The sequence below is a fragment of the Anabas testudineus genome, chromosome 9, assembly GCF_900324465.2.
Source record: "Anabas testudineus chromosome 9, fAnaTes1.2, whole genome shotgun sequence".
Classification (NCBI taxonomy): domain Eukaryota; kingdom Metazoa; phylum Chordata; class Actinopteri; order Anabantiformes; family Anabantidae; genus Anabas; species Anabas testudineus.
In genome coordinates, this window is record NC_046618.1 from 18546275 (window position 1) to 18605174 (window position 58900).

The 58900-nt window shown below is 38.9% G+C and overlaps 1 protein-coding gene across 1 annotated transcript; it reads left to right on the top strand.

The window, feature by feature from the left end:
* Positions 1-1175: 1175 nt before the first annotated feature.
* Positions 1176-31822, top strand: tmem8b (transmembrane protein 8B). Its single transcript, XM_026343102.1, has 13 exons — positions 1176-1299; positions 5357-5546; positions 6034-6241; positions 9552-9685; positions 10280-10548; positions 12825-13207; positions 18385-18481; positions 18724-18847; positions 21589-21731; positions 23127-23305; positions 24148-24294; positions 28050-28166; positions 30721-31822. Exons 1-13 carry the CDS (start codon positions 1215-1217, stop codon positions 31054-31056), a joined length of 2412 nt encoding a protein of 803 aa, XP_026198887.1. The 5' UTR covers positions 1176-1214; the 3' UTR covers positions 31057-31822.
* The last annotated feature ends 27078 nt before the right edge of the window (positions 31823-58900 follow it).

Here is a 58900-nt window from a genome sequence, read left to right on the forward strand (position 1 = left end):
CTGATTCAGAAGCTCAGTCACTCTCCCACAGATCTGTTTGGACAGTGTGAGTCATGTCGGAGTCACAGCCTCAGCCTAAAAATAATCATGACGGCAAATTTAAGCCAGTTTTAAGATCCAGTTCCTGGTGTGAGATGGATTATGGTCTGACGGAAACATTGGTGAAAAAATCAATTTCCAGGTTTGTTTCCAGTGCTGTGTCTTTGCATGATGGACATTTTGTGAACTAGTGTAGGAGAGAAAAAAACGGATCAACGCTAGTTTGATAATCATTTCTATTTTTTTATTTTCTTATCTTATTCAGGGCCATATTTTATTGGATGTTTTATATGTTGGTGGACTTTGCTAACAAATACACATTCCTCTTGTCATTGAGCAGTGTAAACAAGTGTCTATGACAGAAATAAAGCAAATCAAACCTCTTTGTGTTCTACCGTGTTTTGCAGCTGGACCCTGTGAGAATTCAGCCGGAGGCAATGCATCATTTTCTGTGTGACACTTTGGAAACATGCCACCACTACAAAGTTATATTGAAGCAATTAGTTTAAAATTAAAAGGAGTAGTCTTCATTAAGTATTGGGTTGATAAAACAATGTTGAGTACGTTTTTGAGCTGTTAAAGAAAACATCCAATCAAAGAAAACACAAGAGCACAATGTGTTTTATTGCATATTAAATCTACTCTGCAGTGCTGAAGAAGAAGCTCCAAATTCAGCAGGATAAACGGTCATATTTCTGCAGAAACACATGCATCTGAGTGTACAGGATCAGATCAGGTCAGATGCTCTACACTCCCCCCCCCCCCCCCCCCCCCCCCCCCTCGCCTCCATCCTCCCAACTTTCTGTCCCGGGTCCTGGGGGGGAAGAGCCTGCAGCCTCCGGGGGCAGCTGCAGCCTCGTTCCCCGGCTCTGTGTGTGTGGTGTGTGGTGGCCCGGACGCCGAAGTGACGAGCCTTGTGGTGCAATCGACGTCTGCACCGTCCCCGGACTGACAGGGTCCGATGTCCAATGAAACACCTCGACACACCGAGGTTGTCAAATCAAAGCCGAAGAGGAGGCGCTGTCCCGTCGTCGTCTGAATTACGTCATGCACAAACAGCTGGTCGTTGGCAAAAAAAAAAAAAAAAAAAAAAGAGCTGAAAAAATGTAGACCAGCACAGCGACTGAGATCTGCAGCCGGGCTGGAGCCCTCCACCAAATATAGAGCTTCTAACGATGTGGCATCTGGAGCGTCTGGGCTCAGGATGTAGCCCTCCGAGGCTCCTCTTTCTTGTTTACACCTTTCTCTGCGCTCTTGGAGGTGAGTGGTTTCCGTTCAGTGTGTGTGTGTGTGTGTGTGTGTGTGTGTGTGTGTTGCTTTGATTCACGGGAGCTGTTCTTTTTTGTCCGAGTGCTGAAATCCTCCACGCACGGCGGCAGCATCAGCATCAGCAGCAGCTCTGGATCCCGTTTCTGGTTTGAATTCAGTCTCCCGAACAACATCCACAGCTGCTGCTGCTGCAACAAAACGGGCTTCGTGAACACTGGACTGGCTTCAGTTACGTGACGCATGGGGAAGGTTGCTGCTAATTATGACACGCAACACATTGACAGATGCCCCTGTGGGTTGGAGGCTGCGATCCTGAGGGATGAATGTGGCCGCGAGAGAGCGGATGAGGCTGGACGCTGCTCACTGCTGATGCCTTTGGGTTTTAATGCGTTTGTTTGGTTGTTGTTTTCCTCTCGCTGAAGAGGGGAAAAGACAAGTTAGGAAAAGGCTGACACAGGGCAAAATGTGACCAGATGCCTCGGACAATAAGACAACGTGAAAGTCAAACCTTTGTTGTTTCTCATTTAACTGAATGCTGAAGTGAAAACAGAAAATGTGTGAGTTCGTTTGTTCTCATCCCTCTAATCCAGTCCTTTCATCATAAAAGTGTGTTTGTTATTCTCCCTCTTTTTTATAAAAAGAATAAAAACACAAATGTGAAAAGCGTTTTTTTTAAATATTATTATTATGATTATTCTCATGTTTGATGTCCGTTCAACAAGGCGCCTTTGGTGCTTCAAGACAGAGGCGTGAAAGCAAAAGCTTCAGCGCTCAATTGTGGGACAACAATGAATCCATATCTCCAGCACACACTGTACTGGCTGTGGTCTGTGAACACATGAAAGCTCTGTCTGAGGATGGAGCAGCTCTCTGGCAGACTTGTTGCCGTTTTGCTCCATCGGTTTGGTTAAATCCTTCGACTTGGTTGAGGACAGAAAGCTCACATCTTCACTCCACCCCCCCCCCTGCTTGCTTTCTGTCTGCATGGAGGAGAAGGTTTCACATTTGAGGTGTAGGTCTTGTTGAGAACAGAATGAAAGTGTTCAACTCTTTCTTCATACAATAATGTTTCATGGTTGAAGCTCATTGCTGTGACAGCTGGAGGTACAAGGTCCTATAATCTGTGTCTGTGTGTGTTTGATCAGGAGCAGGATGCTGAATAATCTTAAGCAATTTTAATAGCTGTTTTTAAAGAGGAGCCTCTAGTTGCTTTTCCAAAATGAAAAGTTTCAAAGGCGATCAAGCTAAGCATAAAGGATAAATCTCTAGTTGAGATGACAAAAAGCAGGATTATGTCTATATTAAGCCTCTAACAGAGTAGAACAGTGGTTGGGAGGCGCTCATTGAAGAGATTAGTGAAATCGGAACCGTGCTGTAAGAAAGCCTATAAGCACTCTGCTGCCATTTTTTTTTTTTTTTTCAAATCTTAAAATGAAATGTCTTTATTATGGCGGTAAACAAACATGTTTAGAAAATGCTGGCATGTTTACACCTTCGAGTGTGAGTGTAGTCACAGTGTGCGGCTGCTGTATTGTCAGCGAGGCTGCTCTGCTGTTTTTAGATACAAGTCCTTTGCTGAATCTAGTTTTGACACGCGGAGGACTTGAGATGCAAGTTTATCATTATGAGTTTCTAATAATATCTTTCAGTCGCATACTCAACGTGTCACAGCGAAGCCAGATGCCGATATGTTGGAAATAGCAGACACCAAGAATCAGAACTGTGTGAAATTTGGAAAACACAGGATTGTGACAACAGACGGAGAATAAATGACCCCTCTGGGGGGGGATTCCTGACCCTCAGGCTGGGAACCACTTTAAGTGAGAGAGTGTGAGGAAGCTTATTTATGATGTCATACACAGTGAATTCATAATGTGAGGTTATGTTGCCTGAAGAACGTGGTGATGAGTATTTAACCTGATTTAAAGATGCCTCCGACTTGTTTAATCACCATTCATAACCAGCCTTGCATCCAGATGTGCACAAACGAGTGGCTTTCTCCTATCAAACATCTGTCCAGCCATTTTATTAATTAATTCATTAACTGTGTACAGTATGCCATCAACTTTTAGTGATCTTCGCTGTGATCTACGGCCCCTTTCCAGCTGTGTTGGTGCCACTCTCCATCTATTCAGTTACTGTACTTGAATCTGCAGCCTGTGACCCGTCTCTCCTCCGTCACTGCTATTCATGTAATGCAAGGACAAAGGAGAACTTTAATATAAAGGGCGTTTGACTATAATGCAGATAGCAGACCCAAGGAAGGCCGGGATAAGAATAAAATAAAGGCTGCTTTGTATGAGATTATTCTCCAGCTCCTGACAGCACGGTTACTTCGTTCCTTTGAGTTTCTGCCTCCTTATTCTACAACTTTAGTATTCAAGGTTGTCTCCATAGGTGAGAGCCACTGTGCGCTTTGAGGACTGGTAGCAGTGCGGGGGAGAGGAGGCAGAGTCTTTTTTTTAATCTTTCTCTCCTTTTTACTAACACATTACAACGCACAGCACATTAAAGAAAGCCTTTTTCGTCATGCATCCGCACCTCGACGCCTTGTCGCGGTGCAGGGTCACTTGATTTTCTTTACTTGTCATCGTTAAGGCATAAAGCAGAAACAAACACGCAGCTGCAAATGACAGCAGCAGCGCACAGCGAGCTCACTTACTGTCTGACTAACTCTTAAACGAATTGGGCTCGTGCTGCTTTAGAGGAGCTGGCATCCTCAGCACTATTTTTGTACAAATTGAAGGTGAGATGAATTATCCCCACGTAGAATGACAAATGTAAAATACATCACCGCACCTATTCGAGGTGCAGATGGTGGAAATGGTTGTCATGCACAAACACAAAGGGAGCGTGCTACAAATGTAAAGCATTCCCCTCCAGTGTAACATCAAAGTGCCTCCGCATTGTTCCCATGAAATGCATCTGCCTCGTTTCTTATCTACTTACTGTGTGTTAATATTGATGATCATACTTGTCCATGCGATACAATAGTGTGTTCTAGTAAAGCAATTTACTGACTCGCACACTATTTCCCCTCCCCGCCCCTCGGTTTTGCCCACCTGCTGGCTGTGCTCGATGCCAGCCTGGCTCATGTAAGTAATATGGCAGATTACACCTGTCACTTGTTCTGCTGCTTTTATATGCAGAGCCTTCGGTGGATGTAATCCAAGGATTTGACATTATGCAGGACCTGAGTGAGGCTGCATCTCCCTCAGCTGCTTTAAAAGGACTTAAAGTGTGTGATCACATATTTAGATGATCTACCTCGCTTCATACTGCTTTCTGGGCCCAAGGAGAAGTTTATCATTATGGACAGAGAGGTCTCTTGTGCCCTTATTCTGTTTTCGAAAATGATAGTGCCGACAAATTGGAAAATGTTTGTACTCGCTTGTACCTAATCATAAGCCATTGTTAGTGGCGGTAACAGGATGGCTGGGGAGGGCAGTGCCAGTCTGTCTCGGTCGCTGCAGCTCTTTTATTCACACAACAACTATTGAACACTTTGTGCACATGTCAGCGGACCCCAGAGGATGGATTCTAACATATTTCCTGTGTGATATTTTAACTACTAGATCAGACCTTTTATTTCTCAGCCAGCAGTCACTACATGGTTTGGCACCATGCTCAGGTCAACATTTGCATGTGTCCAATCTGTCTAGGATATTAGTTTGGGGAAATTGCATTCCCATTACCCTTATCTGTACATTGTGTGTAGTGCAAATTAATTCATTCTAGCATGTGAACACACTAAACAAAGTCGTAGTAAACATGGTACCCGTTATACATACCTAACAACAGCATGTTAGTACTGTTATTGTGAGCATGTTTAGGGGCTAACATGCCAAACTAAGTGGTCAGCATGTTAGCATGCTTCAATCTATCAAGCTCTGTGCCAAAGCACAGCCTCACAACTGCTGCAGACTCTTTGTCTTATTGCTCACATGCACAGTAGATGGCACTTTCATTTTCCAAATGAGAACATCTCATGTGTTACTTATCCCCAGAAATATTCAGGGAGCCTTTCCTCTCGCTCTGTTCCCCGCAGATTGCCTTTTTGTGACTGAATACTTCACCCGCACGCCTCGTAAGCTGAATGCTTTCAACTCCTTCGCCAGTGTGGAACTGTTCCACTTCAATGTGCCTGACGACACCATGATGGCCGTATGGAACCTCATCACCTTCAAGGAGCAAGGGGGCACGTTTGGAGACAGCTGCCCAAACCGCAACGTGACTGTGTAAGACACTAAGTCTGTCACAACATCCCTCTTTTCCTGGAGTGTCTCACTCGAAACCTTTCTTTTGTTGAAGTTGCTTTTAGAAGCTTCTTATGTAGGGTTTAAATAGATAATGATGCACATCTTATATCTCTTAGCTCTGGGAAAGGTTATAGCAGCTGGTTAAAGCTGAGTAAATCCAGCTATTACAAGCGGCCTGCATTTGGAGGAGCTGCTGCATTTAGCTTTTATTATCGCCTGTCTGTTATTATCATATCGGTAAGCAGTGTTTGTGGCTCTTCTGTGTACCTGTGATGTTGTGATTGACATATTTATTATGTTCAAATGTGTAAAGCAGGATATGATGATTTAATATTTTAAATAGAGGATGCCATCTGTGCTCAGATCTCATGTTTATAGGGGTGAATTTCCTATTTGCTAGATGCCTCTGTTGTGTATGGAAACATTAGCCCAAACAAGAATTGAATGTGGACTTTTTGATTAATAGGTACTTCAGGTCTGGGGCGCCACCAGTAATCAACCCCCTGCACACCCGCTTCCCTCGGGATACCGTCGTTCCAGGATCCTTTGCTGTGACTCTGACCTGGACTCTTCCAAATCGTACAACAGGAGCGTTCAATGTGACCAGCCCACTCCCTGGAGACTGGTTCCTAGCAGCACATTTACCCAAGGATGAAGGCAAAATCTCAGTCAAGGTGAGCCCGAGCTGTTGATGGCTAATTTTACAGCTTGGTTTTATGTACGAATTTTTAATCTGTGAATTGTACTGATGTTTTTGCACTGCACTTTCCTCTCAGCAGACGTTTTGACCTATCGTAGCAGCTGCTTAAGCACTGCTGAAAAATATGTTGATGATGGCTCAAATCTGTCCAGTGTCCAAGTCGTCCAGCTCAATGTCAGGACGCTTTAATCTACATGGAAAGAGGTTCTTTTTAATGTTTTAAATGGCACCTGTGCTTTTTCTAAAACCATCTTTTCCAAAGGAAAGGCTTGTGGTTCGTTAAGCCGTAGTCGCTTTTACTCTGTGAGTCTGTGCTTTGCAAAATACCATCTTCATAGTTCTTATGTTACTGTTTTGCAAGATGTTTTTAAAGAAATTGACATTATGGCATTAAAATATAGGTCAGTGAGTCACCACAGTGATTAGGATACAATGTGTACATTGTTTCTGTACATTTGATGGATATTTCAGTGGATAAATCTGCACTTGTGTGCACTAAAGACACAAGACTGGACTGGAAGAGATTTTCATAGTCAGTAAGATTAATTCACTGAGAACCGTATATATCTTTACCATCTATTCAGCGCAATGCGTTTTAGATGTGTCAGTGCGAACCAAATACTCCAGCTGACCAATAGACCGACATCCCTAGAGCCAAACTGCACGGGAGAAAATCTCATTCAGCATCTGCTTTTTGGAGCAGTAAATGAAAAGCTTGATCTACTCTTGTGTCATACATCACTCACTAATGGAAACTGGTAAAACGGAAGCTTATTTATATCAAAATGTTTTGTAACATAATTTAAATGCAATTTACATCTAAAATATGTTCTTCATGGTTACTTAGCTCCTGTTCGTGTTAGAAAAAAAATAATCAAATAAGCGTGATGTAAGCATTCGTTTAGTATTCCCGGATTAGTATTCCGTCTTGTGTTGCAGAGCTTAAAGAGGCAGAACAGTGTTGAAGAGTTTTTCTTCATCTCATCATGTTCTCCTGTTTGGCTGCATAAACACCTGCTGATTTCCATTTCAGGCAATTTATTTGTCACTGGCGTGTTGTTCAGTTGTGCTTCCTTTGTGGTTTCCACTGGCTGGCAAGCTGCACCTGCACAACAATCAAAAATATCATCAAAAGTTGCCATCAACATAGCCTTGGACAAAAGAATTGCTTTGCTGTGGGGGCACTGGGGACAGAAGCCACTGTGGCTAAAATGTGACCAGATTCCACTAACGCACTGTATAGATGGAAAGAGCATACCTTTCAGAAATTTTGCTTTCTGAAGCAATTTTTCAGCTTCCAAGATATTTTCAGGGAACACGGGTGGAAGCAGTGCAAGCAGAACGGGGAATATATAGGGCATTTATCACAATCTCGCTTAAATGCTGGATTTAGCACACAGCATGTTAAGAGTTAGCAACCAAAAGCAAAGGAGCAATAAGAAGCTGTATTAGGTGTCAATCTAATCATCTCCATATGTAGTTTAACATGCTTTAATTGTCTCTTATTGCAGCTACAATCTGCTACTTGGCTTTCTGTTACTTGTTTGATCTGTTCTTGGAGTAACTACTGTACGTTTCTCCTTTATTTTCTACTGATTTTCTAAGCTCATTATGCTTTCGAGAAACCATAAAGCAACATTAGATAATGTTGTTGACACTTTTTTGTTGTTTGCATGCTTGGCTGCATGATGTACTGGGTCGCAAGACTGATTTGAAGTCATTACATATCACGCAAAGCTTAGTGTGACTGAGGAAATTGATGCAAAGTGATAAGAGCAGAAAAGAATATTAAATGTTTATCCATCCATGCAGACGTCTTTGTGCTCCTTGATGTTTTCTGGTATGGCTTCATCAAAGTGTTGTGCTCCAATGTAACTTGTGTCTGGGTGACACTTGTTAGTATTAGCCAGCGTTGTGGGAACACAGTGAAAAAGACCTCACCGTTATATAACCTGTCACAATGCTGGGGCAACTCATCTGACTTAGAACTGTAAAATGTTCCTCGTTTCATTCACTTTTCTCTCACTTATACATTAATTACAAAGAAATTGCAGTTTCATGGTGATCATTAAATTCACAATGTGACATAGTGGTTTGCCAGTACATGTTAGTCTTTTATCAAATGCTGGACATTGGCCAGTTAGTTTTGCCTCCTGACAGTAGAGAATATAGAAACTGCGGTTTAATATAGTTCACATTTCACACGTCTTTGTTTGTACACACTAAGTTACCTTAGCTTATTACTTATGCATATCTTTACAGCCTAATAATAAGCGTACTGATGTATGCCGCAATTAATCCTTCCACTGTGTCACTTTATATTATACTGAGCTGTTTATTTTTATCTAATTACAATGGAACATGTAGAAACTCTCAATATAATGCAGCTCAATGCAACAACGGCGCTAACTAACACAAAATGGTCACTAGGGGTTGCATTTATTGCAGCCCTATTACCATGGATTGCATTGCACCTAATAAACTGGGAAGTGAGTTAATACTCCAGGGATTTTCCTAAAATTGTATAGTCTCAATGGGTCATTCTCACTAAAGGAGCTAAAATAATGCTATTATTCAGTGTTTCAATGGGGGGTTTTAGTGCTCTATAGCCTAAATGTAGTTTTAGAGGGTCAAACATCTTACCATCCTTTTGAACACCATCAAAAGCAGCCTCCAGTTATACTGTTAAAACATTGACTTTCTATAACCCATATTCACTGAACCTTAATTAAAACACAACTCGGTCTTCAAGAGGCACGTGCAGGTCCAGCTGACAGGCTGTAATAAATCAAAGGGTCACCTCAACAGCTCCCGGAGTAATGACATGCCACAGTATATGTGGCTTGAGCAGGAGAGGTTAGTTGGCGGGTGTGAAGAACCTAATTTGGCATTCACAGCTGTCCTTTAGCATCAGGTGCAAAAGCTTCCCGTTGTTTTTTTTTTTTTTTAAACAAATTTTACAACTGATCATGTCAGAAATCAACATGTAGCCTCCTGTCTCTAAGTCACTCTGTCTGCTCAGCTCATTTCACAGTGTAATGGACATCAAGCATTAATGGTTCAGAGCAACATGAGTGAAATAGCAGGTGCACATTACATTGTGTGGCAAGCAGAGGGAGGACTGAGTGATATTAATCCAGGAGGCTGACAGGCTTTATGCACATAGTCCATTAGGAATTCAGCCATTCTGAACAATATCTAATCTCCTCTTTACTAGCTTTTAAGAAATATTGGTGAGTTGACCACTGAAGGACATGTAAACCATCGCTGCGTTGTCTTTGCAGGGTTTGTCTGAAGAATGCCAGTATCTGTTCCAACCTCAGCTGATTGTCCAGAGGCTAATTGGGATTTCGGTGCTTTATCCTGGATACTTCATTGACCAGATGATCCCTGTCCATAACCGATCAGCACTTTATAAGTAAGTCTTCCAAAAGGTTAAAGCTAGTTAGTTTTGGCTGACTTTGGAATTACACACTTAATTGTGGACTGTTGCAGAGAAAGATCTTTTTTCTTTTCTGGCACAATCTACCTCCCCAGGCCACCTCCTCATCTTAACTTATGATTTTCCTGGAGTTCTCTATAATCTTTATGTAGCAATTTCATAAAAAATAGAAGCAATTTCCCAGTGTGCATTTAGAGTCAGAGCATCTTTATTAACTTCCCCTACTCTAAAATTCACCTCGGTGTTGTGAGCCGAGCATTGAATTGGATTTTTTTTTGAAGGTTTATTTTTATTTATTGATCTTTTAGGTTACTGCTTAATGTTACTGCAAAGACTTACCCAGTACCATGAAATAGTTTTTATACTTAAAACAATAGTAGGTGAAGCATAGTGTTCTTCTCCAGCAAAAGTGTTCTGTTCTTTTCACATTTTGTGACAATAGACGTGAATTTTTATGAACAGTCCTGTTCTACATTTCTGTTTCCTGGCTAGAGCGTAGCTTTCAGCGCATTAGTATAATTGTTTTCCTAAAACATGTGTCCGTGTGTGCTTATCTGTTTGCCTGTGCAGAGTGTTCATCCCCAATTATGTATCAAAGGTGAAGGTTCAGCTGGTAAACTGCAGCACCAAAAACAAGAGCAGTGACAGTTGTCCTGTGGTTCTGAAGATAAGAGCACGAGCGCCACCGGTGCATAACTCAAGTGCCCTCGACTGCGGGGAGTGGAACCCATGTGAATTAGAATCCCTCGTACCTGCCTGGGAACAATGGTACTACATCCACGTGGAGAGATATCTAAGTAACTCTGACGTCTACTTCCGCATTGGGGTGCAGGTCACAGGTACGTGTGTTCATGTACTTACAATTTTTCACATATGAAGCTGCAATAATTCTTTATAGTAGAGAAACAAACAATAAGCACATTAACAGTAATAGTGCTGATGTGGAGGAGAGCAGAAAAAGCCAAGGCGGTGAGAAGAAGTGCATGGCAACTGTATAACAAATATATTTCATTTTATTTTGTGCCAGTGAAGTGAAAAGACCAAATGTCAAGAAGAAGAAACGTTATTCCGTGAAGTCAGAGACAGAAATACCAAACTGTAGCGTGACCTTCACTCCTTCGCACCCTGAATGTTAGAATAACAGTAAAGGCTGTCTGTTAATACAGTAGTCTGCATGTGTGAGTATTAAAATGTTACATGCAGTAATACTGTTCAAATATCACATCAAAAGAAGCACATTCAAACTGGAGGCTCAAAGGCATTTGGTGTTTCATGTGTGATTCAGTTTATTGCCTGAATTTATTATTTATGTGGCACTAGATATTTGCTACTTACGCAGTATTACTGTACTTCCTGATTATTTAAAGCCGGGAACAACACAGGCTGCTTCGAGTCTTAATGTGAGAATGTCACTTTACATATTGCACCCTGTATAAATGGGAGTGTTTTACCAATTTTGCCAATTAAAGCAAAATTAATTATTCATAACTGCAATGTGTTGGATTTTCTCTTTTCGCTCCTCATTTTCAAATGAATTGCGATAACGTTTATCATCACAATCCTTTTAACTCTTTTTTACTTCCAGTGTTCATTATTTGGTTTTCTATAAATCTGAGAACTCATCAATTCGCCTAAAGAAAAGCTCAAAATAGATTTCTGCAGCATGTTATTTCCAACACCCAAAATGACACCGTGAAAATACAAAGGCTTATGGCTTTTCATTTGCACAGGCACGCTTGAAAAAATGAGAAATTCTTTGGTGTAATTGTGTCCACCTGCCACTGATTGGACATGTGTTTTGAAAAAGGAAAGAGGAGGCCAGGCAGGCACAGCCAGACCATTAAAAAGGCTTGTTCAAGAAAAGACCAGAGCCCAAACTGAGGCAATTCTTATGGGTTTGCTAAGAGGCCAGTGATACCACGCTTAAGTGCTACATGCTGATTTTGGCTTGTGGAGAGCCGAGATATTCTTTATGCTCACTCCACAGGGATGGCTCACAAATCAGTGGGAAGTCCACTCCCATGTAGCAAACACCTCCCTCTGTTCAACACTGTACGGTGCACTTTGTCACCATAGCAACACAGACACTAATTATTCACACTTTGTCTATCCCCCTTCCTGCCAGGCAGATCTTACTTGACCTTTTGTGGATTTAAATTGAAGAACACCTCAGGTTCAGGGAAAAATACCATCTGGAGTCTTCACCTTCTCCTGCTTTCACGCTGTTATTGGTTATTGTTGTTGAGAGGTGTCTCAGAAATATGTGCCCTTATTTGAAATCATTCCAATTTACAGGTATCACGACTGCTGGTAAGACTAAACTAGGTTGCACTTTATTATTTATTATTGTTGTTTATACAGTATTTTCACTGTAGGTGTCTTGCCATCAAAAGATTTGATGACAGCGAAATGAAGTTAATTCTTTTGCATTATGATTGAACAGTGTGATTACACAGCCCCTCCTTTCCCAGAAGCCCAACATGCAGTATATATACATAAATGTGTACAATATATTTGTCTTTACTGGTTTACACAGATTTTATTTGTTTTTTTTTCCAAAGTTACATGCAGTATTTTGGTATTTCAGTATTATAGGAGTGCTTTAGCTGCAGGAATGGACATCAGAATACTTCAAACTCTTTCAGAGACACCACTATGCAAACGCGGCTGAGCTAGAAAAGCCTTTGAAATCCTTTTCTCTTGGGGATTGGTGGTATTTTATGGTGCTTTGCCAGTTTCCATCAGTGACCATTTTGCAGTGAGTTCCTTTGTGCTGAGTTAAAACATACTGTGTGCAATTACTGTGAATATTTGTCTCATTAAAAAGCATGTACAGCGCTGAACCTTGCTGTTTGCATTGTGGAAGTCAGCCGAAGGGGATCATTTCAAACATTTGCAAAAGGAGTGATTGCTTAGCATGCATAATAACGCTTCACTGAGGTTTTGGGACTGGTTGTTTTTTATTGATATTGACTTGGAGATTATAAAATTACACAAGATGATGCAAGGTGCATTTTTTAAAGCTTCTGCAGGTGACCATCAGAATGTTAAATGCTCATACAGGCATCAGTTTGATATGCTTTATCTGTGCATTTGATTTTTCTTTTCTAAACAGATTGCTCCAAGCCCAATTTGTCTAAGGACCAAGCACAGCCCAGTTCCTCCATGAACATGCCTCAGTCCTTTGGAACAGCGATGGGTTTCTCCCTGTCTGACACACTGTCAATGGCCGCCCTGCCCGGCCTGTCACAGAACGCCAGTCACCTGCACACCTCAGAGGACAGCATCATTTACCTTGCCCCCACCGCCGACACGAACAAGTGCTGGCCCATCCGTCCAACTCTGCGCAATGAGCTGGACACCTTTTCAGTGCACTTCTATGTTTTCTTTGGTCCAAATATATCGATTCCACCGGACAGGGCCGCTGTGTTTGCCATCAATCTAATGCCAGTTTTAGACAGTGGAGGAGTCCTCAACATGGAACTAAAGCTCAACATGGTGAGTGGCTGCTTGTTATTAATCGATGACACAATCCAAATTCAAAACACAGTTTCAGCAAACAAATCTGCATATGGACCAAATTATGAAGCATTTCTGAAGAAAGTAGCATTACATTGTATTTAGGAGGGTAAATAATCAGTAAAGGGAAACTCTCCAGGCAGCAAGGGCAAATAATTGGACTCACAAAGTGTCTGGCTGAGCTAGCCTGCTAAATATGGATGCTCATATGGCTGTAGACTTTGCTGCGGGAGCTGAAAAACTTCATGATGACACAGGCACCAGTGTTTGGGCTTGTGACATATGTCTCTAATTGAGAGCAAACAAAATAGAAAAATCAGCCAAGCAGGATCTGAGATGTCTTTGTTAAGCTGTCCTTCACATAGTAATAGCATTAGGTATGCACCTGCAGTGACTCTAAAAGTCTACAGGGAGCCAGAAAACGGAGAGCTACAGGCTGGCAGATGGACGTTTAAAGATTTTACTTGTAATAGAAACATGCCAGCCAGTGTTGAAATAAGCAGAGGATGAAGGATAACTCCAAGAGATATCTGTGATTGTTCAGTTCAAAGGAATACGCTGACATTTTGGGAAATGCTTTTTTCTCTATCTTCCTGGGAGTTAGATTGATATCAATTTCATCTCTCTGCATTCAGAAAAGATAATGGTCAAAGGCGTCTTTAGCCTACAGCACCTGTAGCTTGACACAAAAGATGGAAGCAGGTGGAAATAGACGGCAGAACAAATATGCATTTTAATATTGACAGAACTCTTTCAGCATCTTTGAGCAGTTGTTTTCTTGCTTCTGATCAGCAGATGTGGAGTTGCCCTGTTACCATGAAATTACAAATTTAAATTCAGTATTCAGAGTAGTGTAAGTCATCCACTTTTGGTTAAAAGTTGAATTCATTTGTGACTCTGGAGACAGCAGTATGTTACAATCGGAAGCTTCAAACCAGCTACTGAACAGACCTTGATGTGAGATTGCTTTATCAACTGCTTTTTGACTATTTGAAATGATCTCACATGTTATGTCTTGTTTTTTCAGCAAAGCCGCCTCCGATAAATCACCTGCATTCTGTTCAGAGCTAGGAGTGTGCAGATCCAGTGTAAAAGAGCAATTTCACATGCCTCCATGCAGCATTTCCACTGCCCACAGACTTCAATTCATACTCCACTGGGTCTAAAAGCACTGAAATAATAGATGTAAAAAGAGTCCAACTTTATCAAGAACACAACACACTTGAATATAATGTCAACTAAGAATCTGAGAAGCTGTCAGACATACTTATTTTTTACTATTTTCCTAGATTATAAATAATGTCAGCATAATAAAGATAATATTATTCTATATTATTGTATTAGTTATAGCCTGCAGTACATGGGTTTGATGTTTAGATGCAGCTTCTATCCTGTTTCCAGAATTTTTAATAAGCCACACTAAGCACCATTCTCTACTGAACACACAGAGAGGTAATTGATAATTGATCTTCTCATCTAACCCCTGGTAAGAAAACAAATAGGCATATTTCCCAGAATGTCGGAGAAAAATACAAATAGTTGTCTTTAAGGAGATTACAATAATAGGCTGAATAATTTTTCTGAATGATTGATGGGTGGGTTTAATGGCAACTCGTCCTCGTGCTAACATGTGCTTTCATCCTTTAATCCAGTCAGGATTTCATTTTCAGAGATGTGCAACATCTGTTTGTGCATCTCCGTATTGTTTTCTTTCCTCACGCTTGCACCGTTGCTGCTGACTCTCCATTTCAAGGCACGGTATAGTCATACGTCTCTAAAGTTGGGTTGATTCATCGAGTGTGGGTTCTGCCGATATGGCAGAGATAGTATGCTGTGATGAAACCTGGTTGTGATTGTTGTATGAGCTGTGAGATGTATTCTTCAGAGAGACTGTCATGCTATATTATTTTATGGACGGATTTCTCCCCCCTCAGCAATGATCTGTCACTTGCTTGTCAAAGGCGAAGAATCCAGTCAGCTGCTGCTAGTGGGGGGACTGTGGCAGATTTGCAGGGCTTTAAGAGACAATAGCTGGAGCTGCTTGTCTACCTTACATCAGTCACTGCGATGAGGGTGTGAAAGGAATGCATTTGGCTTTTATTTTCAGTGATACCTCAGCTGGCAGCGGATCAGTTTTATCATTTTAGATCAATTTCACTTTAGAGCTTTTGCAAAGAGAGAAATTAGTCTTTAAGACACCATCAATGTACGTCTACTGGGAAGGAGTAGGTGACTTGAACAAGAAATTAAAAAACAAATTAGTATGAAACACACTTGTCAACAAATATGAAATTGGAACAAATAAACCAAGAATGTATTATTAATATTTATCAATTCTTCCCTGCACCCATTCAATAGTTTATTTAAACATTACTATACACAGTTGGGGGTTTATTTGCTACACCTAGATGAAAAGGAGTGCAGTTTAACAAAATAATCCTGCAGTAAAACTCCCTTTATGAAGATATGTATTTACTTACTGCCTTTGTCACCTATAAAAAATAGGGCCTAACAATTTTAAGATCCCTATAATTGTGCAGCAGACCAGCAATAAAATATAGTGAATTAAACGGGTGAGCACCTGTGTCACTTTTGGGCTCCCATATATGAGAACAGGTTTGTAATTTGATTGGGAAATATTGAGTAACTTGAGTGAGTGTAGATAAATGAAAAGGCTAAAAATAAGTGTCAGTGTTTGGTGTTACTAAACTGCATCAGTATGCTGAGATGCTTTAACACCTTCTTGTAACTTATAATGCCCAATAAAAAGTCATCTTGGAGTTTAATTAGTTTGGTCACCGGGTTGTAAGTGCAGCATTTAGTACATATGCCAGGCTCACCCATGGTATTGAGTCGACTGACTCTGTCTTACCTGGCACATCATCAGCAACACTCCTGGGAAATTCAACAAAGTAAAAGCCACATGAGCACACAGCAGAGATAAGCAGAAATAATAAGTTGGCATGTTTTTGTTTTGTTTTTCAATCTGTAGCTTTTTAAAATCAGGCTTGAAGTGTCTGTGCTGTTCCTGTAGTGTTGCCTTTAAAAAATATGTTTATTAAGTCTAGTAAGTTTATTAAGTTTAGTAAGTCTTTCTGCAGTTTGCTAGAGCGTTGCCTTCCTGAAAGATAGTGCTCCTGATTGAATTATTCCCTACCACTCACATTCCACAATCACAACCAACAGCTGCATAATGGATCGGGCATATAAATCACAATATTAAATATGATTAATGTAGCAATGTTCACAACAGTGTTACAACGTGCTCTACAAGTAACAACAATAAATAAAACCCCAAACAAAATTAACATTAAAACTCCAGACATGAATTTAAAACAGCTACAAAAAAAAAAAAAAATCAAGCGAGCACAACAAGAAATTTACATATAATAACAACATGGCCGTGACAACAGAAAGGTTTCAGAAGTAAAGAAATCCTTTTTGAATCACGTTACTGGACAGAAAAGATGCAGGCTGCTCTGATCAACATGGAAGCAAAATGATACAGCGCGAGATTGAGTCTCCGAAGTTATCGGTAATATCTTAATTTCAGCTCCTTGTAGACAGTTTCTACAGCAGATGATAGATTTGAGGACGATCAAATATGTCACCAAATAATCGTCTTCATCTTGCTTCCTTAATTTCATGTGTTTCCTGTTGAACCAGGATGTTTGTTGGCCAATGACGTGGAAGGATAATTTGTTAATCAGTGAAATATTTGTAGTGGAAAATACACAGTGCAAAGTTCAGACAAGTGAGAGTATCTGCAAAGTCCAGAATTCATCACCGTACCGTATCTGTATCACCTATTATGGATTCAGTCCTAAGAAAACATGACTGTGCAGTAAGCATGTAAGCAATCACAGTGATCGAGTGTCCACTCGAGTGTGCTTGTGTTTTTGTGAACAAAGAGCCATCTATTGATGGCACTGTGCAATTGAATGAGGGACTCTTGAATGTGTATATGTTTACTGTAGAAACTAGACATGTAATATGATGCAATAGGATAAAGGGGGTGGCTGGAAACCTCCTGGGAACTGGCTGAATGGTGGGAAATGTAAGTGAAAACTCTGACGTGCTGATGGTTTTAGAGAAAGTCAGAGGATCGCCAAAGTCAAGACGATTGTCTGGACCAAAGTGGTGCACCAGCAAAAGGAAAATCTTTAGTTTGACTTACAGAAATGTTAACACTCATATGAAAAGCCAGGCTTCGAAGCTTGTGTCTGTTACACCTGATCGTACCATCTATACGTGTTTCTTAATCCTCTGTACTTTAGAAAAGCCAGTGGTCTTGACTGAGCATTACTAACGGGAGAGTTTAGGCCAGATGGTGAGTTTAGGAAGTGTGAAACCTCAGGACCTGGCAAAGTGTTTGTTGACTCCTTGCATTTGGCATCTTTGCCACCCTCCTGCATACACATTATGCTCATTTTGTGCTAAGGCTGTTGATAGAAATCGTATTTATTCATGTAATAAATGCCTTATATTATCCAAAGCAAAAACATGTCGTGAGCCTTAGGGCTTTTATTTTTAATTTTTATTTACATTATTTATTATCTTTGAGTTTTAGGTTTAGTAACTTAGTTGGGCACTTTTTACAATAGCAGTGAATCATTTCAACACTCTGCTGAAATACTACAGAGCTCTTCATTCCAGAAGATGGAGACACTGTGAATAAATTAAATGGGATCTTGAAGCTCATGAAGTGTCAGCTTTGGTGCTTGAGCACAATGACGCTTTATGAACACATCCACTATTTCACGCCGCTATTGATGCTCCTGGTGTTCATTTATAGATACACCAAATTGGACTGTAGTGGCCTCTGATCACCTCTCTGCAGAATGAATCAATTTGTATAAGCATATGCAGTTCCCAACGCTTGAATAATTCTCCAATTTTTTTTTTAATGCATGAGCGCGTTAATGTATAATTGATGCTTTAAGGAGATAAACTGCCAACATCTTCATTTAGGTGCCTCAGGCAGACAGAGGGAGAGCAGTTTCACTTGATTTGTTGGTTCTAAAGTTTACTATTACACTGCTGAGCCTACATTAGACTTGAGGTAATCATGACGTGTGTTTGTTCACCAGCATGATGGGAGCAGATGGCTGATGGTTAGATGGATGATTGACATTTGGTTGTGTTTCCTCCTGCAGTCTACGCTGAAAGGAGCCAATGTCACAGTGTTTGGCTGTCTGAACCATGGGATGCCTCTTTTCTTACGGGAAAACTCATCTCTGAAATGTGAATCAGGTATGAAAATGTTATGTTTTGTAAACCCCAAACTATTATTGTTTCTCATTTCATCACTTGAACTTATCATTTGACCTCTTTCTGTATTTGTATTCCAACGGAAGCTTCAACAGTTTTATTAGTTCAGCCATTTCAACTTGAGTATGAATGTAAATGTCCTTGAGAAAATTGAGCATTCTCAATAATGAATTTACTGTATCTGTGAAAGCTTTGATAACTTGAATTATTATCTGTCATTGTAGAATCAGTGGCTGGGTTTTTCCTTTCTGTGAATGCCTCCGCTAACATCACCAAACTGAGGATTCCTTACCCACAAACAGGCACCTGGTACCTCAGTCTGCGCTCGCTGTGTGCCACTGAACATGGGTAAGACAGTAACAATGATTATGAATTATTAAGGACAGATTTTTTTACATTTGTTTTATTAAGTGGCATATTATACTGGGACCATACATATCCTGGAATCTCTGCTGGGTCCCTGTAATTCTCATTTTTTACCTACAATAAAGCATGAAAACAACAAACTGAAATAAATTATTTTTAAAGGTGCCAATAAGTAGATTTTTTTATACATAGCCTGAGGAGCTCTTTGTGCTAAGCTAAGTTATCTAGATGCTGGTGTGACTATGGTGTCTATCTTCTGGAAGGAAAACCAGTTACAACAAGTGTTAAATGTTGAACTACTCTTATAACATGGAAACAGTGTTTATTTGTAAGCTCTGGAGTCATAAAACTAGAATGTCTTCAAGACATTTACAAGCAGAAATTCACTGAGTTGAACGACTGTTCTTCATAAATTTTTGACAGTCTCATAATCAGTTCTTTGGCTTAGTCCCAGTTCCCCACAGCAACTTCTGTGAGACAATATTTGCTGCTAATTACAGGAAGACAATTGCAAAAAAAAAAAAAAATACATTCAATATTTCTAAAAAACTCATCTTCATATAACAATCACTAGTTTGTTTACCAAAATTAATAATGAAGACGCCATGCTCGCTGTTTAAACAGCCCCGTCCTCTACCATCTGTCACACTGCAGATTAATTTCAGATTAGCTTTCTAAATGTGCCTCTGGTGCACACCTAACATATGACATGGAAAAAAAATCATATTTTTCATTTTACCACATTTGCATATTGGACATTTTTAACAAAGTCATTAAAATATGTAGCGGACTGCCATGGTTTTCTGTGTCTGGTTTTTTTGCTGTGCACCTTTTGTGTAGCTCTGTGACAGAAAGCTGTTATTTTTGAGATGCAGTGTGTCCATGGCAGCTAGAATCAGTCTAACTGCAAAAAAGTTTTTTTTATATAATGTCATGCTATTATTCAGATACAAATTTGTTTTAAAATAAGCGGAGACACTAGTTTTTCCACGTTTAGTAGACTAAGACCATAATGCATTGCACCTACAAGATGTTTTTTTTTATAAAGTGCACAGCTCTTATCTTTGCTTGTCTAGGAAATATCTTTTAATCTCTATTGTTCTTTCCACCTACAGTGGAATCCACAGATGACTGCAGTGTATGCACTGTTTATCTGATTGTTGTTTAAAGTCTTTGTGAAAAATGTTGGAAAGTGAATGTGGGGAAAAAAAATGTTTCCATCAAGTTGTCTAACACAGTGTTTTTCACGGCTTCTTAAGTACTAGCCATTCAGCAGATTGAGCTGTTTTTGCTGAACCCTTAATGGCACGAAAATGTGAACAGAATAAAATTAAGCAGATTTTTTTTTTCCTTGCCACTTGGGACTTCCAATTGAATTTGAATAACAGATAATGACAGATGGTGTGGGATGTGGACTCCTCCTTACACAGAGAGCATTGCTGAGGTATGAAAATGTCTAAAGCATTCACATAGATAGGTTTCAGATTTGCACTCATGCTAAATCAGTCAGGTCTTGTTAGAGAAGAAAAGAGGCAGAGTGAATGACAGGTGCTCTTCAAGGCTACAATTAAGTCGATTGATATAACTTAAAAATAAACGAGCGAACAGCTGTCTTAATTAAAAAATGGATTCTGGCAAAATGCAGAGAAACACATTTACACTATGACCATCTGGAGTTTCATTCTCAGTGATTGATTGTAGAAGCTGGCAATTAGGAAAGCAACAATGTAAGCACGAACATATCAACATCTTTCTTTTATCTCATCTAGTGTCAGAGATAAACAAATTATATACATAGGTCCACTGAGCAGTTGTTCGTTTCCAGGATATTTAGCTGCAGAAAAACACAAACTGCACTATATCATGCATCAATTCTGACCCACAATTATTTCAACTTCTGCTTAAACACATTCCCAGATATACAACAAAAGACACAGAAGAAGCTGAAAATTGAGTAGACAGTAAATAAATTCCAGGTGGGGTATCTCATTAAGAGAAGTAAAGAAGGTTAATCTGTCAGAGTAGAGCTGTAATTTCCTTGTTGGTCTCTAACGCACAGACATCATTTATGGAAAATTACTTTTCTAATTGCTTTATAAATTTAGAGATCAAACATTGTAGCAGAGTAAAGTTTTCTGACATTTGATGATACTATAACTGCGTGTTTTATCTCCACAGTGTTGAAGTGATGAGAGTGAATAAAACAACATTAGACTTTAGAATAAGAGTCTAAAGTCACGTCACTCACTCTGTGAGGCTGTCATCTGGCAGAACTTTGACTGAAGTATGATTGTCAGCGTGCTATTATGTCAACACAGACAATGATAACATGCTGATATTTAGCAAACAGCTTTTTTTGTGATCTTTTGCATTTTGCATATCGGCAACATTTGCTTAATTACACTGTGCTAAAGTAAAGCTGAGTCTGATGTGAATGTGAACGTATCTGAACATGAACCAAACTAATGGCCCTGAAGGGAGGAAAGGGTAACCACAGTAGTTTATTGTGGCACTACAAGAAAAGTCAGAGGATCACGGAAGTTAAGATTCAACCTGCAGGAACTACTGCAAGTAGCTTCAGCACAGAAGGCATCTGTTGAAATCCATTTTAGAGGTGACACAGTGCCAAATTTAAAAAGCACCTAAATTCATGAATGGTACTATACTGTAGTTGTTTTCCTCATGCTTGCCTCCATCCAATAACCCGTCTGTGAATCTTCCAGATTCGAGGCGTGCACCAATGTCACTGCTGAGGTGTATATGCGCTCTTACCTGACTCCATGCATCAATGACTGTGGGACGTATGGACAGTGCAAACTTCTGCGAACCAACAACTACCTTTATGCTGCATGTGAATGCAAAGCAGGTAACAACTGACTTTGTTTGAATTTACTTTGCAAGTTTTGCAAATGCAAATTCCTTATGCTCTCACGGAGAGCTTCCTCTGTTCCTTCTTAGTTTGTTGATTAGAATTTGTGCCCGGTGAGAATGTGAACTAAGTTCAGATAAAATGGTCCATTTTTGTCTTCTTTTGATTTCCCTTTAAATGTCCACTTTATTTTCAGATTACACTTTCATTCACTAAACTGTGGAAGACAATTACTATAAAACGAAGCGTTTTTTGATAGAGGTAGAGAAATAAATTAGTAAATATGGCGTACAACAATATCTTTTAATATTAATCAGCAGTTTAATAATTAGCAAAAAGCATGACCACAAATTAATAATTGGAAGTGATTTTCTGAAGAACATTAAAAAAAAAAGCAAAAGCGTTTTTGCATACAAGATAAGATAAAACATTTATGAAGAAATTGGGTCGTCACCGCGGCAGAGAATGTCTGATTTGTTGGAAAATACATCATGCAGAGTGACAAGAAAATGAAAGAGAGCAAGGTGGGATGGCACAGGTCATTTTCCAGAACTGAACTGACAATACAGTGATTAAATTGTATGTGCGCTCTCCAGTGAGTCATACAGCGGCCTGGTATTAATCTTCTAATATAAGCCTTTTTGATAAGACAATAACACACGCTCTTAATTACGAACAGCTTTTCAATAAAGATGAGCTTATGAAACTAAACAAAGCATGTCCTCTGAGGCTTTTCTAATCCTGCCTTTGATCTTCTTTTATCAGAGCTGGTTTCTCTGCAGTTAAATTCATTGTCATACTTCATATGTGTGACTCCTTCCTGGCAGGCATTTTGCATTCAGCACTTGCCCTTGGCCTGTCTCACACTGCAAAGCCTCCGTTCGACAGTGCTCACGAATATATAATTCGCACTGTCTTATCCAATCCAGCACTTGATTAGGATCCAATTCAAGTGGCAAAGTAGCGGCGTTTTAACATAGTAAGGAGTTCACACCAGGAGTCTCTATTGTGCAGGATAAACAACTTCACGCATATCTGTTTCTGATTATTTCTCCCAGAGAAAAATGTTTGTTTACAAGAAAGGCTTGATGAGTGATTCATATTGTCAAGAGATAAATATTTTATACATTTTAAGAGACACTGTAAGGAAAAGCGTTTGAAACAAATTGATTCATCTTTAGTGCTTTCTTTTTTATCCCCTTAGCCAGAATATTTAATATTCTGAAGTTTATTTAGAGTTTAAGGAAGACAGAAGAGCTTTAACTCCAGTTTTCTCCATCCTATAAAGCCTGAGAGCACAACAACTCTCCACTCTCTTAGATTCTTATTTACTTTCTTAGATCAACATCACTTGTGTGTCTCTGTGTGTGTGTGTGTCTGTGTGTGTATTAGGCTGGGACGGCTGGGGATGCACAGACAACTCGGAGGCCTACTCCTATAGTTTCCAGCTGCTCTCCACCCTGCTGCTGTGTCTCAGTAACTTGATGTTTGTACCACCTGTGGCTATAGCCATTCGAAGTCACTACCTGCTGGAGGCTTCAGTCTACATCTTCACCATGTTCTTCTCCACTGTGAGTGAAAGAAACAAAAACTAAGTGGTGCATAGGTCAGTGGGTGTATCAGTGGGTGTGTGAAAACCAGCACAAATAATTGGAAAGATGCATTACTGCAACTTCGTCTGTAGCTGCAGGTCTTTTTCATAAAACATGATTGAATCACAGACTGTTTCTCTTATAGAAAGGATCAATCTGATCGCGATTATCTCAGCTAGTTAAAGCTGACCTGGGGAGTTTCTGACCACCAGCTGTGCAATGATGTAGTGTCTTTAATGCACAAAAGCAAGGACAAAGAAAGCATGCTACTGTAGCAAACTGAACAATGTAAAACAATTTCAAATGTGCCTTTGCATATGTTTAATGAAGAATGTGATGTTTGTTAGGCTGTGTTCACTTTGACTTTAACCCTAGTGAAAAAGCACAGACCTCTCATTTATTTGAATGGGTGCAGACTGTCAGCGCAGCGGTAACAACAACAGGCAGAGGTTTGTCAAAAAAGGTGTAAAGGTTGATTCCTGTGGGTTTTAAGTGTTTTGGTGTCTGATAAGTATTTACAGTAAATACATTTACGCACACACAATTGAATTTTTTTTTTAAGTTAAAAGGAAATGTGTACAGGCTGACAAAATATGTACTTAGACCGAACCATAGAGATTGCTTTTGTGTGAAATATTTAGAGTATGCCAGCAACCAGAGCATGACACATCCACGTTGAGGTAGTCAAGTAATAACGTGGAAGTTAGCAGATAACAGCATGCAGCCCGTTTTACTAAATATATTATTCTAATACTACAGTTGTAGTTTTTTTCTTGTCTCACAGGTTTGATGGTCTAACCACCGTCTTCTTTTCCTTACAGTTCTATCATGCCTGCGACCAGCCGGGTATTGTGGTCTTTTGCATCATGGAGTATGATGTCCTACAGTTCTGCGACTTCCTCGGGTCACTCATGTCAGTGTGGGTCACTGTCATTGCGATGGCCAGGCTAAAATCTATCATCAAACAGGTAAAACACTGCTGTGAGCAAAGCGAGTTTTTTTTCTTTATCATTATCATCAAATCTGATCCGAACCTGTAAAAAGCTACTATTATCTATAGTGTTTCCTGATTAGCTGATAATGATTCATTGTCATATCTGCAATGTCCTATGTCACCTGCGGGCTTCCCCACCTCCATATTACGACCTCACAAAGGTTCAGGCAGCTTCAACTGCCTTTATAAAAAGAGCAAATCACAAGTAGCAATTCACAAGAGAAACTCCAGACCTGTTTGATTTGCTTGACAGAATTCTAGATGTGGCTATTGATTTAACTAGACATGTTTTGATCCTAACGCGTGTCCACTGCAGTCTGGCAGAACCTAAGCCGAAAGCTTCATGTCAGTGATCGACAACTTGAGATGAGCCCGGAAGCTAAGAGGGATTAGAGGACAGAGGAGAGGAACTGTAAGGAGCTCTAAATGAGAGCCATATGCCATGATTTTTAGCTATAAATTAACAAATCAATGTGTTAGAATAAGTGATGCACCGTGTTAAATTCTCCGGTTGCTGACATATTGCGGTGGACAGCAGTAAACACTAGCAGGTGCACCTTCTCCCCGGGTCACTCCCTGGCTGCACACCAAGATGGAGCAGTCTCAGGCATCGAGTGTGTGTGTGTGTGTGTGTGTGTGTCCTCTATGTGTAAATGTGTGGGTCTATGTCCATAAATGAGACAGAGAGAGGGGGAGCGGGGAGAAGGGGCAGAGAAGTGGGAGGGAGGGAGAGTATACGAACATCTGCTGTACTCTAGAGTTTTCTGTTTTGCTGAGCGCTGCAGTACGCAGTCACTAATCAAATCACACATGTCAGGACTGGCAAGTGGAACTGTGTGTGTGTGTGTGTGTGGTCGTGTTTGTTTGTTTATTGGTATATGTGTGTGTTTGCCTGAGTCCATGACCACAGCGGGAGCAGAAGAGGTCTCAGAAACACCTCATATGTAATTGTATGTGATTCTGGACCTTCGAGAGTCCTTACAAATATGCAGTCTTGCAAGGACTTTTATTTTACTGGCTCACATACAAATTAGCTTCAGGGAAATTATTTTAACCCCAAATTGAAGGTTGTTGCATCTGTGTCATATTAGTCTTCTTTTCTCATTTGCAAAACTCTGAGAGCTATTATCATAATATTATTTTCACAAGAGAAATTGCTGGGATCTAAGTTCATGACATGAAAGCAAAGATTGGCCACATGGTCTCAACCACTTCACTTGGATGTTAAACTGAAAGTGAACCTACGTGAAATGTGTGTTGCCATGTTTGTTTGGCTCCCCTTTGGGATTTTAAACCTGTCTGACTGTTGGACTGCTTGTGTGATTTGCCCTGTCAAACTCAGTTTTGGTGATGTTGCCACTTTCCCACATTTTAGCAATTACAAGTGCTGGTGTGAATGATGACCACAAAAACTACAAAAAAAAACAGACCTAAGTTGCAGTAAACAGCTGGACGTAGACAGACAATCTGAACATCCAGCTTGATGTTGCATGAAGCTAAGTTCACAATTAGAACTGGAAATGAACTTAGAGGTAATTCTTTTATATTTAGTAAATGAAACTGGTTTTACAGCTCTGGAAACTGGTAAACAGACCTTTGTTATTGAATGCTCTTCACCCCACACTCCACACTCAAACTGTTTAAAATGTGTATAGACTTTTAGGATATTTGCTCAGTTTAGTGTAGCACTGGGGTATGGGGCATGTTATAATCCACACATGCACTGAGGTGTAAGTCTGTAATCTGGTAAGCACTGAAAAACATACAGTATGGCACCTAAAAATAGACTTCTTACCAGAAGCTCGTCTGTCACAATGACAGATAATGATAAATTACAGTGAAACCTCTGCCTGGTAGAATCCATGCATTCATTTCTACATACAACGCATGTATACATGCATCTTTGGCTGCGATTGTATGATCCAGCATTGCAGGATGACTGATGATTGTTGCTGCGCAGAGTCCTCCAGCTGCACCACACTGCTCCTTTCCTCCTTGGTCTGTGCCAATTAGTACTGCTCCCCTGCAGGCGGGTCATTCCTTCCCTGCTTGAAAATCCCCAATTTTTATCCTCACATTTCCTACCAGACAGAAGAATGCAGACCCCAGGCATTTTGGACAGGCTGAAGTTCTCCCAGAGCATGTATAGCATAGCTTATTGATTTTTTCTCCCCTCTCACTTTATCTCTTTAATATCCTGTGGCTTTATGTCAAATTGTGAGGTTGGCAAAAAATTTAAAGTGGTATTATTTATAACATGGGTCCCTATTGTTAGCATTTTGTTAGATTTTGAATCTCACTCACATAATGTGCAGGTCTGATCCGCAGCTACAGGAACCAATTCCATTGGTTCATATACTTTTTCCACTAGCACTAGGGCCTTTTTAAGTTCTCAATAACATGCAAGATCTGTATTTTTAGTGTTATTATTTTAAGCACATTATATTTGTTAATAGTCTTGACTTATATGAAGATCAGATCCTATTTTATGACAAATTAATCCCAGAAGGTTCACATACATTTTCTTGCCACCCTCGATAAAGTCCGGATTTTGTATTCCTCTGCAAAGCACTCAAGTCTGATTTCAGCTGAACTCTCTGGACACAGCTTTTGTGCTGATTATTTTCCCACTGATATATTGAAGTGATGTGTTTTTTTAAACAACGCCAGGCTTTTACTTTTTAATATAGATTTGCTTGCTATCTGTGACAGCCAGCCCTTGTAGTGGGTGTTAATATTAGAGGATAAGGCTGCTATTGTTTGTGCAATGAAAAGACAACTAAACAACTAAAGCATTTCTCAGTACTTTCTGACTTCACCGCCCTGTCTGCAGTACTCAACAGTGCATCACAAATATTTTGTTTACAGGTTTTTTGACAACATGATACTCAAATGTTATGTTCCTGATCTAATAGCAATAATACTAACAATGAACTGTTTCCCTCTTCAAGTCCATGGTGACCAGCTGTAGATAACTACAAATTAAGATATTTCAGTTGTGGCTCACTGTACCCACAGTTCTGTAATGATAAGGTACAACTTTCTTACTCCAGCACGTTTGTGATGAATTTACTCTTCACTGTGCTATGATGGCACCAGCACAGCATGGTACAGAAAGTAGCACTCAATCCATCTGTCCGTTTCTTTATCTGTTCATTTATCCACTCGTCTGTCCATCCATCCATCATTTTAACCGCTCGTCTTGTTAGGGGTCATTGGTCAATCCCAGCTGTCACTGGATGAGAGGCAGGGTCCATCATGTACAGGTTGCCAGTCTATCACAGGGCAGACATTTAGAAACAAACATTCACAACTATGAGCAATTTAGAGTCACTAGTTAACCCAGCTGCATGTCTTTGGAGTGTGGGAGGAAGTACTCGAAAGAAAGCCACACGGGCACGGTGAGAACATGTAATCTTCACACAGAAAGGCACCCAGCTGGCCGCTGGATTTAAACCCTGGTGAAAAGTAGAACTCTCACAGTCTTAAAAACAGAACACAGGTGCAAGGCAGGAAAAAAATGACATCTTCAGGAACTACAAATTACCTTCTGGTGGTTCAGTAATCTTCAATCATTGCTAAGAGCAAAGCTTTTGTCACCATTTTTCTAATTCGTGGGCAGATAGATGTGCTGTTCCTTAACCACGCACTCATTCTCTTATTTACAGGGGAGCAATGTTGAGAGTGTCTGTGGAGTGCTGTTACTGATACATGTGTTTTTTTGTGAAGGTGCTGTATCTGCTGGGGGCGATGTCCCTCTCCATGGCTTTGCAGCTGGACCGACACGGTCTGTGGAATCTGCTGGGACCTAGTCTATTTGCTCTGGGCATCATGGCTGTGGCATGGGTAAGGATTTATATATTTACTGCACTGCAGGACAGCTTATTGATTTTACTGGAGGAACTCACATGTTGCAGCAGCACAAGAGGTGGAAAGAGAGTGAGAAAAACTACTTGAAGAAAATACAAATACAAACAATGTATATATTATAATACTAATATAGAAAAAATGAATTAAAGTTAAATTAATTGTATATCACTTTTACCTACAGTTTATGTTTGTTATAAAAGTTAAAAGATGACAGAATTATACCAATTTTGGCTGCTGAATCCAGTGTTTATGATGAAGAATTTTCTTGCTTTACAAGCAATACATTTTTCACCCAGTGTAAAAACTAATTACTTGAATACATAACGTGTTTGATATGCATTGAGACGCTTGTTCAAACATGCAGATGAAACATGTCAGCAGTGTCCCTCTATTGTTCCTCACACAAGTAAGTGTAAAAGGACTTAATCCGTCATTTAAGCCAACATAGGACTGGAACATGTGCATGGCTAAAAACTGTGGGTTTCTGACCAAGGAAGCTATTTTACTTTAGCATCGAGGGGTCTTTAAAAGTTTTGCAGCCTGTGGGTATTAGTCATGGGTTGTAGTTCCATTATAAGTCAGCTTGTACTTTCACTGACTCTTCTCCGAGTCATAATGTGCTCCCTGAACTGAAAAGATAAAAAATAATAGTCTTTCAGGCAAGGTTCTTGAAAAAAAAAAAGCCTTTAACACCAAACCTCTGACATAAGTTTGAAAACAAGGTTTGTGGCTTCCTTGGAGAAAGCTTTGCATTGAATAAAGTGTGGGAGTTGTAGCGCAGAGTTTTATCTTTCTCTGAGCTGGAGAAGTTGTGGAAGATGAAGTACTGTTTAATTCCACCATGTAAACTCTCCAGTTTTAACTCTGAAGGTAGGAGGCAATATATTTTACCATAGACGAGATTTATTTGTTCTGAGATTAACAACAAGCGTTTCAGAATTCATGCATGGCACTGCTGCATAACTCGAATGTTAGTGTAGACAGAGATTTACGTAAAACCACCGGCTTCCACTATTTTTTGTATTTTGTGTGCTAATGTTCCAGTTTTTTTTTTTTTTAAGACAAACCTGCGTTCACGCTTTGATTACTTGACACTTCATAATTTATCTGCTGTTCAGTAGCGTATGCCTGCATTTCAGCATTCTCTCCTCAGTGCAGCACCTCGGAGTTTGAGCGATGCACATTTTCTACAAGAGCCCTTTCATTTCAACTTGTCATGTTTCTGCAAAGCCTGGCATTCTGAATGTTCTCAGACACAACCGAATTAGATCAGTCAAGCGGAGGGCACAGACATCTGCTGCTTTGCAGGGGTGTCATGAGCTGCGAGAAGAAGAGGAGAAGTTCAGACCTGTCAATGCCAAAAAAATTCCTAACTCTCCACACTAAATGAGGTTCCTGACTTTTGATTAAAAAAAACAAAGAGTATGAAATTGTTTGTCTAGCAGTGGGGTAGCACAGAGATTGGAATAGTAATAACACATTTCATGTTTTTCTTTACTTGGTTTCACATACAGTAGATTATTATTCAAAAACCTAAAGCATACACAACATAATAACTCAATCAGGACCATTTTCCTGCTAGAATACATAATTATTTTTGTCATTCATGAACGACTTACATTTCCCTTGTGTAGCGCAGGGAGTTTACATAGTAATATTTTGGGGTGGAAAAAAATAATGCAAGCAAATTAGTGTTTATGAACCAATACAAATAGAGAGCAAACACAATAAAGAAGCACTCTCTAAATGCTATTTAGAAAGATATTAAATGAAATGTCCGAGTCTGGCTGTGCCACACTGCGCCACTTACAGAAAGAATGAGCACATTTTCCTTAACAAACAAACCCGTTACTGTCAAACAGAAGACAAGCATAAATAATAAAATGGTTAAAGTGGTCGCTGAACAGTCACTGAGGATCAATTCAGCAACGTCTACCAGCTGACTGTGCCACCCCTGGCACAAAGTCACATTTCTTTCTAATGGACAGTATATTATGCTGCTAATCGTACACGTGTGAAGATCCAAATGAGCTCTGTAGAGTGTGCTGCTCGTGTGGAGCTCAGAGAAGTGCAATTCTAGCTTTAGTCAATAGTGAACAAGTCCAACGAACATACAGTACATACACTTGTTTTTTCCTATGTACTAGGTATTTACCAGGGTTTACAAATCTATCTCAGTACTAGGATTGGCATTGTGCAGTCTCCTCTCTTTAGCAGCTCCATCCATTTAACTGACATGTCCCAGGTCAGATAAAGTAGTGAGTAATCGTGAAGTGTGTGCCCATTGGATATGTTATCTAACATACTGTATAATTAAACAGACTTTCCCATGAAACCCTAAGAATCACCCATAAGCATCATTTTTCTTTCCTTTTAAAGGAATTCATTTGAAAAACGAAGGTCCTTATAAAATTAAGCATTACCACATAAACCATTAAACACAGATATTCTACATTTTGCTGTGCTACACTTGATAATGAATGCGTCTAGATGGTGAAAATGAAAACACTGTTCTGTGTGTCTGTGCCAGACGGTGCGCACTATACGCCGGCGGCGTTGCTACCCGCCCACCTGGAAGCGCTGGGTGTTCTTCCTCTTTCCGGGAACCATGATCGCTACATCTGCCGTGGCCCTCTACGCCTTCGTGGAGACGGAGGAGAACTACTTCTACATCCACAGTATCTGGCACATGCTGATCGCAGGGAGCGTGGGCTTCCTCCTGCCGCCGCGGGCCAAGCCCGACGCAAAGGTGACCCCACTGAAGCGCAGGCGAGGCTGCGGCTATCAGCTGTGCGTGAACGAGCATGAGGAGCTGGGCCTGGTGGACCCGGCCATCATCTCCATTAATAGCATCTGCACCAGCTGATAAACTCCCCACTCTCAGCCTTTTACCTTAGAGACACTTCATTGCCTTCTTTTACTTGGGAAATTCACACACGGGAAATTAAGCCACAGAACTTGAAAAAGCAATGTAAATACTTTAATGCAGATGTGACACATTGGATCTTTTTTTTTTGTTGTTGTTGTTATTGTCATTGTAACTACTATCAATACAACTGTAATTATTCTTATCTATAGTTAAAGTTGTTCTGATGAATCGTGGGTGTACAGTGACACACTGTTGTTTGTGAATATGTATTTAAAGTCAAAGCTGAAACACTGCTGCTATCTGACGGTGACTGTAAAACTGCTTCTGTTGGTTATTTATTTGTGGTCTTGTAGAGAGGCCAATTATTTTACTGTTCGGGCACAAATCAAGGGGAGACGTGGGGGGATATTTATCAAGGGCACGGCTTTTTCTGAAATTCTTTTGGAATATATCTTTTGCACTGAGACACAAAAATGTTATTCTGTAAATTTTTATAACAATATAAACTACAGTGGGCATCACAAATGTAAAACCTAGTCGTCATGTGGAATGTTAGACTGTCTTTTGCGATTGAAATGTATTGCTTTTACACGAATGTGCTGATTGTTCTTGACGGGAACAAGAATTCCAAAGTCCAGCTGCCTGTTGAAAGAGAAGAGGGGAGGCAGGATTACTTCAGAGACCTCAAACCAAGACATCACCTCCCTGTTCTTTTCTGACAGGACCTGTGTGACACCACATTCATAAACAATAAATGTTTTCTTTCTTTGCCTCAGTATTACTTCTGCTTTCAAGGCTTTTAAATGCAGTGCAACTGGTGAACCACCCACAAAGACATCATATTGCAATTCCTGGCTCTAATGGAAGCCAGTGGTACTCAGACAGTGAGATGAGATGCTGTCAACAGCATCCTCCCAGGAATAGAGCAAGAGATAAATAATTCTCCTACAGAGCAGCAGCATGAAGGCTGCTTCAGAGCGTACTGTCGATGTGTAGCCTCCCTCTCTTCTGTAAGGAAAAGCCGAGCCGTGAGAGTTATATGACTCTTTGCGTTCTTTATTAGGTGTGTTCTATCTGCAGCTCCTTGGTATTTTTCATTCAGTGTGCACACCGTTTTTTTTTTTTTGTTTTTGTTTTTTTTATTGTTGTTGTTGTTGTTTTTTATCAAACTCTTTCAGAAAAGATGAAAGAATTCAGTCTTTTCACAAGTGTATATACAGTTCTGTACCACGAGGTAACCTGGCCTTGACATCACACGAAATATCAACACAACCTTTACAAGAATAGTTTGACATTTAGGAAAATTTGCTTCTTCACTTTTTTGTTTGCACCCAGTTAGCCGTGAACACAGTGGAGCATTTAGGAGCCAAACAGATAGATATTTCCTAATGGAGCAAACAGGGAGCGATTAGTGAGCTTCCATTCACCAAGTGGACAGAAACATGACTAAATAAATAATCATGTTGCCCTGTAACTGCCGGAAATAGGATAAATATAAGAACCGTATCAACTAAAATGGTGATGACATGTCATTGCAGCGTTTACAACTTAAGCAAAGGCTATCTCACATTTAAGAATATTCAAATAAACATGAGCTGTGTTTTGTTCATGTGATTTTACTGAAAGATTAAGCTGTGAATCTACAATAAACCAGATACAAAATAAACACATATGTTCTCACCCCAGTGACCTAATCACCATTTTAGATTCAAGCTTTGCAAGTAATACTTTAATTTACAGGGAAAGATAGAGGAGAGAAAAAAAAGATTCTCCATTTCTACCAGAGCTGCTGCTGCTCCTACTAATTATGCACTGATTCTTTGCTCTGTGCTTCTTCTACTCTTTGAAAATGTTATAGAATAAGGTCACTGGAGGGCATTAAAAGTGCTTATATTAATATGTTTACTCTATAAGCTCTGAACAAAAGGGGAAAACAGAAATAAGATGTTTGTTGTCAGATGGTGTTGGTTAATTATGCTCTTATTTATATTCTTTGTATTAGTTAATATTACGGATTTAAACTGAACAACACACAAAACTATGTATATTAAATAGTATGTTGATTTCCTTATCTCATAAAAGGAGATATTTAATGATATTCTTCCATTTTATAAAGCATTATTTAAGAAGGATTCTGTTTTTATGGAAATAAAAAATAAAATGCAAAAAGAAACACTGGTCAAATCAAGACAACACTCTGTATATATTTTAGAGCATTTCTCTGTCACCTCTGCTACTTCAGTGACGAGTCAAATAATGGAAATCTATGTAATGATGGACTCAGTATTCCAAGTGCACAGTGCAACTCTTGGTGGGAATAAAAGGCCTGTGAGTGTACTTAATGAGAAAATTAGACCAAAATGACAAGGTCTTATATAGCAAATCAGTTCATATCCCTGTACTTCTACCGCACATGAAATCAAAATAAGTACCTTCTTTGTATTCATGGATTCGTGGTTAAGATATCTAACAGGATTATTACTCTGACACACCATAACTTATAGCACTAGAAATTTCAGTTGCACTCATTAGCATGGCTGTTCTTTCTTGGATAAATCCTGCAGTCAGAGTACAGAGCTATTGTACAAGTCTGAACATATTTAACAAAAACCTTATTTTTGCAGCTTGTTGTACTTTTTTTGAAGCATTTATTTTATTTTTCCTATGCTTTAAGCTAAAGGCTAATGCCACCATCATAGTATGCTTAAAACAAGAATTGTAACAAAAAAAAAAAACAAATGTCAAACCTGCTGTTACTAAACTAAAAGTTAGTGGAACTCCACAGTCAGCAGGATGGATGTTAATGATCATATGATCATACTGTACTGTATCCATCATATCTTTTAATCACAAAACTTGCCACACACTGTCATTCTTAACACGTTCAGTGGATGTCAAAGAGCTATATGACAGCTGTGTTGTGTGGTGTGCAGCCCACATCAATCAAACCACTGACAGGTGAAGAGAATAACACTGATTATGTCGTAACAATGTCACCTGTCAAAGGGTGGGATATGCAGTCAGTTCTTGAAGTTGATGTGTTGGAAGCAGGAGAAATGAGCAAGCGTAAGGACCTGAGCCATTTTGACGAGAGTCAAATTGTGATGGCTAGACAAGTGAGTCAGTGACCGGGACCCAGGTACTGACGTGCACTGGAAGCGAAAGGTAGGTTGTTTTGATTGTTAAGGTTATATATCACACTGCATGAAATAACCCCAAACCCACATCATCATTTAAATGGATGTGGAGATATACTGTGTAAAGTGCTGCTTACATTGCCACAAACAGGTTTGATAGATAAGTAAACTAAAAGAGCTACAAGCCTCACTCTAAAAGGTAGTTGTCATGTTCTAAAAGACACCAATACAAACATGGGAATTTTATTGAATTAAACTAGAACCAGCACAAGACAGCATCACTGACCAGGGCAAACAATAGATGTGGCTGAAATTGCAGGTGCATCTATCAAAAAAAAAAAAAAACTATTGATTGCTACAGAGTGAGCAATGTGGAAAGTTCTGGCAACTTATTCCAAACATCGCAAGAAAACTACAGCTTGCCCCCCAAAATTACTCCCTTAGGTGATTTATCTACTTCAATGTCAAAATCATAGTACATAGAAAATGTCCCCCAAATCGTGGAATCTGAGCAGAGATTCAGTTTGAGCACCATTTGTATTCAAGGTCAGTGCACAAAACACAATGCAATCTAAGGAGCAGAAAACGCTGGAGGACCGATTGTTGGGGAACTAATGATGAGTCATTTTTCCACCTATTTTCTTCCACAAGGGCTTAAATTTGTAGAAAGCAAAAGGATGCATTTACCCAACAATGTCTGTTGCCTGCCATTAAGCACGTTAGTCGATCAGTAATGGTCTGGGCACCCATCTGGTGAGAGTCCAATGTTTGCTCTGCGCGATTGCATTGCAATTAGGAAGCATGAGGCCATTTTGTAGGACCAGATGCACTCTAGGGTTTATACACTGTCCCATAATGATGCTATAGGTTAGTTTGGGTTTTAAGTTTTAGTTAGTAAGGAATCAACTATATCTCAGCCATAGTCAGTTTATTGACAGACAAAACTCAATCTGCTGTTTATTTCTGCTCTTTTTCTTTCTGTCATTTCTAATTTCTCACTCCTTTTTTCATGAAGATGTCAAATCTATGTTCCCTCTCGACCATCAGGGGGCAAGACATTTTTCTTTTTCTCCTTCTACGTCATAGTTTCACTCACTTAAATTGAGTTGAAAGAGTAACAAGCCTCATTTGCCTCATGAGCCAGACATTCTGCATAAAGCTGTGATTTAAATATAAATGAGAGATTAGTGAATGTCCATGAGGGAGATTAAAAGTTAGGAAAGAGAGCAAATCCAGTTGAAGATGAAGTTGTGACTGCTGCTCCGAGTTAGGGGAGCCAGAGAAGCTCTTCTGTAACTGCAACAGCGAGCAGCACAGAGGCTGGAGGGAAAGTGGAGGCTCTTGGGTTTTATCTCAGCTGCTGAACTCAGGCCTGCAGGTTAAATACTGTACTAGGGAACAAGCCCAGCAGTGAAAGCTGGTTAACAGGACAAGGAAGAAGTCTACTGAATTGTAACCTGGACTAATTTTGTCAATGGGCTCATACACATTAGTATTGATTGTGATTTGATGGGTGGTGTAATGCCAGTGCAAAGTAAATGCACATACATCATGCGGATACATACAGAAGATTGTTTGACAAGACACAGGCCTGTCTAGTTATCCCTAATGGCTGCTGCTTCACAATCTACACCTACTACCTGCAGCTGTGCAGGTCCCAGTGTGCAGCCAGTCGATATCATATAGAAATCCCCAGGACAAATCCTATTGTGTCTGTTGTCTCTCGGGGCTCCTTGTTGCTTCTGTATGAAATCTGATGTTTTATTTACTTGCCATAGTTACTTTTTTAACTTTTGTGTTACTTGTCTTTGTTTTTATTTATATATAAATATATAAATAAAAATTTATATATTTATATATAAATAAAAACTATATATATATATATATATATAAATAGTATACAGAAATAAATACCAAGCCATTTTAAATGCTGAAGACATATAAAAAAACACATAAAACTAGTTTTTCTGAATTTGAAACTAGCAGAAGGAAGAATGTTTTTAATTGTGTCATGCTTATTCAGCTGGAATTGTTCCCCAAATTACATTACATATGTATTTGGTGCTGATATTAATAATTCAGATGGCCTGGAGTTTGTTTCTCTAAGCATACTAATGCCAAATATAGGACCAGTTTACAGTTATTTCAAGCATCATTATATTAGATTACACAGAAAATCACCACATATGAGAAGATTGTTTCACACCGTGGGCACATAATGCTTTGATTATGATCTGTATTTCCCAGGATTTTATTTTCTGCATAATCCATGATTATGAGGTCGATACACCAGATTTGGAAATAGTCTGTGAGCTATTAGCCTGAAGTACTAAAAACGGAAATTACATAAATCGAACACACATCAGACACCATTACATTCACACATAAAAAGGTAGCAGGGGTCTAATTATGTAGTCTTTTGTGACATGCGTGTGTGCTGAATGCCAATTATCTAACTTCCATGTCCCATGAGCACTTTGGTCCTATTACCCTGATAAGAATGAAAATATCAGCATTATTTCTGGCAAATCACAGACGATCAGTCATGGTACGTATCAAAAGTTCTTTATAGAACAGTGTGGTTCTAACAAGTGTGAATATTTTATGTACCAATCATTCCGTGTGCCATGAAATTTAAGTTAAGGATCGTTTTTAAGAGAGTCCTAAATAGAGAGGTATATAATGGGGAGAAAACTGTCAAAACAGGGCAGATCTGAATAAGTAGCTTCACATCTCTGATTTGCCTGCGCTCTGCTCCTTCTCCGGATTCCTGTCAGCACTTACTGGACCCAAACGCGAGCAAGCAGACAGTCTGGCAGTCTGATGGGACCAGAAAGGTCATGCTACATTTGAGATGCTGTGTAGAGAGGGATCTGCTGAATGTTGGAGCTGGGAGATTTAATAAAGTCTGTTGTGGATATATACAGAGTGTATCCCCACACAGACATCTGTCATACAGGGCCAAATGATGAGTGTGAAAAAGTAAAAAAAGCCCCAGGGTTTGCAGAGTGCTAATGATGCCGGCAGTTTAAGATGCAATAATGTGGCAACTTCAAAATTAAGGGTTCTTGTTCAGATTTGACTGCTGTGGGTCAGAAGGATCGGGGCTTTAATTACCACGACTCAATGTCAATGCTCTGTTGTATTGAAATGCCAAATCTTTCAGTGTTTTTTAAAATTGGCCATTGTTCCATGCAAGTTAACAACTAAAAAACACAGTGAGAGATCTGACGAAATCAGTATTCATGTGTAGTTTCACAAGAATTATGCATAGAAACTGACACGTGTGCAGAGGTGGAAAAAGTATTGACATCTACTAGCTACTAGCTGCTAAACAATGTGGAGCGTTTATCCAGGCATCAGCTGAACAAAAATTCTATATAAATGATAGTTATTTCTGTTAGTGTCGAAATACACAAAACTACAAACAAGTTCAGCATTCAGTGTAAAAATACTCCCATTATCAGTCCTACATCCACAATTTTACTAAGCAGATGTACATCAGTAGCAATAGCAGCTAAATTTCCAACATCAGGTAGCAATGTTATATGATACTGTGTTTGTGGATTATAATTACAGATGTATGTGTAAAACAGCTGGATAGTCAAGTTTCAACACATCAATCTTTTTGTGCTTTTGGTTTAAATAAAAAATTACATTAGAAATATAACTTGCAATTGGACCTGTCAGATAAATGTACACTATAAGAACTATAAAACTACACAACCTAAGTCAAGTAGACGAACACCACCCTGATTTGACTGAGCAAATAGGTAAGGACTCCCACTGGATAATTACTGCATGGATGATTGTTTTTCAACTGGCAACAAGTTATGTAACCCCAACTGATGCAGTGAGTCTCATTTCTTAAACAACCTGTGTTCGTGAAAAACATATTAATCTGCTTCAGAAGGGTCAAATTATTGGAATCAAGCAATGAAAACATCTAAGGAGATTGTTGAAACTACTAAAACTGGATTAACAACTGTCCAGTGAAAGAAGATCATGTGGTGTGATGAGTGTAGATTTACCCTGCTCCAGAGTGATAGGTGCATCAGGGTAAGAAGAGAGAGGGATAAAGTGATGCACCCATCATCCTACCGTTCAAGCCAGTGGGGGCAGTGCTATGACCTGGGGTTGCTGCAATTGCAGTGTATACGAAATGCTCAAGTAATGAGCAATATTTCTAAATTGCACTTAAATGTGTCTTTCTATCTACACTTTTTTATGCCAGCACATGTGCTTTACTAAATGTTCCAGGTTTAAATTTAATAAGTGCACCATTTGCAAATAGTTGAATACGTTTACAAGAAAGTTTAAAGAATGTTTGCTGTATTATTTGAAAACTCCTGATGACTTGTAAATTATAGTCAGCTGAAAGTGCAGTTAACGATTTCCTTATTTTTTGACGTATATGTGGTTGATGTGTTCCAGAACTGCTCTTGCAGAATGACATTTTTTCATTACTGCTTTCATTTTTGATCTAAAAACATGTTGCTGTTAGACTGTAGTTTTCCCAAAAGTTCTCACACTTTATAATTGCTGGAGAGCCAAAAGCATTTCCCCTAGTGTGTAGTAGTTATTTCATATCATGAGACACATCTGGCCTCCCTGTTGCCTCCAGAGGCATTATGCATTATGCTAAATAGTCAAACCTATCAGCGCACCACATGTAGACTTGTGCCAGCTGCTGAGTGTTATGAAATTATGAAAATCACTTTAAATTATGTGATTTAAAAACTTAATTACTTTTAACAAACTTTGTTAACAAACTTTGTACCTGCTGAGGTTTTCATTCATTATTGATGAGTGTATGTCTCACATAGTTTGCAACTGTAATTAACCCCTTCATGTGAGCATGCTATCATAATAAAAACTGTACTTAATTATTATGACTATTGTTGTTATTAGTCTTTAGTCAGCATTAAAATTTCCCATCTCTATAGCATATTGTATTCACATTCTGTGAAATTATTCTATAGCCAACACTGTCATTTTTATTTTGACTGGTGGTTGAGTGCAGTGCCTTATTCAGGCATAATAAAAACAAGCATCCCTGAAGATTAAAATAGATATGACAGGCTGTTTTTTTTTTTTTTTTTTTTTTTTTTTCTGGTGCTCATCATTCACAACTGTCTTTTGAACAGTGTGTGTCTGATGTGACCTGTGCTGTGATCTTTTCACGGAGTGTCTGTCATTCATTGTGAGGCTCATGTCTAAAGCTTGTGACCACGGAGGTCGCACTCCTTTAGACGCACTCACTCTGGTGACCCCTGGCTTCTCCTCGTCCATCCAGCTCATTTGTACAGTGTTTAGTGGTGATTAGCATATCAATTGCATGGTTACATTACCAACATGAACTGATGGCGGTGTTAACGTAAGTGTGCAAGACTTGTTTTTCTAATTTGACTGGCATCCAATTCAAAAACTGTACCATTAGATTGTGACCATTTGGCCTTCTGTCATTGTGTCTCATTATTCTTCCACCGGCCTAATGTGTAGATTTGATTTGGTTAAAAGTCACTGATTTAGAAGTTCTGAACAGATATCTGAAAGTCTGAAAGTTATGTACTTTCCTTAAACATGTCACATAAAGGTTCTGCTTGGTGCTTTCGTGTAGAGCTAGTTGGTGATTTGATGAATTGTGCTCTGATGTATGTCTGTATGTTTGTACGGTGCTGCTCCCATGATGCTACAAGTAGCTTAACAAGCTCCACAGCCAGCGGGCAGTCTCACTCCCGTGGAGAGGAACACATCACGAGTGGCTCATTCTTTGGTTTAAGGGCCCAGACTTCCCAGTAAGGGGCTCAGAATATTGCTTTGGGAGGTGAGGGATGGGGAGCCCAGGAAGCTGGGTCAATCACCGGGTCGAATCTGGTCAGCGCTGAACAGCTTGTTGCTGTTGGTGTGGGTTCTTCTTTGGAGAAAATGGCGTGCTGTCGTACACTGAAAATACCCAGTTTTTTAAACCAAATTTCTTCTTAGTTTTTGACAGTAACAAAATGTGCTGCTATCCTGAAAATCAGGGAGCTAATCATGGCACAGTTGCAAGTAAAAAAAAAAATCAGCTTTTTGAAAGTGGAAAGGTGCCAGTGCTGAGCCAGTAGCAACATTTGCTTAAGCTGCAATATGGAGCTTTTTGGCATTAAACCCGCCGTTTTTAAAAATTGGGTCTGTTCCACATTATCAGCCCATGCAGACCTTGTTCACCTGCAATTGTCTCTCAGTCATATTCATGGTTTTATGTGGCAAACACTTTTGCTGAGGGTGTGACATCTGGTTACAGTGCAGGTGGAAATTATGTCGGAAAGCAGCCAATAACAAAGAGAAGTTAAGTGGGTGGCAAAGATAAAAATGAAGACAAAACATGTTCATTAACAGCTCACCGAGTGCAGTCACTCATATGACGCTGTTGATCAGCCACAGGTGACAGAAATAGGGTGAAAATTTTTACAGGTTTTGTTAGCCAGCCTGCACACTTTCCTGTGTGAACTCCTCTCGTTTGGAGAGCACTTACTGTCAGCCAGTGGTTACAAACCTTTTTGGCTGGTTGCACCTTAAAACAAAGTAAGAGTCCCACTCATTCGCATGAATATGTATTTGCCTCTGAGTTATGAGCAGCTCAAGAGCGATTCTTCCTTTCAAGCATTACTCATTTGAATGGATTACAGAGTTCTGAACATGTAAAACTATCCAGGAATTTTATTAAGTAATATTTTTTTGTAACTGCAGATTCAAGTGTTTTTTTTACATTACAACTAATTTATGTTAAGATGACCTATGCAATTAGTCTTCCAACCAAAAAGGCCACAGATGTCTTTTGTTCCTACACTTGGATGACCCATAAGAATGTCCTAGAGGAAGGAGTACCAGATATTCATAGTCATGGTAACCATGATAAAAACATAATTACAGAATCCAGGTTATTAAATGATCAGTCAGAAAAGTATTTGGTTATGTTTCGGAACAGATCATGGTTTGGTCTAAAATAACTTCCTCATGGTGAGAAGACCTTTGCTGTCATGGTTACATAAAAAACTAAGTTTATTATTGATTGTGAAACAGTCCTGAAGAAATGGAAGAAAACATTTCACACCAACTCAGACCTGCTCTTTACACCATGTCACCTGCACTTTGGGTTGTGTGATTATTCAACCAAAGATTGCAAACAGCAAGATGGTTCCCTTGTTAGCAAAGCCTGTTACTGTCCTGTAAAATAGTCTGGCAGTTTGATTACCATGGAAGAAGAGTCACAGGATTTACCAAAAATAACTTTTACACTTTACATCAGTGGCTGCCAGAATGCTTAGGGTCTCTGTGCCCAACGCTTGGCAGTAGGCAGCAGCAGAGGTTAAGGTTGGCTCCGATTGAAGTAAATGCCCATATAAAGAAAAACAGGCCTCACTTCGCCAGTCCAGAGCTTCAGGTTCTGAAAATAGATTTATCCTCCTGTGTTGAATATATGCAGCGCTGCAGCAATAATAGAGCGGGTGTGTCTGCACTGCAAAACCAGTAAATAAGAATAAGAAGATGAATTAAACAGTGATCTACTCTGACAAAGTCGCAGGAATTCACAAGAAAAAGCAACAATTAGAGAAAACCCTGACAGAAGCATCATTTAATCTGAAAAGTCAGTCTTTGCTTTTAATATATTTTAACCCTTTATAACGTTGTTGTTTACCTTCGCCCAGACTGCTGTTCTTAAACACTTGATATTTGCATAAAAATGTAAATTATCAACATTAATAATACAATATTATTTGATATTTGGGGACATGCCTGTGAAAAAGTAAGTTTGAGTTTTTATTTACAGGGAGACATGCAGTACAAACTTTCTGTATTTTGCGATAACAGGCAGCAGAGCTGTGACAGTCACATACAGAGCATTGAAGTCAGAGGCTGGAAATGATATAAAAGCACAAGTAATTCTATCAGCATTATTACACACAGGGAGTAATCTTATCTTTGTCTTGTTGTCAAGCTGATAAAACTCATGCCTGATCCAATTTTTTAGTCCGCATGCTCAGCCATCATCACAGTAATGAACAGAGATTCTATACTGATAAATAAATGTTACCAGAAAAACAAGCGCTGCTGAAATGTGGACGGGTTAAAAATGTTTTTCAATGCGGAGGGCAGAGACCAGAGACATGCTGTACTGTAGATTAATAGAGATAGACAGATAGAGAATAGTGTTTGATTTGTTTTGTGCAGATATTCACATCAGCATTTTGCAAAAACTGCATTCTTGAGCATCTTGTCCTCCTAGACACACAGTGAGTTTACATAAGGGGTCATAAAACATCCACAATACAGATCTTGATTATTTAACTATCAACTATTAAAGATCAAACAGTGCATTACAGCATGCAGACATTTTGTTAGCTTTGATTTCAGTCCGCTTTTACTGCAAGAGTACAAACAGTGAGAATAGATCATTTCACTTCATCTGCAGTGGTAATGAACGCAGGTGCACTCCAGAGGTGCATCCTTAGTTCACTTCTATATTCACATTTCACTCATGACTGCATTGCAAAATATGATAGGGACTGCATCATTAAATTTGCAAGCAGCATAACTGATGGAGGGAATTCAGAATAATAATGAATCCTTTTTGCAGAGAGAAGTTTATGTGACTCAGACTGGTGAAGTGAAAATAGGGCTGATTTAAATGGCACCAACATAAAGGAAATCATCCCGGACTTAAAGACAAACAGCACATAGAACACTCATATTAGTGTCAATGATGGTCGTGTAGAGAAAGTAGTGGTTTGACATTATTAGCAGTTCAAATATCCAGTGTCTTCACTGTACAGCCTCTGGCAATGAAGCTCAGCAACAACTACAGCTGGTGAAACAGGCAAGATACTGAGAAAACCGCACTGATGAGAACTGGATGCTTAGACAAGGTCGTAAAAACAGCAAATTAAACAGCTCTGGAACACAGTTGCCATCTGTGAGTGTCGTTTAGGTGCAGTGATTGGGAGAGAGTCACAGATGGAAAACCAACAGGGCGACAAACTGATCACTCCACTCCAATACAGGAAGATGCTATCACTGGAAGCGCTACTCTTACAGAAATACGAAGTATTTTGTGCTAACAGGCTTAAAAACGGCTTTTACTCTTACAGTACTTTATTCCTCGGTTTGGAGTATTTCTTGGAAAAAAAATAAAGAATTCTAGACATAGAAGATTAATTAATGACAATTAATCAATGAAAATGGGCCATTAATGGATTAATAAGTAAAAATCACTGATAACAACCACAATATGATGCATGAATATAATTATCACGTAAAATATATATTTACTAACGTGTGTGTGCATGTGTGTGAATGAGAAGTGCATAGAAAAAAACACCAGAAGCGCAGAATATTTACTATTTTAACATTTATAAATAAAGTGATGTGATATTATTATGTATAACATCTGCATAATATGTAAATGTAATATGCACTATATTAAAATATAATATAAAGAAAACATTCAACCCACATCAACTGAGAAAAAGTTGTCAGTCAGCTCATTCGGGAGCCCTTCTGCTGAGTGAATGATCAGTTTCACTGTTTGAGCAGATTTTTAATGTGTTTCTTGCCTAAGGTTCCAGGTCGATTGTAAAACCTCCATGTTATCAGCTTTTAGCTCAGATAGACAGCCCTACACAGAATAGGCAGAGAGGTATAAACGTACAAATCCTAAAATGAGAACCAGTTAGTAGCACTAGAAATCTCCAATTAGGAAAGATGATCAATACTGCAGCGGCCCGTGCTTCTGCCAAGAAACGTTATATTGATGCAACCACTCACAAATTAACAGTTTCACAGTGTAATTTGTGCATAGAATCCGAATTTTATTCTGAGTCACACTGTATTCTCACTTTAGAGGCAAGAGTATATTGCTGTTATGAAAAGAGAAACCTCATATACTTCACTGTGGACTGCATTACATAAGGGTGATTGAGTCAAATCAAGCTATTTGTCATAAACAAATTGGTAAAAGCCAATCATCTTCTTCACAGGAACCAGTCTTATAAATTGCTGCTACAAAACTCATTGGCTGAACCATCATTTTCAACTACATAACAACTTTGGGCCTGACAAGTTAAAAGCAGGAAAAAAACATAGAGATTTTCATAATGGTAGCATAATTACATACATTTTCCATTCATTCCATGCAGTTTATACAGTCCTAAGGAGTCATTTTGAAGCATAAAAATAACCAACCAAATAACCATTTACCAGATCAAGAAATGTCTGGAGTGAAATAATGGCTAGAGTAAAACTTTTAATGGCTACAGGGTAAAGCATTCAAAACCTTACACTTTTTAGACACTTTAGCATGTTTTATATTTATTTTTAAGTACATGATTGATAATTATTATCATTTCATGTCAAAAACTGAAATCTATTTAGATACTTTAGTGTGGAAGCATCGTTTTTGCCTAAATTGAGATATGTCTAGAAATTTACTGGAGTCCAAACTGAACTGACTGGACGTAGGTTTGAAAGGCACATACCAGTGTACCTCTATATAAGGAAGTCTCTCTAGTCCTCTGCCATAAAATTGTGCCAAGACAAAAGGGCAAGCCACTAAAACCATTTCTAAAGCTTTGAGTGTTCCTTGGTGTGCAGTGGCCTCAATAACTGGGAAATGGAAGCTGTTTGGAACCTAATCCTAAATGGCAACAATGATTCTGGTCTTGGAAGTGACGAAGAACCCAACTGGGCATCAGAAGTCCTCTGCAGAGATGGGAGAACCTGCTGGAAGGATGGAAACATGCCATGTGAGGAGCATCTAAGCAGCGGGGACAAGGAGACTGGTTTAAATGGAGAGAATGAGGATTTCAGGCAAATACTCAAAAGTCTTCAAAAAACCCTGCAACAGAATGCATGCACATAGACTGGGGTGATGGTTCACCTTTCAGCACAGCAATGACTCAAAGCATACAGTTCAAATTCATGTGTGCAATATTTGTAGAGATTTACTCCAGAGGAATCACAGCTGCTTGCTAGAAAAGAGATTTCTGCAAAAGACTGATCTAAGGATCTGAAAACCTTTGTTAATTAAGTTTATCATTAGCACTGAACACAACCTACAGCTGAGGGTGACGAGAATATTATTTTTACGGTTAATCCCATACATTGTTAGTCTTGATTTGGACATGAATGTGTCTGCCTAGTTATATAGAAACTATTTGAAAATGCAAATGTCAAACTAATTCTTACACTACAGGAAGGCTGGTTGCAAACCATATTGTTAAGCAGTAACAAACAATGCCAAACTCTCATCTGCTCTCAGGGGCTATATGCTGATCAAAATGTAAGCTATTAATCTTCTCGTAAAAATCCACATACAGATTTGGTCGGTGTCACTGTATGTTGGAAAAGACTGTCTAACTGAGGTAATTCAAATAAAACAAACAAACAAATGACCTCACAGTAATGTACATTCATGATATTTACAGTTTTACTCTTGTAAATGTGGGATAAAAGTAGGTACATGTAGTTTAAAGGTTCTGTAAAGAGTTACTTGTGGACAGTTTTGAACATGCTCACTGTGAGTATAACTGACTTTTTAAAGCATCATGAGAAGGAATATACTGTAAGTGTACAGATGAGAGAGAAAGACAGGACTTTGTAGGTCAAGGAAAGTGAATCCCAGGAAAGCTTTTACTTAGAGCAACACGATTTGCTTATCTTGAGTTGCCAAAGCCATAATCACATTGTCACTCTGCAAGGCTGAACTATTTATAGGCTTTTCTATTCATATAAACAGCAAATTACCACGAAAAGTAATTATCCTCCAAAGTCACAAAGCAAGCCAGGCCATTAACCTTGTTGCTGTCCTTCTTTGGGGGGATTTTAAGATCATTTTACTGTAATTACAGTATTTGTTGCACTGACATATCTCAAAATGTTGAATGACTGCACATGGTAGCAGGTGACACGGTAACTCAGCTGGTAGTGTACAGTACATGCACATTTTTACCACATACCTTTTGCATGTTTTCCAAACACATGCAGGTTGTTTGCATTGGAAACGTTCATTCGTCCATAAATGAGAGTATGAGTATCAATCTGCATCAGCTCTGCTATTAACTGAAAACCTGCCCAGTATGTGTTGGGATCTACTTCAGATGCGTGCAAACAAACAAGACAATGTATAATTTACCATATGAAAATGTTTACCACAGTTATGCCACTGGTATTAGCTAAATACCATCACAGCCATTGTTCGTTTTCAGTGTCTGATTCCCTTGTCATTTTGTATATGAAACGCCAAATTGTCCGCAGGATTTTTACATTTATTTATTCACACACAGCCTCTGTCTTAAAATTCTGATGAATCCCATAACACCGCCTACACTCTCTTTTATTGGTAGGCAGCATGCATACGGTATATTCCACTTCAGTGTATTCAGTGTTCTGAGACCAATCAACTCCTGGTCAAGTAGTCTGTGGCGAATAATTGCAGCTGCATCACAGCATCTATTCGCTGTCAAAGATAGATAGATAAAGTATTTGCGAAGATGGGATGAGTCATATGGATAGGCACATACTGTTTCTTTATAAGAGTGGAAAGGAAAATCGCAGTATTTTTCAATATGGGGTCTTTATTCTCATAACTGTGACTGTGACTTTATACTCAACACCTTTTTTGTGGAGATTTGGGAAGCACAACTCTAGCAAAACTAAACAAATTGATGCAAGCAGCTAACCTTTACCCTCCAAATAATCTTTAATTCTACATAAATCATTTGAAATCCTTGTCTTTGTGTCCAAAGAAAAGAATATTTATTACGGATGCAGCATTAGTATATACTTTTCCCTCAAAGGGCAGCCTGATTATACTGCATGCTCACTCTACGAGTGTGTTTAAATGTGTGATTTTGTGGGTGGCTGTCAATTTACAGCATCATGTGTCCATGAGAGAAAGAAAAGTAGGAGCCAACAAGAGAGCAATTGTTTTTTATTGTTATTGTATTGTGTATTTTTTGTCTCATAAGGAAAGCCCTAAGTATTGTACTATGGCTGGGTTTTGACATTCATGGTCAATCTTATTTATTCAAACTATAGCATACAGATGAGGAACTGAATCATATGGGAGGACAAAGAATGAAGGCAGGGGCTGAAAAAGCAGAGGGCTTGAAACAAAATGTACATCACACCACTGCTGGTGAGTCTGTGGTCTCTGATCTTTATACAAACTATGCTGCTAATCTAGACTTGTACATTAATTGAGAGGGATCCCGGCTGTGTAATTACAGCTAATTAATTTGCATCCTTGATCAACATCACGGTGCTGGAGACTTTGTTTCAGCCACTCAAATATTAAAGTCGAAAAAAGACAGAGTGTGGCTGGACTAAACAGTCAGTGCTCAATATGGTGAGCAAAAGCAACCACCATCCCTTTATTGTAGTCAAAGTCCTTGGGGACATTTTTTCATTGTCTGTTTACCTCTGTTTTAGATAGAACAATGCCATATAATAAATTTTGTTTTATGTCATACATTTGCATTAGAAAATGCTCATTTAGGGGCAACTTTTTATCCATATTTTCATTTAGACTCAGAGAAAGTGTTGATTGTTTTGTGTAATATTTAAATTCATATGGATAACCTTAGCATAATGTTTTGGTAGGGTTATTTAGCTTACCTTAAAACTGTAAACAACTTTCTTTCTCGATCTATTATGGCTTTAAGGCTCTCTCTCATAATAAATCAAATTGCTGTTTTCCCACTTTGAAATGTTAGATCAGTTTAGATTTTCTGGCGTCTCAACAAGATAACACACAACACTTAGCAAGTGTTCCCCGAGTGCTCTGTTGTAGACCTGAATGGACAGCTGGTAACCTTCTACTTTATTGGATTCTGTGAGTCCCTGTGCCAAGCATTAAGCTTAATGACTTCTATTTCCCCCAAAACCCTGTAATAGTGTTTAAGGACCTCTGTCCACCAAAGGTCAGCGTCTGTCAAAGACATTGGCAGTTTAATGAGAAATACGCCAATCTTACTCTCGCTTGACTGCTTGTGGTAGTGGTCCCATCAGGTATATTAGCCAAAGTGCAGGGACAGAGCTTGTTCCTCAAAAGCAGTTGAATTTCTAATACTATTTTCTTCTCATACATCAGGGGCCTATTTGTGGAAAAAGATTCTGACCTTGTCTCAAACCCATGGAAACCTCACTCTTACAGAGAATTTATAGCTAGAAAATTTTCTTGTTGTCTCTATCAGGCAGAAAATGTAATTTTTCATACTGTCTGATAATGAAGGGTCCTCAGAGCAGGGCACTCCACGAGTCTGATAAAAGATTAAAAAAAAATACTCAAAATGAGAAATTGAGGTCAGAATTTTCTATCTAGGCAAGTAATGATGATGTGTTACTGGATCCAAGAGAAGGCTGAAGTAGAGAAAAGAGGAGGAGAAGGTGATACTCAAGGCTGGATTGTAGACAAGGAGGCTTTGGGTGCAGTGGCTAAATGCAATTTTCCAACAGGTGATTTTAACATTGAGAGAATAAAATGGACTTCTAGTGCCATTGCTGAACCACAAACAGTATTGAGTACGGTACTTGTAAAGTGGATGAAAGGTATTCGACATTGAGCGATATTTTTGTCCCAAAATTCTGTTAAAATAGGTTTGAACCAAAATGCAATTCCAATTTTCAAATCATATGATAGGTATTGTACAAATTAAGAATCGGGGGTAATGTATTTATTGTTTTACCTCCTCCTCCTGTTTACTGGGGAAATAATAAGAGTTGTCTGGATTGTGTTGTTTTTGGGTTAGAAATTCTCTGTTCTCTTACCTACACAAGTTGGTTCAGTTGGACAGGAGGTGGGGTTTTAATCTTGAATCTCGTGTGTAGTTGAGAGGACGGAGATGGGAGAATTACATGCACTAAAGAGCATCAGCCAGGACACAAACTGGTTGTGTTGCACCACGTGATTAATGACACAGGCCCATAAATGTAATCTGTGGAAGATGGGGCTGGTATGTGACAGAAAAGTCACTTTGTCTTCCAATTTACAGCAACATAGTAAGCCTGAAAACTTTCAGTCAATAACCTACCTTTGAACCCCAAGATTTTCAAACTGGCTTAGACTGAACTTGCACAGTTACATTGCATAAAGGTGTTCTTTGATCTGGAGCAGCTGTCTAACTCCTGTGTGTGTGACAAGAGCGGAAAGCTCTGAGGTAATCTTTGTTATTCTGCTAGAAGTAGTGTTGCCCACAGGGAGAGGATTCCCAGACTGTTTAATCAGCCATATTAATCATACATTATTTATTACAATTACAAGAGCTGCTCTGTGTGCAGCAGTAGCCTCAGCCCTCGAAGGCAACAGCATGAGAAAGTGTGTGAATAGATTAAACTGAGCCTTTGGCATTTCTCAAAGAACAAAATGTATCGTTCAGCACCAACTGAAAAGACATCTTTCTATCAGCCCTACATGATGTCAGTCCACAGGCAAAAATGAAAGACACACACATTATACTGCTTTGTGGTATATCACACAAAATGTCAGAAATGCCCTGAAAGGCTGCACTTCTCAGCTGCATTAAGTTGATTATCTACCCCACATACAAATAAACAGTAGGGGTATGCAATAATTAACAGGGCGAAAGTGTCGAAAAGTGTCTGCCTCAGTTGTCATTATCAGTTGCTTGGTTCACTACCATACTTCTTGAGAGTGAACACCTGCTTTGTCACACAACAAAGCATGGCAGAGGGCTTAGCATTACAGGTATTTCTTCAGGCCATCCATCATCGTGGCACATGAGCGCTGAGGTATGCTTAGGTGAGCCTGATTAAAGTCGAGGATGGCTCCCGACCTGTTCCAAAGGAAATGAGAGGGGAGGGAGCCCTCAAGCCCCCTGCTCTATCCATCTCCCTACTGCTTTATTCATGTGCTATCTGGTTCACTGGCTTTCGCTTCATGTTCCCTCCCCATTACTTGAATTCTACAGCAGGTGCTGGTGAATTGAGCATGTCTCATTATAAGTTCCACAATTCCTTGCTCTCACTGCTCTTTTGTGTGCAGATAATTGTGCCTGGAAAGATTGTCGCCAACCAGCCAACATCCAAAAACCCACCTTTAAAGATTAAGAGCAAGAAAAAAATGGAGCCATTGAAAATACAATGTATTTTTAACAGTGGACAAGAATCCTTTTAAGAAACAGTAGAACACTACTACAGCTGTTGCCACTACTACTAATGCTTTTACTAAATACTGTGTATAAAAAGAAATAAGAGGACATGAAATCATAAGAGTCAGTCTGTCATTTGAGTAAACTGAACGAATTGCCTGAATTGAAATGGTGCTATTTTATCTGTTTTACCAGGAAGGATCATACAGTACAAGCTGCATTTTGATTAATGTGGAAAGATGAGATATGTGTGAGTTGATGCCAAAATGGAGAGTCACAGCAATGTTTTACAAAGGTTTTTTAAATTTACTTTTTGCCAAAGGCTAAATATTAAAACTTTAGAAATTGTTTTGAAAGGGAAGGTTGTAGCACTGCACTTTATTATATGGCTACAGTACATAAAAACAAATCAATGCAATACACATTGTTTTATGTATTTTCCTTTTATGTATGCATTTACAGTGTCATTAAATAAAAAATGTAGCAGCAAGGCCTAGCAATAGTAAATACAAAGCACTGTCATTAGTTTTTATGAGGTGGTGTTTTATTTTTTCAGATGGAGTAGCTTTATCCATTCCAAAATGGAAAACAATCAACTCCAATCACAGCCTGGAGGAAACCATGACAGAAGCACCTCTCACATTAAAACAGCTTCAAGTCACCCGGTAGGACACTACTATGGCAAGAAACTAAATCACTTTTCAGACATGTACTTCTTTCTATTAATCTGACAGCATCTGAACATGTAAGCTTCATGTCTGATTGAAGCTGTGAGGAACATTATGCTAAAAATGACATCTGAATCACAGAAAGTAATTGCTTTAACCAGTTAATGAAGCCAACTGTGCTAATGTATCCCATTTTTGAAAAGACATTTAGAGGCAACAGCTCTCAAAAATTACCTTATCACTATGGCACCACCTCAGCAAGCAAAGTCAAATCATGTGCCTCCAGGGTTTGTACCTTTCATGTTGGCAAGGCCAAGTGGGAATAAATCAATGAAAAATAGGACCGGGCCTAAGACTGAACCCTGAGGAATTCCATATGGTAATGTTTACTGAAAAGGTAGTTTCCATAACAAGTGGGAATGTTGCAGTGGTATTAGGTGAGACAGTATAATGTTTTGCCTTTGATGTCTGATACCCATTACAGGGCGTGTGTATGTGTTGTTATATGGTGCATTAATCTAATAGGATTAAAACTGAACTTTCAGCCTCAATCTGCTTTATAAATAGGCATTAGCTGTAACTAACAAGAACTATTCCCATGTATTGTGCAAATGGAAACTGACGCAGTGGAAAACACCTAGAATGTGAGGTAGTGTCTGGATTCAGAATAATAAAAAATATACACTTCAAAGTTTTTTAAGACATAAGTCAAAGATCAATCAAAACTAATAGAGCTTTGTTGCTAAAAATAGCTGTCTGTTGTAACTGAGCACATGCTATTGGTTTACTGACTAAAAGTTCAATTAGCTAAATGATCGAAAGCAAACGTGCTGTATAGTAAATCAGGCAGAACATTGGGTGATATTTGACAGTGGTGATCATACAGACTAGTCACAGTCCATTTTGCTAATCACAACAAGAAGGATTATATAATGTAACAATTTTTAGTGCTATTCTTGTAAAGTAGAAACTTCATTTTCATTATCCATCCATTATTTCACACTTCCTATAGGTGTATATGAGCTTTCTGGATGCTTTTCAATTTGTAAAATGAAATGAGAACAGCTAGGCCATATTAACTTGAGATTAATATGGCCTAGCTGTGTGGATCACCGAGGCTTTGTCATATAATACTCATGAATACTCACCAGTGACTAAGTTGTGCTGAATCCCATGTTCCTAATGTTTTTTTCTTCTTCTTCTGTCATTTCTAATGAGCTTTTTCATTTTCAACAAATATATCCCGTTACTGAAGTGATTTAATCTATAATAATGTGTGTTTGGAATTTACAATGACGTTTACTTCTTTTCACTAGTGTGAAATGTAAATTTTGGTAGGTGATCTATGTTAGTCTAATTGATGTAGCCAAGGTTACAATATATTTATTCTGTAGATTAAGAATGAAATAAAATCCTGATGCTGTTGACTTTCACATTAACTGGCACTGCGTACAAAACAGCCTATGACATATGATGGCTGTATAAATGGACAAAACTCACAACATGGCCTAAGTCAATCAATGTAAGGATAATAGTACCCAGAGAAAATGTCCTGGCAAAGATTGTGCTTTTAGGTTCCAAAATACAGCACTATAATAGATTATTGCTAAACTTCAAAATGAAAACATTGTCCTTGTAGATGCTACTGAAATGTTTCAGTGATGGTTGTTCCTTTGGGTACATCACAATTCTTTTGGCAGTAGCAGAGGACATAAAGTGTAATCATCTAATGACAGTCAAGCATGGGTTGGGTCTCATATTACTGTGAAGAGCAGTAGTACAGCAGATCCTGTTAGTTTCAATTTGCTTACTGCTGCTGAGCCAGCACACTGAACTGAATGACAAGGGGCCAGAATCAAGCATAATACTTCTACCTCTCCCCCTCTCTGTCTCACTTCTTCAAACTAACCGCTACCAGTTCATCTACTATCACCCCTGGCTGTGGGAAGAAGCCAATAAATGTTCCTCTGGGTGCGATGTGATGTACATTTTATTGTCTTTCACATCAACAGATTCTCATCTCTCACTAAGATGCAAACAGGGAGGGAAAAAAGCTTAGTGCCTTGATTCTTTTTTCCACTCTGCCTCTGTTTTTACCTTCTCCCCTGGCAGCAGTTTGGAAAAGGCAGAGTTAGTAAAGCCTTCTTTTGGAGAATTTGACATTATGTGGCTATACAAACATGACAGTCTGAGCTGGATAATCTGGAGCCCCTACCATCTGCTAGGGGTGTGACCCATGCACCACTTTGAGAAAATAGTGCAGAAATATAGCTACAAATTTATTGGTTTAGCTAATCATTTATTTATAGATTCTTGGTCATATGCAGACAGGCACAACTGATTTATTGTATTTTGTGGTGCATCTACACTTACATGGGTGCACAAAGTGGGCAAAATTAAGAGGGAAACATTATTTGCTAGTGACTCACCTAGAATGAAACATGTCAAGCTCAGTGCTAAAATACTTTGAGAACATATTTTTTGTTTCTCCTGTGGAAATTGTTTTTTTTTCTCCTGTTTATTGTGCTTCATTTGACTGCTGTCAGACCTGTTTTATGTGCATCAGCATTTGAATTTCAACTCAAAGGGAGCACCTCCATCTGAACCAGAAACTCTGCAGGAAGCTCAGTGAAAGAAGGCAAATGACCCAGAAACAGACCTGCATGTGTGTGTGTGTGTTTGTGTGTGTGTGTGTGTGTGTGTCTGTGTGTGTCTGTGTGTGTGTGTGTGTCTGCTGCAGAAAGTTGGTAACAATGGGTTGATGTAGATGAGAAGAGCCATTTCCTAGTATGTTATTTGTATTCATACAGTATGAGGCTTTTAGTGATGCTACCTCTTAAATTATTGAAATCTAAATTGATTATTACAAATAATGAATTAAAATAATGTACAATTACTGCACTATAACAGCTGGTTCCTGATCACGTATCGGTTTTGATACATGAAGTCATCATAATCGCATTATGCTTTTCAGCATGCCCTTGTTTACCTGTTTTGTCCTTGTTTTTAATTGTGCTCCCACAAAATGATTACTTGTTATAGATTATAAGGTAATGCACTAGTCTCTGTGCGAATGCAATACACCGAAACTGGATAGATACCTGAAAATGCATGAAAAACACATTTACTGGTAAGTGAACAACACGACTGTTTCCTTTGGACAATGATTGGCATTCATGCAAATAATGCAAATGCAAAGACTAATTTGGTTTTCTTTTAAAGGCAAATTGAAGGCAAAAGTATTTTTCTCTGCACTATGCATACGTTTTCCTCAATGGCTTCTGAAAACAAATAATAGCAAATATTCTTGGATAAAGTGTTTAACATTTATTATATGTGCCTTAAAAACCACCATATGTAGATTTTTGTTAACTTGAATATAAGAAAAACAGAAAAAAATCTCTTTGAAGTGCAAAACAGCAAACTGTATACCTTGAAGGTGTTTCTGTAGTGACATACTGCACGGCGTAAAAAAACAAAAGAAGTAAATATATAAAAATTCATAATAGAAAGGATTGAATTTACATTATGATAATGCATGCATTATGAGAAAAAGGCTGTGGGCAATAATAAACAGAGTGACAATAAGTAGAAATAGTAGCAGGTTTAACACTCAGACATGCTGACTGTGAATAGTCCTGAGATTGTATGTGTGTTTGTGTGCATGGGGGACTCAGCGCTAGTGGGAGTAGAGTGGCAACTCTCAGGAGGAGCCTGGGGAGGAACAGACTATCTCATGAAGGATTTTGCAGCAGATGGTTGTCTGGGTTGTCTGCCTGGTCGCGGTGGGCAACGACACTCCCTGCCCTTGTATCTAACCCGGTGTCATCCTTTTCCAGGATGGAGGGCAGCTGGAAGGATTTTTCATATTGGAGCTTGCCCTTGTTGCAGCAACACAGTACTGTCTACTGTGTTGTGCTCTCACTTACAGATCTCTATTATTAAATCAGGATTGGTTGCTAGGTGCCGATTCCCTCATCAAGTACTCTTAACAGGTATTAGCTCTTTAATTTAAAAACATCTTCCTGATCTCATGGTCATTTCATCCACAGTATCTCCTTCATTACACCTCTAGATTTTACTTTGTTGCATCAGAGATTCACGGCTTTGTTTTGTGGATGTTGGCGCTGGCTGAGAATTAGTGAGGTTGTTATGAATGAGCCACCCTAAGCTGTGGAAATTCTTTAAGGAAGCACTATTCCCCAGCATTGTTTAAGAGAAATGTTTCATCTGTAACAGACAATAGCAACAAATGATGATCTCACAGACTCGCTCTGTATTGAAAAAATGAATTTACCACAGAGATATAAAATATTTATGATGCATTTGGAAGAAATCCATCATGTATTCGCCTCTGCAATTTCCTTTGAATGTAGAAGAGAGTGAAAGAGGCAGGAGCTCTGTGCTGCTCTCTCCAGAGATGCCCGTAGACAAATGCTGGTTATATCAAAACTTCAGTGAGGGAGGTGACAATGTCAGCTGCTGAACTGTGGGGGAGTGCAAACTGCAGGCAGAAAACACAGTGTTTGAGATTGCCTGTTGTATTCAGACTGTGGTTTGTGTTTTGCAAGGTTTCTCTACTGACACCTAATGGCTAGTGAGATAAATATTTAAAATATGCCAAATAATTAGAGAACTATACACATGGCAGATTCATCGGAACCTTGCAACAGCAGGAGCTCCCTAAATAAAACCACTTTTAAAAGACTTTTTCTTCCACTACGCTCTTTTTTGGCTTCTCGCTATAAATTATAAGTATTCCATTTTCACTTTTTATCTCACTCTTACCACTTCAATGCGCTACTGTATTTATAGACAACAAGACCGGCAGTATTTAGGTCTCAAATTAAATTATTAAATCAGAAAGATGTTCGAATATACACATTTCCCATGAGAAAAAATGTGAGCCTTACAATCAATTAAATGTTAAATTGAATCAAATCTCATGTGATTGTTATATTAAATATATTATGTAACAAATGCTCACAATTACACAATGAAAATAAATTTTATTGAAGTTATATCACATGCACAGTAGTCTACTTTGATTTAAACTCATACATCAACAACACTATGAGCGTGAGTTCGAACAGCAGCATTGTTCAAGGCCTGATAGAGAGCTGAGAAAAATAACAGTGTCTGACTTTTCAAGTGCTTTAAGGTTAATTATTCAAGACTTCCCTTTCTTCACAACAAGCCAAGAACAGCAGGATAGCATAGTGAGCTGCTGCTTCTTTTTTATTCCCTTGGAGAGTGTCACAAGTTTAAAACCACCGTTCGACTATAATTGAAATGCACACATTGTCTGAAGTCTCACGCTTTCAACCAAGGCAGAAAAAAAAACAAAACAGGACAAACATAACCCCAGATACTCTCTCAGTAAGCAGTGCAATCAAGATACGATTCTAATCAGGGACAAGACTATTCTGTTCTTTGTTATTTTCATTATGTATGCATTGCAAGTGTAAACGATGCTTGTAAATTGGTTCATCTGATTAAGGATTAAAAAACATTGCAGTACTCTATAATGAATACATTGGACATGTGACCAAAGCACACCAAGAATAAGGTTTTAAAAATTAGGTTTCTGTAGTATGAAAATCAATTAAAATAAATTAAGCTCCACACAAGGGAACAAATGTTTGTGTGACTAGAGTAAAAAGAAAAAAAGATTCACATGTTGAATTTCAACAAAATAATTTATTTCTATAAAGACTTCTTATCAAGCTATACAAAACTGAGTACTGAGTACAAGTACAACTATAGCAACCAATAACTACAGTGAGAGCATTCAATTTCAGCTGGGTAGTCCTTATCTACCTGCATTGCATGCTTTACGAACTAACAAAAGTTTACACCAAACAAAGAACACATGCTCTCATGCCATCACACACTGAGATTTCATTTGAGCGTTCAACATCATTAGTTTTCTCATGCAAGAAATTAAAACACATGGCCTTTCTCGCCTCTCTATTCAGGTGGGTACTGTTCAGCAAGCTAAACACACCTCTAATAAGGGCTACAGCATTTGACCTTTGTAGTTTCTGCTGAAAACAACTGTGAAGCAGTGTTGGACAACAAACTCACACGTTTTTTAACAAATCAGAAACAACGTACAATACAACAGTTAGACCCAATGAACAGTAAAAATAAATGAGTACAGTAACAGGAAAGTTTGTTTGTAACAGAAATAGAATATAATGAATTGTTTCTCAAGCCAGGAAGAAATAAAGACGTGACATACATACAGCATGTGCCCATAGCAACAATACATCGATTAAAGTAATAACAGCAATAAAGTACATTCAGGTCGACAGAATGGGATGGAGAAGAAAACATTTCTTATTCTGACTTGGAGATGAGACATTATTCCATGTTTGTTTGCTCTTACTCTGTAGCACATAATCAGCCTAAACAGGCTGTTTGCTACGTTCAAAGTTCACACCAGAGGTCTTGACAAGGAGTCAGTGTCTGACAGCCTGGGATGGAAAAGATTTCAGCATATATGGGAAATAACTAGGTTTTATTAATTTATTCATACTGTTTAAATGTAAAGAGCAGTGATACACGTGCATATTAATATGTCAATTTTACACAGACATTTGTACTTACAAATGTGTACGGACACATATGTCCCACTTGTACTCAGAGGGTCAGAAATCATACAGATCTCTCAAATATAAATAACAAGGTGGAGGCTTGGGTTAACTCTGCTTCTTATAATTCTTACCAACACTGACTGACTGGACACAGCTTTAGCAACAACCGTGGCCAGTGTACTGTAACAGGTCCGATAGGCCTATGAGTATCTCTCAAGAAATTACTTCTGCAGTAAATAGAAGATACCTGCAAATATTTGCTTGGTCCCAGATCATAGATATAGACAAAATGGTGAACTCGTGGGTTAAACAGCAACTGCTATGCAACTGTGCAAGTAGTGGTTGCTACTAGCAACTGAATCTTCAGCAGAAACTGTGGCAGAACAGTACAGTAGGTATCATCACCTCGGTTTGCTTATGGATTTTAGACTGAGGAGATCTCCCTCCTTTTTCTTTTCTTTCCACTTCACAAATCTTATATTCATAAGTATTCCTGCCTGGACGACTGTAAAACTAGGTGACAACCGTGTGGCTGTGAGCCTCAAGAGCAATGGGATGATGGATAGAAATCACTTGATGCTCAGCAGGAAATCATACTTTAACTAAATAAAAGAAATTATTTATGCCCCCTTATAAGTGATGATTTCATAATGCCTATACAGTACACCATGTTTCTCATGTCAGTTTGAGAGTATTTAAAGTACTCCAGTAGTTTCAGTTTCAGTATGCCCGTTCCACAGGCATAAACTGACTCTGAACAGCTCAAATGTGAATCAAAAACAAAAATATCGTTTTTATTAATCTCAGAAAATATTTGTGCATGTGCCACCGGCCGGGGCGTCGAACACAGTGAGAGGAGATTTCATTTATTCAAGTCACCTCTCTGGTTGAAGATGTGTTAAACTGTGAAATAAAATGCTCAACTTGCACAGACATGGCTCTACTAATTTAAATTACAACTCTGCTCTGAGAATGATTTGTGTAACAAACAAACAGAAAAACAGAACCAGCATCCAGATATTGCCAAAAATCACTCTCTCATACACAAACACTGTTAAGACCGCAGACACAGAGAGGGCAGATTGTGTTTCGGAACAAAGTATGAGTGATTGCTCGCTAAACAGAAACCTCCTGGCCCCTTTTGCTAGGATGTTGATGATGATTGGTATGAGGGCTGTAGCACTGAGAACACTGAGGTCATTTTCTCAGTATTATGTCTAATAGATATAATATAGACTGGTCTCAATATTTTAAAACTTACTATGTACATAATGTTCTATACTGTCAGA

Coding starts and splice junctions, on each gene's coding strand:
- tmem8b (XM_026343102.1), top strand. CDS start 1,215: ATGTGGCATCTGGAGCGTCTGGGCTCAGGATGTAGCCCTCCGAGGCTC. Junction 9,686..10,279: donor AACCGATCAGCACTTTATAA/GTAAGTCTTCCA, acceptor TTGCCTGTGCAG/AGTGTTCATCCCCAATTATG. Junction 23,306..24,147: donor TCACCATGTTCTTCTCCACT/GTGAGTGAAAGA, acceptor TTTTCCTTACAG/TTCTATCATGCCTGCGACCA.